Source organism: Adiantum capillus-veneris, chromosome 19 (assembly GCF_014529385.1).
Source record: "Adiantum capillus-veneris isolate H3 chromosome 19, ASM1452938v2, whole genome shotgun sequence".
In the NCBI taxonomy this organism is placed as follows: domain Eukaryota; kingdom Viridiplantae; phylum Streptophyta; class Polypodiopsida; order Polypodiales; family Pteridaceae; genus Adiantum; species Adiantum capillus-veneris.
The window spans coordinates 86,099,548-86,171,636 of NC_140949.1; the positions used below are offsets into that span (position 1 = coordinate 86,099,548).

The 72,089-nt window shown below is 40.6% G+C and overlaps 1 protein-coding gene across 1 annotated transcript; it reads left to right on the top strand.

Moving 5' to 3' along the window:
- Positions 1 to 39,114: 39,114 nt before the first annotated feature.
- LOC147434402 (uncharacterized) lies at positions 39,115 to 46,619 on the top strand. Its single transcript, XM_086490875.1, has 6 exons — positions 39,115 to 40,901; positions 41,130 to 41,206; positions 41,751 to 41,799; positions 41,904 to 42,177; positions 46,089 to 46,212; positions 46,315 to 46,619. The coding sequence occupies exons 1-6, from the start codon at positions 39,596 to 39,598 to the stop codon at positions 46,519 to 46,521; spliced, it is 2,037 nt and encodes a 678-aa protein (XP_086347001.1). The 5' UTR covers positions 39,115 to 39,595; the 3' UTR covers positions 46,522 to 46,619.
- The last annotated feature ends 25,470 nt before the right edge of the window (positions 46,620 to 72,089 follow it).

The window sequence follows — 72,089 nt, forward strand, 5'->3', positions numbered from 1 at the left end:
CTCCTGTCCTCAGTCTGACTGGGTCCTCTCCCCCTTGTTTGCAATCATCAGTGTCTCTTGGAAGCAGCTATTGTTAGGGGATTCAATAGGCATTCTCAGTAGCTTCTGGAACAGGACTAGAGCTGAATTCTTGTGGATTGTGTGGAAATTGAGGAATTGCATGTTTTTTGATAGGGCTTACCAGGCTCCCAGCCTGAGAGTACTGTATGGTAATTTTAATTTGCAAGTTTTCAAGATGAAGATCAATTAAATTAATATCTATTACTTGCACAATCGGTTTGTGTGTGATGCCAAGGACTACCAGCTTCTACTGTCGGACAAAGAGAGAGATGAAGATTCTAATCGTGGTAAGCTCCCTGCCATCGAGCAAATTCTGTCATCCAACCGTGAAGCTATTCAGGAAGCGTATCAAGCCCTCGGTTCAGTAGGGAATTTCATGGAAAAGATCCAACAATGGTGGACTCCCTTCCGGTACGAAGGGCTGCTTTTGCTGGCAATCTGAGTTGGTACATTTTGAAACATTTTTTTGTAAACTGAATAACCAGTATGATGTTGTGGACATACTATGACCCACTAGGATGATGATGTATAGTTGTTTTGTCTCTTTTCTTCTAATATAAATATCTCTCGTCTTGATGGAAAAAAAAAACCATCTCAGTATGTAAATCGATGCAATGTAAATCGCTGCAAAGTAAATCGGAGAATACATCAGTATGTAAATCGGTTCAATGTAATTTTGTTCTCTACTTAATAAAAAATTCCCGCGCCCTTTATGGAAGGGAAAAAAACCTATCTCAACGAGAAATAGACAAGGCAGTGAGTCACCACAAGAATGCAGGCAACCCATCTCACGAGGAAGGTATAATATTGCTAACAAAATATTAAAAAAGAACACATTACACATGGGAATTGAGGACCATCTGTTTTCAAGAGAACATCAATTGCATCCTCATGTGGAAGTAGAGTCTTATTAGAAAGCTTTTTAACCAAACATGCTAGCTGAGGGAGGATTGCAGCATGTCCTCTTGAGTTTAATGAGTAATTAGAGCTTCCTTCACTAACGACTCAATATGTAGAAGTAGTGTAAAAGTAGCCCGCTAATTGGATGTGATAGTGGTTTATCTAAGCCATGAGCACCCTCTTCCAAGTAGAGTCTCCTTCACGGTGAACCGTATTGGATGAAACATATTGAAGGATCTATGAACCAGTTTAAAAATCTCTTTGTTTTTAATATGAAAGGTGAGGAATTAAATTAGCAGTAAGAAAGACAAATAAAGTGTAAGAAAGACAAATAAAGCGACCCCTCAGGAAGGGAGAGGGATATTTCCAAAGAAAATACATATCAAATGATGGAATCTCTCATCCGTAATCTCAAGGAAGAGCATATCTTTAGGAAGCTTGTCATTTCAGGTTCTTTTATATATTAGTATAAGAGGAGCAAGGAGCGGGGGCTTCCTTAGTCTCCTTACAGAGAGTCACATCAGCTTTAGTGAACTCAAACTATAACACAATTAGAGAACTTTGGGAGTTGTAGGAGAATATTATGGCATTTTTATGATTCCATAAAAAACATAAAAATATTCCTCTCCAGATATTCTGTTGGGGTATTTCCATGCCATTGCAGTTGCCAAGCAGTACATCCTAAGCTTCAATCTTTTTGATGCAGGCCTTAGCACAAACATTCTAAATGAGAGAAAGGAATTTCATGTTGAAGAAGAGGTGAGAGACATCTTGACTAGAGACCTTGCATCTAGGACATTGGCCATTACTTACCTCAACTCTAAGAGCCTTATGCCAACTCCAAAACCCATGATGGATGATTTGCCACATAGTGTGCTGAGTTTGTTAGCTATTTGGTAAGCCCAAAGGCATTTGAACCTATAAGTCCATTGCTTGGAGCTCCATTGCACCTTCCACTTTTCGTTAAGCTTTCTATTTTAGGTCATCTTCCACCCCCTCTTTGAATTTGAATCGGTTGAATATCTAATGAGAAACTTTATCTATAGGGATTTTAATTTTGCGTCCTCTTGAGGGAGGAACTATTTTGAACAATATATTCTGAGCTCTTTTCGCACACCAAGCTGCTTCAATGCTGCTGCTACTGATATTGAAATCTCTTTGAAGCATCATTTTTTACTTCAAGCTGTGATTTTGAAATACATCACCCAAGCTTTTTTATACCTATTTGAAAACATTTGTGGGCTCTTCTGTTAAGCATCAACTTTTGTTTTACTAAAAAAAATTCAATCCAAGGTGATTCATTCAACAAATAGTAAAAGTTAGTTTTGAAGTCCTTGGAGAGGCTCCATTTACTTTTGATGATCAGCCAGACATGCCAAAGCCTACACACAAGATTAGAGCCTACATGTTTGAAGGACAAAGAAGAGAGGATGATTTCGCTATAGGTCATATTAGTCCGAGACTTATACTCATTCAACCTGAACCTATGGATATTTCTCTTAAGCGGGAGGGCCTAGTTCTCCATTGAGTTCACAACTATTCATATCCATTTCCTAGCCAACTTGGTGGATATTCTGTCTAGGTCAAGAAGCCCTAATCCTCCTTTGCTTGAAGAAAGATAGTAGGTATCCCAAGCAACTTTGGTTTGGAGAGCAATGAGTGGTAGCTTGAATGAATAATATGGTCTACAATAGAGCTCATCATGGCTCTCAAAATCCCAAGGTAGCCCCTTCATGTTGAGTAAACACCTCCTTAACCTCCTCCTACCATCCCCCTCCCCCTCAAAGTGAAAGGAACATGGAACTCCATGAAGCATTGCATGATGGTATGTTGCATGCAAGGCAACTTAGCTTGCGAGGTTTGGTGCAAAGTTTCTCTGCCTCTTCCATGTATGCCGCTAATGCCCTGTTTCAAGCCATGCTCGTCTCTTGATCTGTTGCTCCATATTCATCTATCCCTTCTACCTTGCATGGAAACCTCATCTCAAGAGGAGTTCACAGACTCCCATAGCAAATGACGTATATATGTGGCCATGGCAAGAATGCCTCCTCTAAGGTCAAATACAAGTTTCAACACTACACTAAAAAACCCTCGCTTGACCTATTTACCTTTGCTCCCATTGAATGATCCAAGTACTTTTTTTTAATCTCATTATAGACTGTTTACTTATGACAGCACTATTGAAGGTATCAATAATCTACATGCTAACTCTATTAGCCCCAAGCAAGCCAAAAAATGTGGGAAAAATTGTCTGATAAATCCCTTGAGCATGAAGGGGGACATAGACCACCCTAATCCTATACATTAAAATCATGAAAGGGCTAACCAAGCACATGATCATGACAAACAAATCTGAAGATTATAAGAGGTGTTACCATCACAAGAAAGGACCTTGAATTTCTGCACCATGTCCAAGACAAAGTTGTTATTGGACTATGTCATGGAGTGGGACCTTGAGCTATAGAAGCTCTCAAGTTCTAGATCTCTCAATCCAAAACATTAAGTATCTCATGTGCAATATCTACCTACTATCTTTTACTATGATGATCCAAATGCTACTTTGCAGATTTTCAATCAAGACCAATTGGTAATCAGGAATACCCTTCTCTTTGTATTCGAGTGGTATGTTGGCTTTAGTCCTAGATTCCCCAAGCCTACTAAAGCCCCATTTTCGGTAGACTTTCTTGACCTAAGCATAGAACTATATGTCTGGATAAAGTTTATAGGTTCCTACATTGACAAACTTTTCAGATAGACAATCAAGGGAGAAGTTAACCCAAAATCAGACCCTCAATTGCTTATTGGGTCAAAGCATATATAGGTGGTACCACTTTTTTTCACCCTTTGGCGGTACCATCAATAGCCCCTAGAAGGAGGGAACTTTATTTTTTTTCAAATGTGGGGAAGGGAGAGAGAGGGAACTTTTCATGTTGCATGCAAGTGTATTATTTGAAAAGCATGAAAAATATAGTTGTATCTACCTGGATGCATGCGAGAAATTATGGTCTAGCATGGGCTCCTCTTATTTCAAAAGTCCATTAAGAATTAATGTGGCCCCATTTATCACCTCCACAAAAGCTACCCTACGTTTCTCTCTTCCATCCTTCTCGCAGAACCTACCCTTCTTTCCATTGCTCAATAAAGAGATGAGCACTCCCACCCCCAAGAAGACTACACCCTCTAGGAAGTGCAAGAACACATTTTAAATTGCATATTTTGTTCAAGAGACCACTTCAAAGACGCTAGAACCCAAGCCTGATGAAGCTTCCCTATCTAAATGCGCCCCCCCAACATCATTGATGAGGACTTGACACCTGATTAGTGTCTCAATGTCTTCAAGTTTCTTGAGAAGAAGAAGACCAAGGTCTTCCTCCACATGGTGCATGACCACCTCTATGATGCTTGTCACCTCCTCTATCAGAAGGTATACCAGGCTACCCCCTCCAACGGTGAACTTACTACCAAGTTTTCAAGGGGCTTCGCTTTTTGAAAATTGTGTAGTAGCCAAAACAAAACATGAAAGCCACAGGATTGCATGGACAGTGGTTGATGGCATGGTCTTGGAGAATGTCAAGTCACAAAAGGATATTTGAATAGGAAAGTGATGAAGTTCATGAAGAATGATAGTGTGTGCATTTTAGCAAGACAAAAGGATTTTGTTGTGGACTCCTAAGGCCTTAATGTGTCCAATCTCCCTTCGAAACAAATTGATACTACATTCCTTGTACACAAATTGTGTGGATCAAATTGTAGATGAACTTGATCACTTTTTTCTTAATCTATCTTAATAAAAAAGCATGATTTATGGTTGCACATTGAAGGTAGCTACTCAGCTTGTGATTCCATTATTGCAGAGATGGAGAGGCTCAAAGCAGACATGCAGGTATTGAAAGAATCTCCATCAAATAATGAAGGTTTTATTGTCCAAAAGGAACCTGACATTGGAGTGTTGGGGTGAGGGTGCTTTCAGTGGGTGGTGGCTTGAGTAATGCTGCAATTAGGAAGGAGGAAATGCCTCTCATGTAGGTACTAAAATATTACATTTCTAAATTACTATGAACTTCTAGGTACTTCCACCACTTCAAAGTGCTTAGACAATTGAAAGGTTTATAGCACTTGAAAGTGCGAATTCAAAGTGCTCAGACCACTACCAAGGACCACTACCAAGTGCATGAGTCCTGATAATTCTTAGAGAGTTTCTTAACACTTTATACCATTTTGACGTGCATCAAAGTGCTTGAAAATACTTGCTACTGCTTCAAAAACTTCAAAGCGCTCCAAAGTGTTTCGAAATGCCTCACAGTGCCTTAAAGCACTTCAAAGTGCTTCAAAGTGCTTGAGAGTTCTTGCTATTGTACTTACATTTCTTTTATGTAGTTGAAATTACTTTAACACTAGGTTGGTAACCTAACAGGACATAAAAGTGTCCTTTCAGGGTTTTGAAAAAAACCTCCAAAACCATAGTAGATCCAATCATTTTGTAAAATCCTTTCATGAGGTTATAGTTCAAGGCCTACTACACATAGAAAAAATAAGAAACTTGTAAAATTTCTTATCTTTTGGTCACACCAAGCCTCCAAAGTTGATGGACCAGTACATTTTCATCAAAACAGTCATTTCTTACGTTCTGCTGCATAAAAATAAGATTAGGGATTTTTGTAGGACTTGAGATAAATTCCCTAGTTAGCTTCAATGGGTTGGTGATCAGAACATATGATTGCTTCTCACTCACTATTTTTTGTTATGCCAAAAAATATAGGTACAAAAAAGTTGAATTTTTACCATTCTGCAAACCTATCATCAAAGTTTCTATAGCCATGCTCAATACAAATAATATATGCATGTTTTCTTAGTTCCCTATTGTCCTTTAGGTTCATAAGGAGCCATGGAGCATGTCAAAAGAATAATACATCTCTTACCAAGGGGAATCTTGGGGACAAAGATGAAGTGCTAAATACAGCAAACATGAAAAAACTGGGTTCAACATTACGAGTTGTAGAATTCCATAGAAACTATTCAATATCTAGCCAAATTTGATCCGTATGACTAGATATGGTTACTACCTACAAAATGCATGTAGTTGTCACAAGAAACTAACAATATTGAAAAAGCTATACTTGATATACTAGAATGTTTCGTTTTCTTCTATAATTGAAAAAATCAACCATCATTGTCTACTATGCAAAATAGGGTATTAGGTGCCCCAAAACTCAAGGAATATTAGCTTTATGTTACAATATGCGACATAGAAAATCAAAACTGCTTTTGGATATCATGAAAGCCACAAAAAAAATCATAGAAGAGCTAAAATTGGCTAAAAAACAGGATTTGACAATTTTTGTAATTTTGTCATAACTTACAACTTTAACATTTATTTCTCCCTAGAAGCATCAGGACTTGTTGAGGACTACTAAAGATAGTTCTCTAGCATTATAGACCTCACAAACATGAATTCTAGAGTGGTATAGTTGCAAAAAGTTGAAAAAAGCCAAAAACAGGACCCGTTTTTTCACACAGTTTAGGTTGTGAAATGTTGTGCAAGGACAAGGTTAAAGATGGAATTGATATTCCAAAAAAATGTTGAGTTTTTTTCAGCTCATGAGACAACTTTCAAAACAGATAGCACCTCAAAATCCATTTTGAAACTCTTGACATAATTCAAGGAAAATGGTCACTTAACAGGACATAAAAGTGTCCCATTACCAACCTAGTGTTAAAGTACTTCAAAGTGCTTCTCATTATGAGCACGTACAGGGTCTCTATACCACTTTGAAGTACTTACCTGGTAGTGTTTCAGAGTGCTTCCAAGTGATTGAGATTACTTGAAAACACTTATCCTTAAGATAATCTTCAAGCACTTGATGCCACTCTAAAGTATCTGAAAGTATTTCAAAGTGCTTCTATTTATGAGCATCTCTAAGAATTTCACAACACTATGAAGTACTTGAAAGTGCTTCAATGTGCTTACAAGTGCACTGGAAAGTGCTCAAAAGTGATAGTGCGTGCCTTCATGGTCGGTTATGCAATCCATAATCTTCATTTGTTTTTCATTTTGTATAGACAACAATTTAGGAAATGGACAGGCTGCTGCTGGGGGACATTAGAAGGCAGGCCTCCTTCATAATGGAGTCTTACAGGGTGAGAGGGAATGGCTCTTCTAGTTCCTACTCCACCTTCCAAATCTATTTGAAGTGTTAATATTGTTATAATTGGTGGAAATTGTGTGTCTTATGTCCCCCTTGTGGCCAAGTTCTATCGGGAAAACATGCAGCTAGGTTTTTTACCTATAGTGTGTCCACAAATACCACCCCTTTTGCTTTTCTATACTCCATTCATCTAAGCCCAAGTACATTGTACTAGACTGTCAATGGAAGATACCTGATGTAGCAAGATGTTGGGCACTTGGGAATGTGCTTGAGGAGATCTAGGTAAGTTGGTAATTTCATAGAACAGGAACCATGCTACTTTGCCATATATACACTAAATGTGTGCTATGTGTCAGATGAGCCAGTGGTGCTTGACAAGGGATTTGACCTAGGCTCTTCCACATTGTTTACGCAGGATGTGGATGAGCTCTTTGACCATAATTTCATGTTGATAAAGTACAGGAATTTTGAGGGTAGAAAAGATGATGAGCTTGGTGACTAAGAGACACTCAAGGAGACGCTTGGTTCTACAATTAATGAAGGTAATGTTGTCTTTGTCTACTTTCTATCCTCCTATCTTTGATTCATGGTCAGAGCATTCACTATGATCACCATTTACTACCCTCGCTCCTAAGCTGCCTTACTATAGCCTTTGGGGGGGGTCACTTAATAATTATGTGACTATCATGTGAGTGCATCAGTAGGGGTTTTTTATTTTTATTTTTTCTCACATTTTCACATACATAAGGGTACCATGAAATGAAATTGGGAAAAAAAATTACAACTTCAATAGAAAAGGGTGTATTTTATTTTTAAAAAATACACAGATAAGGAGTTTTAAAAACAGTCATTGAACTCACACAATATACACAATTTATACATAGCGACCCCTTGAGACTATAGCAAACCCAGGTATTGATGTTGATAAGAGAGACACTATTGATGAGTTGTTGGATCCTAAAATGGACACAACCCTACAGTTTGTTACAGGGGAGCTACGAAAGAAAAGGAAAAAGATGATGGGCTGGCACGTGACCCCAAGAAAAGTACTACATACCCCCCAAACCATAGCACGCAAGAAGCTTCAGCTTCTTGTAGCTTTGTATCATTTTTTCACACTATCGTACTGTCTTTCAATAATATAATATATATAAGTGTTTTCTCTAGTTTTTTTCATGTGTTTTGCAATTAAAATTCATGTCTTTGGCTTAAAATCCCCACCACTCATTGATGAGGTAGAGCGCATTGATCGCAAAGTTCCTCACATCATCAATAGCTTCAATGTCAATAGGGATTTGGTAGTCATTGTTGACTTCAAAAACGTACTTGTGTATGTGCACAATAAGTGAAAAACAAAGCTACCTCTAGATGTATCAATGCTCTACTTTGCCAAAATAACAAGAGATGAGAAAATTACCTACTACCTAGGTAGGACATAGAGACTTTCTTATTTGCACTAAATGAGGTAGTAGAGGTGTTCTTGTCGACCTCACGTACTCATTGGAAGCTAGAAAATGCTATTGAAAAGTGCATGACTCATACCAAGTGTTTCTTGAGTGGTTGGCTCTCACAAAACACCTTCCATGTTAGCAATTGGTATTTTGAGAACCCTCCAAAGCCAATGTACTTCAAAAAGCTAGAAGCTTTTGGTATTTTTTTCCTAAGTTCAACAAGTCAAACACATTAGTTCTATATAATTCCTTGTATAAGATGTAATTGAATGATTCTTCTTGCTATATGATTCTTCCTGAGTTGGAGAAGTAGGATGAGAGGCGATGAGAACATTTCTTGATAGAGAATGGGGCTGAATTTGTGTTACAATGGGCTTAGAGTGTTGACATAGTTAGAAATTTTAGTGAGAGTCCATTTGATGCCAGGAAGGAGGCTCTTGCACAATGGAACTGGAATATTAATATTGTGGATTTGAAGGTATGGTCCTGACATGGAATTGCCTCTCCAAAATTTCCAAAAATGGCCTTGACCATATTCCTACAGAAGCTGAATATATACTCTCCACAATATAGACACCCTATCCTGACATCTTCTATATCTCATTTTCTTCAGTCCCTAAGTAGCTAACTCCCTAAGTAGCTAATTGTCCTTGTATGTAAACCTTGGTTCATAAAAACTATGATGAATCCATCCTTATATAGGAATGCTTTTGAGTTTATGTCTACTTGATTCTCATTAGGAAATTTCAGGGGTCATTTGGAGGGCCATATGAAGGAGAGAGAAAATAGAGCGCGTCCAATGAGCAGGAGGGCTAAGTTACGTAGGAAAATACGTGGAAAGACTCAAAAAATAGGAAAATATCCTAAAAACTTTCACGAATCTAGGATTGTGGCATCGTAACTTCTTTGCTTTTACTAAACTGTTAGGTGCGTGTGTGGCCCCACTGCTGATATTCTCTTAAGGTCATTAACGTACTGGAGGGTGACCATTAAGCCTGCACAAGATATTGGAATTCTAAAACACTTTCCCTCCATTAGGATGCTTTCAAAGTGAATCTCCCTCCACTAAAGCTTTTCTCTCAGAGCTATGGCTTCCACGTCTTCTTGCCCAAGAAGCTCTAGGTGTTTATGGTCTCTCACACCAACTACCAACACCTGCACTTTGCCTAGAAGGCCAAGTAGTAGCATATCCTCAATTACAATATCAACTTCAATAAGTGCAGAGAACCAATGGGTTGGACAAGGATAAACAAAGGTTCATGGGTCCTCATGCAACCAAGAGGAGCCAAGAGGTCTAGTGCTATCAATGTTTACCGCTCAGCATGGAAGGCCAGAGTGTTGGTTTTCAAAGTTGAAATCGGCAAAAGATCTGTAAAGGAAGTTCTTGTTCAGTATGTGTTTACCCATCCAGATGTGATAGCAAACGGTGGAAATGTGTCAGATATACATCAACCACGTTGCAATTGTAAGTATTCTGGACATCTCAACTGCATTTGATTTGTCATTTCACTTATTGATACTCTCATTATAACTTTTCTTACATATTTTGCAATGTTTATCCCTCTTCTTATGAGCAATGGCTCCATTCTTCACGTCTCAACTACATTAGATTTGTCATTTTGACTTATTGATACTCTTAGTTTAACTCTTGTTATATATTTTGTAGATGTTTATCCCTCTTCTTATGAGCAATGGGAGCCAGTGGAGTGCATAATAGGCCTCTTCCTTGTTGTTCATGTCCACATTGGTTCTCTATAGTATTCAGGGAGAAGCAGCAAAAGACTGGCTGATGAAGGAATATTTTTCTATGACCACTTCTACCAACTCTATACAAAGGTCTCTACGTAGCTCTATTCCCACCAAACTGGTTAGAATTGCAAAATTTTGTCCTGTTGCACTGTTCATAGAGTTGTTTCATAACTACAATATACGTGTTACGAAAACTATGTTCATGTGCAAGTCATTTCAACAGTCATCCTGTGACAAACTTCTTGATAGAGGATGGTATGTAAAGGAAGAGATTGGCATACGGTGTGAGGTCACGCTTGACACTCTAGTTGTCAAGTACATGATTGCAAGCCAATCACTGTTAGTCTCCTTTTGGTATATGCGATCACAAATGCTCAGAGGTAAGTACATTCCTATGGACCAGGTTTCTACAGGTTTGGAAGATAATCCTGTTGTGGATATGGAAGTGATTGATAAAGAGCAAGGCCTAATGTTGGAGGTTACAATAAGGGAGCTATGCAGTCTTCTGCAGTTGTTGCACGACATAATTGAAGAGTCAATGGACAGGGACCTTTCAGATTTTTTCTTTTTCCTAGCTGGCCGTAAGCTGATGCAGCATAGGGAAAAAGATATTTTGTGCAAAGAGTTGGATGGTCGGGTTGAAATAGTGTCAATGTAACAGAGATTCTTGTGAACCCAAGTGTATACGAATGACTTTCAATACATGAAGTTTTTTATGAGCTCTGTGAATATAAGTGTTCTTGAAATACATTTCTTTAGCCATTGCCACATTCTCTCTCTCTCTCTCTCTCTCTCTCTCTCTCTCTCTCTCTCTCTCTCTCTCAATGTTAGGCAAGACAAAGACATGATAGAAGAGTCATCTTAATTCATTAGAAAGTACAAACTCGTCCGTGAACAATGGACTGAGATACAATTTCTGTAAGTATGGAATCAAAATGTCTTCAAGGTAAAAATCAAAGCTATGCCCCTCAAAAGAGGGTGGTGAGATAGTTGTTCCTGGTGGATTTAGTTCTCCCTTTTCAGGAGTATCATCAATCAGTAGTGTATTATTTGCATCAAAGGGTACATCGATTTGGCTAAACGGTTTGTACAAAAGAGGTAAGTGTGGTTTTTTGGGGTGGTAGAGGCCCTTGACGGTAACGCATTTTCTTTGATCATTCAAAAAGGAAAAATCTGACGTGTGAGCGCTGCATATACCGCAAACTATTGTAACTAGTGGCGACAGTTTTTCCTTTGCATTGAAGACCATACGGCAACTCTGAAGCGCGGAAGAAGAAACTGAATAAATTATTTGGTTCCTAGATGAACCACGACTCGAAAAGTTCCCATCCGAAATTTTTACAAATCCTCGAAGGGGTCTGCTATACCCAAAGGCACACGCATCAGCAGCAATCCATTGATGTCCAAGATAATCAACCTATGTAAAAGTTGACAAGTACATATAAGTAGTTAGAAGCTGAACATATTTTGCCATACTTGAATAGACATTACCGGAACAACCGTATCTACAGGTAGCAAGGGTCCATACTCGGTCTCTATAGTGTTGTTGTTGTTGCTATTCTCTGCTTTAGCTTCATCATCGTAGTCATCATTCTCATCTTCATCAAGGGTCTCCCCCATGGCTCTTTCTGCCTCATTCAGGGTTTCCTCCAAGGTCTTTTCCTCTACCTTTGTTGGCCGGCTTGCATTATCCATATCCTTTTGCTCATCCGTAGGCCTGCTTTCCTCATTCATCCTTGCCTCATCCAGGGTTTCATCCATGGGCTCTTTTGGCTCCTCCACTGGCCTACTTGTCTCTTTCATTGTCTCCTCCATAAGCCCCTCTACTTGTACACTAGGACCTTGCATATGCTCATTTGACCTTTCTTCATCCTTGGCTCTTTCATCTTCGGTTGATCTGACCCCCTCGGCCCGTTGTGATTCCATTGTATCTGATGCAGGGGTTTGTCGTGGTGGCTCGTCATGTATTGTCATATCAATTGTGCGGTCGTCCAAGCTGCTATCTTCAGGTTCTCTGGGGTTCAACATAGTGAGTAGGTGTTGTATTAGACTTACCCGATATCTTTGCAAATAATCATAGGTGTAGTTTTGCACAACACTCTGTAAAATTCAAAGACCACATGGTGAGAAGTCTTGTATAAAGAAAACCAAAACTGACTGAATGCATTGCCAAATGGTTACCTTAGTCATGAAAGGTTTTAATGCAAAGTAGCTTTACAGGACATAATCTGCATGGAAAAGATGTAATGAAATTGGCCTATTTAATTTGAAAGTAGCGGAAATTAATGAGAGTACTTTTGAGAAATGACTTTGTGAGCATAGCGGGTGAACATAATTGAAGATAGCAACATAATCATAGCAATTAGTTAACTTGGCATGAACAATACTTTTGCAAGAGAGAGAATTTAGAGAACATGACAACAGTTGAGGACCGGATTTATGTGGAGCCGGTCCCCCCTCCAATAGGCATTTGTATTATGATTTCTCCGATTAAGAGAGACTTGTTACAATACAATCTTTGTGTTCCTTGTGACCTAGGTGATGCAATGAAGATGGAAATCTTCATACATCATAAACATAACATAAACTTGAAGAAAGCTTTAACTATCCCAAGACCTCAAACACCTTCGAAGGTGGAGAGAGCTAGCAGGGAATGAGGGTAGGGAAGAGGAAGAAGAAACATTTCGTAGGAGAAAGAATTAGTTCCTCACTTATCATAACTCTTGTTGCTAGCATACATAATAACATAGTAATGAAGAAGAAGGAGATGGAAAGCTTAAGTATTGAAGCATGGCTCTTGGTTGGATTTGCACTCCATATCCAAGAGTGTTGGTGTAGGCTCTCAACCTCTACTTGCTTGGAGAAGGAGAGGGAGCTCTTGCATTTTGCATAACACACCATGAGAGTGTTTGTGAGTGTGTGTGGGTGAGTATACCCCTTAAGCAACCCCCTAGCTTTCTTGGATCGACCCCCCCTTGTAGCTCATGATTGAAGCTCATTGGACCCCTCCAGGCCTAGCCAATCACAAGCAAGAGGCATTACAAGCAGCAAGGGTAGCCTTGAGACAAGGTGTCCCCCTTTCCCCTTTGAGAGAGAGGGCTAGATAAATGCTAAATCAATTAATTAAATCTCCTAAATTATTATTGGACCCTTTGGGTGGCCAACCAATAGGCTTCAGGCACACCATGAGGGCAACATGAGGAGGAACTTGACAAGTGTCCCTTTTGCTTTCTTTGTACCATGCATGCCTTGTGTGAGTGTGTGGGTGTCCTCTCTCATCCCCCCTCATGTAGGGCTCGCCCCCTCCTTGTAGGGATTGAATCTGACTTTTTGACACCTCAAGCATCTCAATAATTAAGCACCTCAATCATCAAGCACCTCAAGCACCTTAGTCATCAAGCATGACAAGCAGGACAAGCACCTCGCTCGAGCTGGGTCGGGTTCCCGCACCTCAAGCTCAGCCCTAGCTTACCTAAGGTCAAAGGCCTTTTACACACATTATTGGAGGTCTTCAATGAAGCTAACCCTAAGGTCTTATGCTCCATTTGTTAGCCTTTCTCTTTGATAGACCATCTCTCATTTGGGCCCCTTTACCATTGGCCCCGTGTTGAGATAGATCTATAAGCACATCTCTATATTTTAACACTTGTTCCCGTTTATTCTCCCACATTAAGTGATCAATTTAATATGAGAAATTCATTTGGGTTGGTTAGATATTATATTTTATGACATTACCTCTCTCTTGAAATCATAGTCGTCCTCGACTATGAGGTAGAAGAGATAAAGCCTTAGTCATTAGTCAATTTTACTTAGCGGGTAGAGGATCCCTTTTTACCCTACGACATCTTTCCAAGATGGATGAATAATCCATTTGGTGCTTGGGAGACATAGCTGCCGCAAGCATGTCTGCTCTTTAGTCCATTTTATTCTCCCAAAGTAGAGTGACAACTTCTACTTGGTGTTTGAGAGACGCCGTCATCACAAACATGATTCTAAGCATGCATACTAGTTAAAATTGTGCACAATTAAAAAGAGGACTAGTCTTATAAGACAAAAACATGAGTCATTTAAAAGAAATTTGTACGTTTGCTTACTCTAATGTAGCATTGTAAGCATTGACAAGGTTCATACTATCCTTAAGCTATATTCCTTGCATCCATCTAGCATCTTCAAAAGGATAATTTTTGAACTTAATAAGATACCGTCGGATAATCTTACCATGTCGTAGTACCTTGTCTTCATGCCGAAGAACAGCTTCGGGTTGTAGCACCTCTTCTTGGTCTTCAACTTCGGGAGGGTCTTCACTTATTGGTTCAGTTGGTGGCTCTCCTTTGTAGGGCTTAAGTAGGCTTACATGAAAGGCATTGTGTATGAGCCAATGGTTGGGTAACTTGAGTTGATAAGCCGTCTCATTGATGGGCTTCAAGATTTGGAAAGGACCATAGTATCTTTTTGCTAGTTTAGCATAATACTTTTGATGGCTTGTAGGATTTTTGCCCGTCATTTGCCTTAATTGAGCCTTAGGAAACTTGAGTAAGACCCAATCATTTTCTTTGAACATTAAGGCTCTTCTGTGCTTATCAGCAGCAGCTTTTTGCCTTTGTTGAGAGATGGATTTAGCCTCCGTAATCTTTTGAAAAGATTCTTGTGGGTCACGGCTATACTCATCGGCGGCGAAGATCTTCCCATGTACTTTGAGTAGCAAGGGACTTTTAGGTCTTCCCTCAATGATCTCAAAAGGTGCTTTTTCCGTAGAAGTATGTACAGTATTATTGTAGGCATACTCTACAAGAGGTAAGTACTTTTCCCATTGTGAGCGTTGATCTACTTCGGTAACATAAGTCTTGAGTAGATAGAGTATCGTAAGATTGGCTATCTCACTTTGGCCATCCGTTTGTGGGTGATAGGCCGAAGAGAAATTCAATCTTGTTCCTAGATTTTCAAAGAGACCTTTCCAGAAATTACTGGTCATTCTAGGATCTCTATCTGACACGATGGATGTGGGTAATCCATGGTGCTTGAAAATCTGAGATATGAAGAGAGTTGCCATTTAATGTGCCTTAAGAGTCTTTTTGACAGGAATAAAATGTGCTTGCTTGCTAAACCTGTCAACTATTGCCCATATTCTTGCATTCCCATGGATAGACTTGGGTAATCCAAAGATGAAATCCATGGATATACTCTCCCATGGTGAATTTGGGATAGGCAATGGCTGGAGTAATCCAGGTTGCTTCCCTCTATCATACTTGGTCTTTTGGCATACAGAAAAGGAAACAGAAAGACTCTCTCTCTCTCTCCCCCCCCCCCTTCCCCAGTGTCTCCACTATTCCTTCCTCTCTCTATAAGACAAACACATACACAGACACTCTCTCTCTCTCTCTCTCTCTCTCTCTATATATATTATATATATATATATATATATATATATATATATATATATATATATATATATATATATATATATATAAGACAAACACATACACACACAGAGAGACTCTCTCTCTCTCTCTCTCTCTCTCTCTCTCTCTCTCTCTCTCTCTCTCTCTCTCTCTCTCTCTCTCTCTCTGTGTGTGTGTGTGTGTGTGTGTCTCAAAGCAGACCAAACCACACACACACACACACACATATACCAGGATACACTCCCTCTCTCACTCGTACTTGCGTTTCCACAGTACTAAAGACACGCAAACAGTCATCCACATCAGAGGTGGCTGTCTCCACGCGCCTTTAGTACAGAGAGAGAGAGAGAGAGAGAGAGAGAGAGAGAGAGAGAGAGAGAGAGAGAGAGAGAGAGAGAGAGAGGAGAGAGAGAGAGAGAGAGAGAGAGAGAGAGAGAGAGAGAGAGAGAGAGAGAGAGAGAGAGGTTCTGTGTGTGAGTGAATGAGTGTGTGTGTGTGTGTGTGTGTGTGAGTGTGTGTGTTGTATTTATGTGTGTGTGTGTGTAAGAGAGAGAGAGATATGAAATTTACTATGAGAGAAAGAGAGAGAAAAAGAATCAGAGAGAGAGAGAGAGAGAGAGACCTTTGAGAAACAGAGATGGTGATAGAGAAAAAGGGAGAGAGTCACATCCTGAACTTTTGGAAGGAGAGAGAGAGAGAGAGAGAGAGAGAGAGGGCTAAACCTTCTTAGGACATAGACCTGCTTTCTGTCGGAGACGGGCCTACTATATTTTGCAGGTGCTTTCTGTCGGAGACGCGGACGGAGGCTAGAATTCTCTTTCTCTCACTCTCTTTGACTCTTTTGGTGTGTCACTTTCTCTCTCATACCTTTTATATGTCACGTACTAAAGTATCCGGGCCCATTAAATGACCGCACGTGCGGCATCATGCAGGTACATTCTATTTTTTAATAACCACGTGGAGCACCGCCAGGGGTAACCGTTATAAGTCTAGATTATGCATCGTCATTTAGAGAGAGAGAGAGAGGGAGAGAGAGAGAGAGAGAGAGAGAGAGAGAGAGAGAGAGAGAGAGAGAGAGAGAGAGAGAGAGAGAGAGAGAGAGAGAGAGAGAGAGAGAGAGAGGGACACACACACACACACAGAAAGAGAGAGGGACAGAGAGAAAGCGAAGAGAGAGCAATGGAGAAGACGGCTCCCATGGAGTTTCTGCAAACTCCACCAACAAAAGGTGATCTCTCTCTCTCTCTGTACTTCTAACAATAGCTAGCAAATAGTGTATGTGGATGTGTGTGTGTGTGTGTGTGTGTGTGGAAACAAAGAAAAACCCATACTGTTCAACACACACACACACACATACACACATAGATAGACACACACACACTCACAGGGTCGCAAACAGACTCTCTCTCTCTCTCTCTCTCTCTCTCTCTCTCTCTCTCTCTCTCTCTCTCTCTCTCTCTCTCTCTCTCTCTCTCTCTCTCTCTCTATGTACTAAAGGCGCGCACAGACAACCAAATACCCTCTGTAACTCTCTCCGCGCGCCTTTAGTATAGTTATGAGACCTCTCTCTCTCTCTCTCTCTCTCTCTCTCTCTCTCTCTCTCTATATATATATATATATATATATATATATATATATATATATATATATATATATATATATATATATATATATGTCTCTGTGTACTAAAGGCGCGCAGAGACAACCACGGACTCTTTGCAACTCTCTACGCGCGCCTTTAGTACTATTGAGTGAGAGAGAGAGAGAGAGAGAGAGAGAGAGAGAGAGAGAGAGAGAGAGAGAGAGAGAGAGAGAGAGCATCTATGTGTGTTTTTTGGTGGGATTTGGAGATAGAGAGACAGAGAGAGAGAGAGAGTGTCTATGTGTGTTTTTGGTGTGCTTTGGAGAGAGAGAGAGAGAGAGAGAGAGAGAGGGAGAGAGAGAGAGAGTTTTAACTATTAACAATATACATAACACATGAGATATTCTAGAAAGACCTTGGCCTACAGATAAAAGTACAAAGTCATGTATTTCTTTCGACAGTTTATCCAAAGCAAATACATCATAGTAACAGGCCATTAAAGGGTAGGATGGTCCTGTTATAGTCCAATAGTTACAAGTACAACACTTCATCTTCTTAATCAATTGCCAAGGAGAGGACACCCTTACCTGCATCCACAGTAAGAAAACAAACTATTCGTTACCTTCCAAACAGCATTGTAGGTAACTGGGGTGACCTAGTTGTCATCCATGTCACCAAGGTATCAAAAAAATAAAAATCATGCTGCTAAGGTTTAAAGTGATAAGTAATATTTTCTTTCCCTAAACTAGAATGGAATTTTGAAACAACTTTCGAGTTTTAGTTCAAGTAAAAATCCTTCCTTCCGTACTTTAAAATTTAGTTTTTATCGATCAAAACAGTGTTCATGCTATATCAGTTGTTTTTTATGTTACTGTGAAGTCAGGTCTTAGTGTTTTTCATCTAGATTAATCAATCATTAGCATGGCTGTCCGCCTCTACCAGTATTTCCACCATCAAAAATATTTCAAAAAGCCTATTTTAATGAGTTAAAGCAATCTTTGAGTCACAGCTTTTCTTTAAAAACCAAAAACCCAAACACTAATGATCCGAGATTTTAGTCAACAGACAAAAGAATTTTTTACCACCAGCCTTTTTATCGTCCGGTTATGCTACCATTTAATCATATAGAGAATAAATAGAAATATATTTTGAAACCCCACTCATTCAGGTCGAACGAGGGGCCCATATCCCTCATGTGTTTCCAAAATAAATCCCTAAAGCAACCATTAGACCAACCCATGTTATGACTACAGCCTGCTGTCGGTTCATTTCTCCGCAACAGAATGCTCAACTGTTAGTATTTTATTGCTTTACATAGCCTGCAAAATAGAAGTCAGTCGAGGGAAAAACCAGTTCGTTCCCAGACCAATGTCATCCACCCGTTCGGACCACACGTTGTATCGACTGAATAGTATAGATTTGTAAGAGCCAGTCCCAAGGTCATGCAACCCTATCCCTATAAATGAAAAAGAGCATATGTATACAATCACTCAATCAAGCTAGTGTGAGGAAATGCATCAGCACGAACAACCTCCTAAATCCAGATAGAAAGAATATGAGCATATGCATACATTCACATCCAATCCACTCATTCAATTGGTATTTCTCTCAGGCCAAGAAAAACCAAGAGCTCCTAGCTAGTACAAATACTTGTATGTAAAATATGGCTTTTAGAAAAAAAAAAATGCCATAGCTACCAGCCAGTAAAAATCATAGAAAAAGAGTATGGCTCCAGCACCAGCTAAGACCAGCAAAGGCCATTAAATAGTTTTCCACATAGAGTGGGGAGCCTTTAAGCCGTTCCGTTCCCAAACCAACTCAATCACCAGAATATGCTTCAGCCCTAAACAACTCATTAGGTCAGTCCATCCTATCCGTCAATCGCTGCAAGACAAACTTAATACTTAAGTTTAAGCATCATAATTGTATATACGAGGCAGCAGTTTAATAAACCAGCAATCCAGTCGGAAAAACTAGTCATCCTATCCAGCATACCACTACCAGATAGTGCCTAGAGTCAAGGTAGACCAATCCCAAGAGTCGGCAGCAGTGAATATAACCAGCAAACGAGTCGGAAAAAATAACCCCAAGACCAACAGAGGATAGCTTACCCTACCATATATCAAACATCGGCAAGGATTCTCACAAAACAACTCATTAGGTCAGTCCAGCCTACCCGTCAAAAACGCTGCAAGATAGACTTAATATTTAAGAGTAAGCATCACAGCTCTTTTATATTAGGCAGCGGTTTAATTCACCAGCAATTAGTCGGAATAAAACCCGTCATCCTATCCAACATACCACTACCAGATAGTGCCAAGAGTCGAGGTAAGCGAATCCTAAGAGTCGGCAGTCGTGAGTAACACCAGCAAGCCAATCGGCCAAAACCAGCATAGGATAGCTTACCTTACCATATATTTACCAACGGCAAGGATCCTTACATAGTCAACAATCAATCTCAGTCCATCCACTGATTAGACACATCACTACCAGATAATGCCAAGACTCAAGGTAGATCCAGCCCAACCCCTCAAAATGAGAGAGAAGAGTAGTCCAACAGCCCGAGACTACACCTTGTCTCAAAACCTTACTCCTTAACGGATATACTGAGCCATGCAACAGTCCGAAATAGAAGCTTAAGCTTTTGTAAGATATCCATAGAAAGAAAGACAACTCAGTCTGCAAAATAGCTAGGACATTATAAGAAATCATACATTACCCCATACCAAACACCGGACAGGATACAATCCATCCTTTTATTCACCAGATTCAGTAGAACACCCGAACAGTGTCAACCACTACTCGGATACAAGGCCAGTACAACCTTTTAAACACATTGGATTACCCAGCACGATCCATTGAGCTATTGTGAGAAACCCAATCATACCATATCCAAAAAACCATAGAGTGAGCCTTGCTACAGCCCAAACCACGAGCTTCCATGTTCCCCATTAGAGATAGAGAGCATATTTTAATTATTTTGCAAAGTTTAAACCAAAAATGGTGTAAGCAACATCAGTGAATTACCCAGCTGAAAAACCTTCATTTCAAACCGTTATATCAAAGCATACCATTCCCAAAGTGACATTCAATATTAAAATCACACAGGGTACCTCTGTAGATTCGGCCAGCGACTTCTTGTTAGGAGCCATCACCAAAGGACTTGCAGAGATGAAGCCACTCACAATCTCAACAGTATTGAAAAAGACAGAAAGGAAACCCAATGCGGAGTGGAAGCTAAGTGAGCTTAGGCTCACCTTATATAGTATTGCCAAAGAAAGTCTGCAGTCGCATTCAACTGGCCATGGAGCCCTCTTCAGAGCAGATGGAGAGGCTGGCTGGCAGTGCATTCGATTCCTCCACCATCCGATGTCGAGCGGTGCTCTGTGCATGCAACCCAAAAATAGTAATCGGCGCTACCTTCTGCCATTGAAGTCGATATGATGTGCTATCACGCCTCATTATGCAATGAGATATTTGGTTAGAAAAATGAAGACCCTCAAAAAAGTCCAAGGCGCCCAAGAAGTCTTCTTTTCACACAATAATATCAAGGGGTGAAAGAAACCCCAGGTAGTTACCATGGATGAAGAGTCGCCAATCCTGTAGCAGGATACACACACACACACACACACACACACACACACACACACACACACATAGAAGGGTCAAAGTAAATCAGAGAGTTACAATGTAGTAGATATGATATCCATTCCGATCTAGTCTACTGTTTATACCAAGCCAGAGATAGGATGTGGTAGATCAAATCCCGTTGATACCAAGTATATATATATATATATATATATATATATATATATATATATCTATCTATATATACATATAGAGAGAGAGAGAGAGAGAAAAAAAATACTTGACATGTTTCATGATGAATAGGATTCAGGTCCAGTAGGCAGAAGAGGCTAAAACCAGACCCAGAGCTTGTGCCAGGATTCCAGCCTTTGCAGGCTCAAGTGCTTAGCATTTCTGCCAAAAGAACTGTTGAATTTTGTCAGGACATTGATCAAGAAGAGTCAATTTGTGAAGATGAGTCAGAGAGGTCAGCAGGCCAAGAGGATCCCTCACCCTACAAGGGTCCATCACCCTCTATAGTAGTTGTCAAGAAAAATACAAGAAAGAGGAATATAGACTTCTCAGATGATGTAGATGTCCGAGCAAGCAGTCCTTGTGCAAGTAAAGGTAAAGCCAAAGAGGATGTGCATTCTCTGGAAGACCCAGCTGTAACTAATGAGAGTCTGTTCTATTTTGCAGCATCATGTGGTGTTGGAAACAAATATGATCTAGTTCATTCTATGTTTAACCCAAAATTTGATATTGAAGACCTTTTAGCTCAGCACAGTGAATTATTGCAGTCCTACAGAGATCAATTTGAACTGATGGTGCAGGTAGGGAGGGTTGTTCTGCCCAGTATGACTGACGTTCATTAAATGACTGCGATAGAAAAGGACAAGGACTGAAGAAGTATAGGGAATTACCACCTGCTTGCCGACATTCAGCCTGCCCTTTGCACCAGAAAGAGTGCAAACTTATTCAGGAATCCTTAGGCTTTATGGTTTATCTGAATAGCGTGTTTGGATTCCTCATGCAGAACCCTGATGAGGTGTTAGAGGAGTAGGATGCAGCACCAGACAAAGAATGCGAGGAGAAAACACATATACAAGAAGTCGAGGAGGTTGAAGATACAGTCGACCTTGAGGTTGAGGTAATTGAAGTACAAAGAAGTAAGATTCTCTCTGTGAAAACAACAGAAATCAAACTACCCTTGGATGTCAGTAACTTCACTGAGAAGCATGCTCACATGATGCTGCCTGTTGTGCCTGACTTCAGGATTGGAGACAGGACCTATATCTTTTTACATGATGTGCAAAGCATCTTTTATTTAAGGGAGGACTTCTCCCTGGCTATCATTTCCAGAGTCCAAGAGGAGAGGGAGTGGATTTGTTTCAGAGGATAGTAGTGATGATGAGGTAATGGAAACATCTAGCAATCCAATGGAATGCCTCCGAAGATGCTTTGAGAAAGCTGAAAAATACAAGGAGACACTACCGGATGAATTCACCTTCCAAGCAATAAGACAAAGCCTAAAACCATCAACAAGTCACAAAGAAGTGGAGGATTGGTTTCACCATTCAGGTCAGGGGTCAACTACATCTGTAGACCTGTGGTGGCAGGACAACCTCTTTCTGCAGGATGAGAGCTTCATGGTAACTCTCTCTCTCTCTCTCTCTCTCTCTCTCTCTCTCTCTCTCTCTCTCTCTCTCTCTCTCTCTCTCTCTCTCTCTCTCTCTCTGTCACTTACTCAAACATGATATGTGCAATCTTGGATTGCTGACAAGGATGACTTCCTTCGACGGCGGACTCGAGAGTATCGTGGAAGGGATGCGGCCCTAGCACAGTACCTTTCAAAGGTTTGCGAGTTGCCGATAGTCGTTTTCACAATGGAATGTCACAAGAGGGTTCAATAGCAACTTACACATTAAAGACACTATCACGCTTCTTGGGTGGACCCGTGCTACCCAAAAGTGCAGATAGAGTCATTCTTGTGGACAAAGTGTTTGCCAGAGATTTTTTTGCCGCCCGGGCTATACAGGTGGTCGGGCAGCGTATTACTACACTTACACAGCAATGGCACTAGCTCTTGGTAGACAAAACCCGAATGAACTTTTAGAGTATGGCAAACATCTCATGATTCATTACAAGGGTGATGTGCCAAAAAAAAAATTTGAACCTTCAAAATCTTGATACACTTCAAGTAGCAATTGTATAAGATCATGTATTATAGAAATTTTGTACAATGTCATCCACTCAGAGTATCTTTCTCCACTTGTGGTTCACATACACCATTGTCTCTCTCCACCTTCGTTGACCTTCACGAGCACCGGAGTTATTGTATGCCAGTGATCTTTTAGCTTTATTTTGTTGTAAATGTTTGATGGCTTGTGCTGTTGCTGAAGAGGCCAAGACTTCTTTTGCCTGCATTCAATGAATGATTCTACGATAGAACCATTCAAATAGTTCTCTCAAACTGTTAGCCTTGATTCCAGAGCCACCATGTCGTGTGTGCCTGAAATAAGCATTTCTCGCCATGTAATGAGACTTTTCTATCCCTTGGGTATTCCATATTGCCGAGTTCCCATACTTTTGTATAAAATATGGTAAATGATTGAAAATGATGTGCTGGATATGAAAACAGATTACTTAGAATGTTTTACACTCACATAGTTACACATAAAAGAGAATCAAATACACAATAATACCATGTAGTGAGTAATCTGGGTGTCTGTCCATGCTGTGTTGAATGATTTTTTGAGAAGGTTGAGATTCTCCTTGAACTTGTTCATATCACCTTGTGACCAGTCATCTTTGTCTCACTTCAAAAATAGGATGTCTATTGATCGCCAAACCTCAGCCTTCGCGTAACGAGTAGTTGGTTCTTGATCTTTGACTGCAATATGTAGCTTTTTCCAGCTCTGATACTCTACCTTGCTAACATAAGATGTGTTATATATTTTTCCATGTTTTGTTAGCTTCGAATCTCGTATTCCTTGGGGTTGAGATAAAAACCTCCGCGCCTTCACCCCACCGATGGATGGTTTGCATGGGACATCCTTCTCAGTAGTTGATCTCTTTTCATTTCACTGGATTTTTACATTGCCACCATGAAGCCCCATATCCGACAGTACCAATTCTAAGCACTGCAAGGCCACTTCTCGCTCTGCTGAGTGCTTGATTTTCCAAGAAAACCCGATATATAAGTAGACCAATTTCTCCACAATTCTACAAAGGGCATGCATTGTACAGATGTGGACATTCACAAGTGGTATTTTCAAAACCGGTCGAAATGCAGGGTTCTCAATGTGACGTGTTGGAGCTTTTCTCCACCACTTTGGGTCCATGACCTTTGCAGGCTCCATGCAGAACAAACACGGCAACTTTGCTATTGTACCCATTCCACAATTATACATTCACTTTAATGTTTTGAGGTCACCTGCAAGATGCCACTGAACTTGAAAGTCTCCCCTTGCATCTAGGCTAGTACCTCTCCCTGGTTAGTCTGTCGATCAATCACCTCCGGAACATTAGTTTGATGGAACACCCAATATAGAATCTCATGATCTTCTTTCTTTACCTGCAACACAAAATAAATGAGACTTAAGTAGATGTGAACATTTGAGCTTATTGGTCCACTACATTTCGTTGTAGGACCTTAAACGGTCCACTACATTTCGTTGTAGGACCTTAAACTCCTTGTCATGTACTATATCTGCTGCAAGGCTTCTACTTATAAGTGGCTTCAATCTCTTTCCTATATTGGCTTTGGGGTCAATGTTTTCCTTGTCAGGATAGATTGAATCTCTACATGATGACAATGCATAACTAAATAACAGAAAATTTACTTCACTAACACTATTTAGGCACATGAAAACAATGCATAACAAGAAAAAACAAAAAAATTACTTAACTAAGACAATTCCGCCAACCAAGAAGCATCACCTTAATGCTCAGATTCTTTTCTTGAGACCTCCGGATGCAATCTGCAATGTTTCAAGATTGCGCAATTTCTTCTTTCGGATACGACCACCCAAGATGGTGTCCTTCATTTGACAACTTCGTACCTTTCCTTTCAGTTCATGTACCTCTGTTTTGTGTTGCAAAATGGTAACCTAATCTATAGAATGTAAATGTGAAAGACGAACAATCTCACATTGTTGAGCTTGGAGAATGCCCTTATAAGTTTCAGCTTGCCTTGTAAGAGATTTACAATAACCCAGAAGGCCCTTTTCTCCATCACCAGCAAAGGTCAATAAGCTTGTAGGATTGACAAATGGTGGATACACATTAGTCATTGGATTATTAGGATAGAGAGAGCCTCTCGTCCAGATATTATGTGTTTAGCTCCCTGAGCTCTGAGCGTGTCTATGGATGCGAGAGGTATATGTGTGTTTGCTTTACTACGCTTAATCAATGGTTGGTACTCATTGTCCAAATCAATGTGAAGGTGATATTTGGCTCGTTTCTGCATAACATTTGGGCCATTGGAGGAGTGCACCATTAGACAAATGTTTAGGTTTAATGGAAAGTGAATAGGCGGTTGCGCCTTCGTCCCTCCATGTTAGCCTCATTCCCTCCATGTTGACGAGGTTCATTCAATGCAACTGAAAAGAATATTATCCGTCAATCATTACGAATGAATGTTCAGAAGAGTAAAGAATGTACTTAAAGTACAATTTTTTAACTTTTACCATGAAAGACCCGCCTCTATTATTCGCCATATTTTCTAGAGAGAGTGTGCGAAAAACACATTTTCTTAGAAGGCCCTCCAAATGACCTCCAAAATTTCCTAATGCTTATCTTGAGCATGTTGTAAAGTGTTGGTCAAGTGCTGTGAATGTACTTTCATTTGGCACCCAAATAATTTCAAGTGGTGCTTACTGGTGGTGAAGTGCTCTTTAGGGATGCTTAATGGTGGTGAAGTTATTTCAAGTTTAACTACTCCTCGAGATGGAGTCCAAACATAGGTGAATACAAATTGTAGGGAGGCTATGTATACGAATGATCACATGGATAGAGCTTTCAAGTTCTCCTATAGGGGATGCTCTTATAGGTTTGTTCAAATTCATCATTTGACATATCATATAGATTAGGCTCACCTTCCCTCAGAAACATTGCAAATGTGATGCATCCCACCAGCTGGTAGTAGATAATAGCAGTGGGCTTGTTATCAAAAGGACATAGGTATCATCTTGCCCATTTACCTTGTCATAGAATAGTCCCTCAATGACAAATGAATCTATCTTAATATGGTTGTGCCATTCATCCCTTTCAGAGTTTATGGTTGAGTGCTTTGTCTTAGTGCATTTGAGGACGTAGAAGTCTGTTCCTACCTCCTCTGCATTCACTGCAAAGTTTTGGCCAACCATCAAGGCATCAATTCGGTTGTCATTGTGGACAGCATATATGGGGGAATATTCATCCTCATCCTTACTCGATGCTTCTCCATCGCTTTCATCCCTAACTGTAGGTTTTATTTTGCAAGTACTCCCATCCCTCCGCATGGTCTTTGTTTGCATATCTCCTCCATTGACCTTTCATGTACATGTTGCAAATTCAAGACAATAGTTTTCACCTTATCCCGTGTATATTTTTTTGATTGTATCCATTGACACAATGAAAGGATTGAGACCCTTTGATGTGCATGCAATCCCACTCTGTGTCTCTATTGACACACCGCCTCCCAGAATAAATGATTGACTTTCTTACTTTTTTATAGACATTGTTTTTTGAGGGTTGCATTGAGAAATACAACAATGTTTGAAGTTTTATGTAGCACCAATCTGTCAAATTTCAACTGCTCATGTGTGATAGCTCTTTTGAGAACTACACCAGCCCCATTGTGTTCAACCTTCCCATGGGCAGAAGCAAAGAGATTGTGCATCATCTCAACACTGGTCATATTGAATAATTAGGCTACAAATAGAATGGCCACCTTCCTTTGAATTGTTAAGTAGTATTATCATACCACACCCAATGTTGCTTGACTATAGCCTTGACTTTTTAGCCACTCATTATGTAAAAGAAAAGAGTGCTACACAAACAAAGTGTCATGTCTCTTGTCATCAAAGATGTAGAAGTGGGTCATGTTTTTGGCACCAAGTACATCACAGATGTGTGAAATGTGAACCAAAATTGTGACCTGATTTGAATATCGATGCATTGTTTGAACCTCATTCTACACCTTGAAGGAGTGATTCTCTCCAAAATCCACTACAGAGATCACTGCATTGTCTAGAAAGTTATATAACCATTCCTTGGGTTGGTGAGATTCCCATTTGTCCTTGTAGTTGTGTTTGATGAAGTTCCCCAATCTGCTTTGAAGCAAGGAGATGAAACCAACTGGATTGGCCTTCCAAACCATGAGGCCTTTTCAAGATTTTATGTTACTTTTTTGCATACACTTCTTGTGTAAGAACCTCATCAAAAAGCTTAACAACCATCATAGAAATATTATCACTCTATTCGCCTTGACACAACGAGAGCCTTTCAATGCCACAATGTTTGCATGTTCCCAAAAATTTTATGTGGTAATAAGCATTTTCAATGGGCTTATGACACATAAAAAATGCCCTTAATACTAATCTGGTAATCTAATAGGACATAAAAGTGTCCTTTTAGAGTTTTGGAAAAACTTCCCAAAACCATAGTAGATCCACTCATTTTGAAAAATCGTATTATGAGCTTATAGTTTAAGGACTGCTAAATATGGCAAAAATGAGAAATTTGTCCAAAACAACCATTTCTTACAGTTGATTGAATATAAATAAGAGTGCGGATTTTTGTAGGACATGAGATAAAATGTATCGTTAACTCTAATGGATTGGTGATCAAAACATATGGTTGCTTTTGCCTCACTATTTGTTTTGGGGGAAAAAAAACAGATACAAAAAAGTTGCATTTTTGCCATTCTGCGAAACTATCATCAAAGTTTCTATAGTCACGCTCAATATTAATACTATATACATGTTTTCTTAGTTCCCTTTGGGCCTTTGGATTCAAAAGGAGCCATGAAGCATGTAAAAATAATGATGGGTCTCTTACTAAGTGGAACCTTGGGGACAATGATGAATTGCTAAATACAACAAACATGACAAAACTGGGTTTAACATATTTCCTCTAGAGTCCCATAGAAATTACTCAATATCTAGCCAAAGATGTAGTTTATGATTAGATATGGTCACTACCTACAAAATACACACAATTGGCCTAAGAAACTAACAATATTGAGAAAGCTATACTTGCTACACTAAAATGTCTCGTATTCCTTAGCAATCAAAAAATTCAACCATCATCATATACTATGCTATATAGCGTATTAGGTCCCCCAAAACTCAAGGAAGATTAGATCTATGTTATACATGCCACTTACACAATTAAAATCACATTTGGATATCAAGAAATAAAAGTGCTAATTTTGGCAAAAAAACAGGATTATGCAATTCTTCTAAGTTGGTCATAACTTTCACTTAGTTCTACCTAGAAGCATCAAAACATGTTGAGAACTGTGAAGTCTTATCCTCTAGCAATCTAAACCTCACAAACATGAAGTTTAGAGTGGTATAAATACAAAAATTTGAGAAAACGCTAAAAACAAGACCCGTTTTTTCACACAATTTAGGTTCAAAAATGTTGTGCAAGAGTAAAGTTAATGGATTGATCGATATTCCCAAAAAAAAAAGTCAAGTTTTTTTCAGCTCAGAAGGCAACTTTGTGGATATAGCACTTAGAAATTCATTTTCATACTCTTCAAATAATTGAAACAAAATGGTCCCTTAACTGGACACAAAAGTGTCTTGCTACCATTCTAGTGTTAAAAATTAAGCATGTTAAGCATGGAAATGTGGCATTGTATGTTGTGCACTACGTTGTTACATCATTGCACCAAGAAGACACCTGCAAAAGCATGAAGTGCCATGTAGGATATATCTTCCCTCACACATATGGTTGAAGGTTTCTTTGAAGTATAGAAGTTGAACATGGTATCCAAAAACAACAAGTGTTGCGGTCCTTCAAGTTGCATACAAAGTATGGCCTCAAGTCCTCAAAGCATATGAGGGAGATCCTAATGTTAGGATGAACCTCCTAGAACCACACGTAGAAGTCTCTCTTTGACACAAAAGACACATCTAGTAATACTATGAATTATTGAAAACTACTTGCAAGCACAATAAAACACATGTGGATAGCTCTAAGATGCATTTAGAATCACATGGAAGCACATAGAGTCACTCACAAGCACATAATAGTGCACTTGAAAGCACTTGAAAGGACTTGTTTACACTTCCAATCACTCAGAATTAACCATGAAGCACTTTGAAGCGTCTAAAAGAACTCATTAGCACTCAGAAACACTTGGAATCACTCATGAGCACTTAGAAGCACTGAGAGGCATTTTGAAGATTTTGGAAGCATTTGAAAGAATTTAGAAGCACTTGCAAGAACTTGAAATCTTTCAAAAACACTAGGAAGTACTAAAAAGAATCCAACAGCACATGGAAACATTTCGAAGCATATTACAACACATTTGGGGGTCACTATGTATAAATTGTCTATATCGTGTGCGTTCAGGTCTATTTCTAAAATTCCTTATCTGTGAATTTTGGACAAATAAATTTCCTATTCCATCTGTAGATATATTTTCCAATTCCATTTTAATGTACTCATTTGTATGTGAAAATGTAAGAAAAAATAAAATTTAATAACCTCTTCTGCTACAATCACGTGGTAGTCACCTAATTATTAAGTGACCCCCCCCCCCCCCCCCCCCCCCTTCTTCAAAAGCACTTTGACACACTTGGAGTCTTTCATGAGCTCTTTATAGCACTTTGAAGTATTTGGAAGCTTGTGTAAGCACTTGAAAGTACTCTGAAGCATTCAAAAGACCTTGGAAGCAATAAAAAGAATTTAGTAGCACATGGAAGCACATGAAATCACTCAAAGGAGTTTCTTCAGGAGCACTTTGAAGCACTTTTATCATAATCTCTTCAAAGCACTATGAAGTATTTGGAGTTTTTGGAAGCACCTGAAAGCACTCAAAAGTATTCTTGAACACTTAGAAGTAGTAAAAATCACTCGGCATCACATGGAGTTACTCAGAAGCAATTGTAATCAAAATTGAAGCACTTTGAGGCATTGGAACACTTAGTGGATATTGGAGCCTTGTAGGACTTTGAAGCTTTTTTCAATAGTTGGAATTGAATGAAAGCACTTAGTGAGAAGTACTTAGAAGCCCTTAGAGGCATGTATTTACACCTATGAAGCTCTCTTAAGCATCAAAAAGCATGATCAAGCACTTGAATGCACCGACAAGCATTATCAAGCTTAGTGAAGAACCATAAAGATTGGTCAGGTACCATAATGCACTGACAAACAATCTTTGGAAGCAGTTGGAAGCACTCAAAGGTGCTAAAAAGTGTATGTAATCATTCATTAAGTTGTGACAAGTGGTATAAACAATGGTAATGGACAAGAATGGACTATCAAGCACTAGAAGACCTTGAAGCAGTTGGAATCATTAGGGGAAATTTGGAAGCACTTGGATGCACTCATCAGAATTTGGGATCATTTATTAATATCTGTCAAGCACTATATAGAACGATTAAATACTATAATGGACTATCATACGCATGAAATCAAGTGGAGGCATTTTCAAGCACCGTAAAGCATTTTGAAAAGATCACAAGCACATAATAAAGCACCTAAATAACACATAGTAAGCATTGTGGTACACTATTAAGATGATCAAGGGCTAATATACCTGAGGCATATAAAGTAGATGCATTGGATGTAGTACATGTGCAGTCTTGTCCATTCTCTTAAAAAAACATCTTTCTTGTTTAAGGAGATGCAGGTTTCCAACAACTCAAATGGAAACACGATTTCCCTGCTTCTATTATGCAATTGATAGTGACAAGCGTCTAAGGGAAGTGACCACTCCTCCACATCATGTTGCAACTAGAAATTGGCAGCAATGACATTTCTTCAGTGAAGTCCTGAAGCCTTCCCAACTTCTCTACTGCCCATTTTGATTCACTCCCACTCACTCCATTGAGGCAGGCCATGATAATAGCCCGTTTCAAAAACAACTCATTATTTAGATGAGGTGTCTTCACCTTAGGTAATGTATGAGACATGTTAGAAAAAAATGACTCCCTCAAATGTCTCTGATGTGTGTTGCACCATTGAGAACGTTGGACGAAGGAGGAGTTGTTGTAGAATCTTCATTTGAAGACATTCAAAAATCATGTTTATTTGATTACGCAAACACTTTGCAACTGCCCTACGTATTTCCTTTGCCTCTCACTCATCAATGTCACCATACACATGTGTTTGTGCCATCCGCTCTTGAATGCTTCTTTGTTCCCTCTTCTTTGTAGCCCTATAGTCTTGTAGACCCGACAGAAGATCCCTTGGGATGTGTTGTGTAGTAGACAATGGAATTACCAAAATACCCCTCTAATTTGTGGAAATTCCCAAAATACCCTTCTATCTATTTTGGTTGGATTGTTCAAGATTTTTTAATCTTTATTTCTTTTTTATAATTGAGATCCGTTTTTGCATGCTTAACATGTAATTTGCCACAAATTACCTCGCAAAAAAAGGCAATTATGTTTAAAGATAATGAACCAATTCATCTCCAAAGCCTACATAATCAACTCAAATTCTGAATTTAGCATCTTATATTGATAAGCAAATGAGTCTTCTTATGAAAAGCTACAAATCTTTTAATCTTTGGAGAAATTTAATTTCACAACCAGGGGTATCTTGGGAATTTTGGAAAATTTGAATGGGAATTTATGACAAAACATTGGGGGTGTTGTGGGAGATTTTGAAATTTGAGGGGTATTTTGGTAATTTTCCCTATTTATTAAGAAAGGGTTGTCTCAACTTTAGTGAGGTGGTTTGGGCCCAATCCAACAATTGGGAAGCACAAGTTCTCATGTAGGAAAACGGAGTCTTTTCAAGTGTTTTTCATGGGCCGGGGGTCCCCCGCCCCCAATCGTACCTAGCTAGGTATGCGGTGCCTCCCTCACATAAGCTCATGATGTTGAGGTAAGTCACAATGTGGGAAGGGAATTATTGTGAGAATTTGTCCAAAACTTCTTGTGAAGGGGAAGGGACCAACGGTTTGGACTCATTGGAAAGATTGAAGAAGCAAAAATTGCCTGGAGTTGCATCCACCTACCTACTACTATATGGTACATACAATACAATCCCCTCCGGTTCTTGGATTGTCATGGTCGTGACTGGATATCCCACAGACTCCTTTTTCTCCCAATCATGTCTGGACCTTCCAGACCTTCCGCGACCTCATAGCATGACTCCCCTCCTTCGTCACCCTTTCAGATTATATTTTTCAAACAATTTCTGTATGGCCATTGGCAATGGCTTGGCAAGTTGGCCGCCCTCGGGCCTCGACGCTCTCTCGTCGGTTTAAGCTTTCCCTCGTGCACACTGCACACCAATATCTTCTCATCGATTATCGACGCATTCCAAGGAAGGCAGCTCAAACTCCCGTTTTCAACTCTCTCTCTCTCTCTCTCCCCCCATCCACACACGCAGACTCTCTCTCCCCCCCCCCCCCAATCCACACACGCAGACACAATCTGTCTCTCATTCCATCTTTTCCGCTCTCGTGACCTCGTCGCTTCTTTCTCTTCTCAGCTCATAGCTGGTCCTTCCTCTCTCTCCCCCCCCCCCCCCCCCCCCCCCCCCCCCCCCCCCCCCCTCTCTCTCTATCACACACATAAGAAACAATGATTGATATCGACATTGGCAATTGCGTCACCTTCCAGCTCTCCGACCATATATCCAGCTGAATCACATGCATAAAAGCTAGATATGCAAAATTCGCGAATGTACAAACAAAATGCAAAACAAAAAAAGTAAATTTTCAAAAAGATGAAGCTAGAGAGATAATATCATGTAGGGATCTCGATAAGGGCATGGTCATACGAGGCTTAGTTGTATGTAAGCCTCGACGGGTCTGACGATGGCAGGCATGGCATGTCAGACGGCGAACAGGCAAACGCATGTAGTGAGACGCAACGAGGAGAGAGAAACAAGGGGCTGATCGACAAGCGATGGGCTTAGTTTTCCAACTATGCTGAAAAAGGCATAGTTAGCCTACGAAGCCGGTGGACTGCTGCAAAAAGCTATTTTTCATCAGTGGTTCTCGGCTCGGCTTACTGAAAACTAAGCCTCGCGTGACCATTGCATAAGCAACCATTGCATTGGGTTCGCATACATTATTTCACTTTCGTACGCACAATCCACAAACAGAAGCATGGGAGGGAGAGAAAGAGGGGGGGCTGGGTACATGGGACCATAGGTATATTTGCATTGTGCCCGCACACAACGAGAGAGAGAGAGAGAGAGAGAGAGAGAGAGAGAGAGAGAGAGAGAGAGAGAGAGAGAGAGAGAGAGGCATAGAAGCTTTTCATGTGTGATGCAGGTTGCACACAAGCTCACAACTTGTAGCAACAAGTAGGGTTTTTAGGCAGGACACTTTTCTCTTCCCACGTTGCTAGCTCACACATCCTGAATTTGAATTGACGAAAAGAGCAACGTCAATTCTGAAATCGCTTGTCTAATTGTTTGCGGTTGTATCTCCTCTCCAACCACATGGTGGCAGCTTGTTGCCTACAAGCTCTCAATCAAGGCTTGGAAAATGAACTTATGGAGCTGACATTGGAACCCTTTCACCCCTTTTTGAGAAGGTGAAAACCATATTCGAGAAGGAAACTCCTATATAAAATTGACTTCTCAACTAGAAATCTTGATTTTTGAGCCGGCCTTAAATCCTCCTTGCGAAAATTTGTGACGATCAAATTTTATTGTGGCGAATTAAACTAGCTATAAAAGAGACAAGTACAAAGATCTCTCAAGAAGTGGGAAGGATAGCCCTATGGAAAAACAAGTCAAATGATGGAATCTCTCATCCTTAATCTCAAGTAAGAGTAAGTCTTAGGGATCTTGGTTTTTCAATGTTGCCATTTCAGATTCTTTTATAGATGAGTTTGAGAGGAACAAGGATTGGGGGCTTCATTCTTCTCTTTACACAGTGTGACAACAGCTTTGGCTAACCAAAAGTATTTGTGAGAGAATAAGGTGGCATTTTTATGGTTCCATGAGAACCATAAAAATATTCCTCTCTATATATTCCATAGAGAAATGTCCAGTAGTTGCCAAGCAACACATCATGAGCTTCTATCTTTATGATGCACGCATTACACAACCTTTCGGAATGAGAGAAAGGAACTTCATGTTGTCCTTGCATTTGAAGAAGAGATGAAAGACATCTTCAATAGAGACTAATTTGCACCTAGGACATGAGTCATCACTTACCCCTACTCTGAGAGCCGTATCCCCTCTCCAAACCCCATGATGGATGATCAGCCACATAAGTGTGCTATGTTTGTTAGCTTATGGGTAAGCCCAAAGGTATTTGAACTTGAGAGACACTGCTTGGAACTATGCTACAACTTCCACCTTTTGGTACAAGCTTCCTTTTTAAGTTCTCTTCTATATATAGCCCCCCCCCCCCTTTTTCCATTTGAACTAGTTGAATATCTCTAGGGCAACTATATTGTAGTGCTTTTAATCTTACATCATCTTGAGGGAAGGATTGTTTTGGATAGTATATGTTGAGCTCTTTCCACGCACCAAGTTGTTGTAGAGCTCTCGGCATTGAAATCTCTTTGTCACTTCTATCTTCAAGCTGTGATTTTAAAATAGATCACTATTTCACACTTGTAAACCTGCTTTAAAACATTTGTACTGGGTTCTTCTATTGAGCACCAGTTTCTATTTTACTAAAGAAAATCCAATTCAAGGTGAGTCATTCATGAAAGAATAAAATTTACTTTTGAAGTCTATGGAGGGGCTCCAATTAACTTTGATGATCTGCCAGGCATTCCAAATTCTACACACAAGATTAGAGCCTACAAGTTTGAAGGATAGAGGAGAGAGAAGGATTTCTCTACAAGTCAGATTACTTGTAATCCTTCAATTTGAATGTATGGACATTTCTTTTTAGCAAGAGGCCCTAGTAATCCATTGAGTTCACAGCTCTCCAAATCCATTTCCTAGCCAACTCAGTGGATATTCTGTCTAGGTTGAGAAGCCCTAAACTTCCTCTACTTTTTGGAAGATAGCAGGTATCCCATGCTACTTTGGAAATCTTGGGATGATTAGGATCACCTACCTGTATAAAGGATCTTGCTAAAGTGTCAATCTTGTTCATCTGGTACTTGGATGGCTGTGAGCAAGAGAGGAAGTAAGGTAGAGAAGGTAATGTATAGTGGCTATGTAGTCCCATCTTAAAGAGAAGGTAATCTTAAAGCCCATGGAAATTCCCAGTAGCCTGAATACTTGCCTATCTTCACTAGTCTTATATCTTGCATCAAGAACTGTCTGAGGGACAATACTGCAGAAATCTTGTAACCACCTTTAGAATGGTTCATAGCAGAGCCACTTTCCAAGCAAAAGGTGTTATGACATTCCCAAAAAGATTCAACTGATTGTCTATCATTGCAAATCATAGCATTTGTATCATGTGAAAATTGCTGCAGACACACATCTTTAACAGCACCTAGGCTTTTAATTCCCTCGATTTTTTCATTAATTATTACATCTTGGACAAGCCATTCCAAAACATCATAGAAAATAACAGAGAAGAGGGGGGCTATGAGACACCCTTGCCTCAGAGATCTTCTCAGAGGGATAGCATCCATGACTTCACCATTTATAGCAATCCTTTCAAAGGCATTATCAAATAGTGTCTACAAAAACTTATTAAACATTTTGCCAAATTCAATATCAAAAAGGGATAGAAGTATGAAATCCCATTCCATTCTATCATAGGTCTTGTCAAAGTCTATTATAGCAAACATAAACTCTTGATCACTATCGTGTTAGTACCCTATAGCTTCCCATAAAGTGATGATTGTGCCCAATATATATCTGCCTTTAATCAATCCTTTCTACTCATGAAAAATAACGTTATACACAACTCGGGTGGTTCACCATGTATATAGAGATCTTACATAGCCACGTGAGTTCAAGAGGTATTTATAAAAACCCCTATTGTACATGTTTTGATGTATACCCTTATGTATCACTTTTCTTAAAAGAAAGAACCCTTATGTATCGAAATTTTCACTTTTTCAATTTCGAATACCCTTATCCATGTATATTTTTCGTAAGTTCATGAGAGAATATAGATGCATAATGGGACAGATTCTTCTAGGTAGGGAGACTACAAAAACTTTATATACAGAAGTCAGACAAGTGATGGGTCTCCAATGCCCTAGGTCCTCCCCTTTTATAAATCAATTTGATCACACCATTATTCATAGTAGTAGGAACAACTCCTAGACTAAAGGCCTCATTCTAAATTTAGAATAGATGGGGAACCAATAAATCTTTATACTCATAAAAGAGCTCATTAGGGGGGCCATCTAGTCATGGAGATTTCCCTTTCCTCATTGGTATTAGGGTCTTGAGAAGTAGGTTCTTTCACATGAACTATGGGAATAGGTTCAAGTGTTTCTTTTTTTTTGTTTTGTTTTCTTGGATCCCTTGAACTTCTAGACCATAATTGAAAGGATTAAACACATCTTCCAAAAGGAGGTTGAAACTATTTCCTATCCTTGAGGAGGAGGGTTTGTGGTTTCTAGAATTTGTGGCTATATTCCTCTTAGGACTCATTGGAATTCATATGTTTTAGTTTGAGGAACTTCCTGATCCTGAACGTGTGAGGTTTGAGGTTAGGGTAGTCCTTGCATGATATAATTATGGTTCATACAGTGGAAGCATACATTTGAAAGATGTTTATATACAATTGTTTGCAAATGCAGAGATTTTCTAGTAGAATCCCTTGTAGGAACATGCACTTTTAAGTTTGCACTAAGATCAATTTCAATAAGTAATTGGGGGTCCCACTTTGGGTTAGTTCCTCCCCTGGCTCAATGCCCCAATACTCTGCTAATGCAGAAACCTATAGACTTTAGCTAGGGATATAGTTCTATGGGTAATGAAGAAAATCCACCCACAATGGGGCTTTTGTAGGCTTGGGGCCTCTAGGACTAAATCCAATATACAACCTGAAAATAGAGAGGGGTATTTCTAATTAGCCATTGGCCTTGACTGACTCTCTAGAGAAACATTAGGATCATCACAGAAAAAAAGGTAGTAGTTAGTGGGCAAATACTGCACATGAGAGACTTTAATGCTACTCGTTTCCCACGTTTGAGAGATCCAACATTTTAGTGTATCTATTGAGGGTCTCACTCCATGACAAGTCCAATAACAACTTTGTTCTCTTGCAAATGATGATGATAGAGCTCAAGTTCCTTTGTATGGATGGTAATACCCTCTTCTTCTTGGATCCCCTTAAAATCGTCAGATTTGTCACCATGTTTATCTATTTGGCTAACACTTTCATGAATATTATGGATAAGATTAGGGTGGGCAGTGCCCCCTAGCTTCATGCTCAAGGGCTTATCAACCAGTGTTTCTCCAAATTTTTTGCCTTGATTGGGTCTACTAGAATTAGCATGCAGATCGTTGATACCTTTAAATGGTGTTGTCAGAGTTAGACAATTTATAATGAGTTTGAAATAGAGTACCTGGGTCATTCAATGTTAAAAAGGACATAGAAGCCGGATGGGGGTTTTCTTGCATAGCATAATTGAAGGCAATATTCGTTCTTAGAGGAGGCATTCCTACCATGGTCGCATATGTCATTTGTTGGGGGAGTGAGGTTACCATGCAAAGTAGCAAGGATAGATGAAGATGGAACAACAAAGAAAGAGATGGGCATGGCCTGAAATAGGGGGATTCATACATGGCAGAGGTAGAGAAGCTTTGCCTGAGACCTCACAGGTTAGGATGTCTTGCAGGCACCATACCATCATGCAGAGCTTCATGGAGCTGCAATTTCCTCGGCGGGGGCAAGGGGAGATGGAGTAAGATCTAGTTGTAACAAGACAAGAATGACATACTAGAAGAGGTTCCATTGGAAGAAAACTCTAATAATGCCCAAAAAATGGTGGGTCTTACCACTTTTTGGATTGGAAAATGAACGATCCTGCATCATGTGCGCCCTGTCCTCAATTTGTTTCTGGAAACCACTCACGTAAACGTAGCAGGTTCAGAATTTGTTTACAATAGGTTGAGAACCTCCTACCTAGTGTTATAAAAAACCAGGGTCTAGTGTATTTTAACTTACTAAAATTATAAAATCCCGGTTAGATTTTGAGCTTGCCTTTAAAAAAACCGGAAAATTTACACAAGATTTAGTGTAATTACCGGTAAAAGCTTCAAATTTTGACCTGAAAACCGGGAGAATTTCAAGTTTCCCCTTTTTTTAATCGGTTAGGAAAAATGTATTTTTCTAGCTCTGAGTCCTAACCATGTGAACAGCACCATGTTGCATTGTGTCCCTACACACACACACACACACACACACACAAGTCTTGCAGCATTAATCTCACACACAGACCTTTGCATTACCGCCAATTGAGACCAATGATAATCTATGTCTCATTCTCCTTCAGCTTTGAATAGCAAATCCCCCTTTTTAGCTTCCCTTTTGGACTCTTGCCATCATTCCCTCCTCTGTCGCTCCCTTTAATAACATCATCTATTAATATGACAACTTATGTCTCTACCTGCGGCCTGCATAATAGTTGCACTCTCCCCCCCACCACCAACATCGCCTTCTATTCGCCTTTTAGTATTAAGAGTCAAGACTCACTTAAAGCTAATAGTCATCCCATGTTTAGTTAAAGTCCGCCCTGCAGTAATTTATTGTATTCTGGTTATTACTTTGACCTTCGAGGGTGGGCCTTTTGGGGTCTCTCTCTCTCTCTCATCTCGCGCAGCGCTCTCTCTTCTGTGCCTCTTTGGATTCTCTCTCTCTCACACAACACACACACAGTCTCTCTCTCTCTCTCTCTCTCACACACACACACACTCTCTCTCTCTCTCTCTCTCTTCCTTCACTTCCTTGTTAAACCATACTCCTACCCCTTCGGTTTCTGGGTGCATAGTCCAGGTCGTTTTTTTTTTTTTTTTTCACTCCCTACCAGACTCCGAAAACAAAAAAACTCCTACGGCTTCTCCTTTCTAGACCTTTTTTTGATTAGTTGTCATAACCGTGACGTCCCTTTCATCCTTTGCTGGCCTTTTCACACAATAGGCATATTTATATGCTGCTAGACAAGTGGAAATTATTCTTTGAAAGCTAGTTATTGCTTGCCTTCATGCTTCATGTGTGTGGTCTACACAACCTTGAAAATACCTTTGTAGAAGAAGCAACTACACAGAGCTTTCTCACAAATTTATGCTGATGTATTCGCCATGAGGGATGGCATCTAGTTAGCTTTTTCGTGGATGGAGATGCGATCTTCGCTGTCGCAATTAGTGCAGCCTTGAGCTACAGGCATCAGTGAGGAGAGGAAGCTTATCTCTTATCTTTCTACTTGCAGGAGCCTTGTGCATAACTTCTCTTTGCTCTTTTCTCTTTCTCCAATCACCTCACTATTCATGCTACTGTTCATCTTCTTGTTTCCCCTACCTATCTGCCCATCTAGGCTAACAAGCTCAAACAAGACTGCATGCTGTTGCTTCCTCAGGTCAGGCTCCAAAGGTTCAATAGACTCTTTTTTCTACCCCCAATTTCTATGATCCCACGCTCAATCCTGAAGCCCAGTTAGCTTCCTTGAATTGACAATGTTTGAAATGGCCTTACGAGATAGGACTTCTTCAACTGCAGGATCATTAGGGGCTGGGCCAGACCTCTCACTAAACATTAGTTTACCTTGTGTGAATAAGAACCAGTCCTGCTCCTCCTCTCAGGAAAGCAAGAGCAGCAATGAGCAGGCCCTTGGATCATTCGAGCTATGGAGGATGCGGCATGATGCTGTGGCTGACCAGGCCACAAGGTCGCAGAGTGAGAGCTCAAGCAATTCCAACGAGGGGACCACTGCAATGCTCGTGAACAGTATGAGTGTAGTAAGGGGAAAGGAGATAAAGAAGCAGGAAGAGATCGGCTACGCCGCTGCTGTTGTGAAAATGGGTGGAGCTAATTTGCAAGGATGTGCGTCGCCTGTGATGAGTGGAAGGGCACCTACGTCTGGCGCCTATTTCCCTGACACTAATGGAAAGAGCTCTCTGACCTACTCCAGTACAGATCAACAAAAGCACGCAATGTTGAAACTTTTGGGTAATGATGGGCGAAGCCTGCTGCAACGGTCTGCTTCGAATGCCGATCCATCATTTACATCATCATCTCTCAGAAGTCAGCTTCTGCAAGAGCAGCTGGATTCAACACAGCACTCTCATGCAGGCCCTACACTGTTTCCTGTGGTTATGTCTACTGATGCAAAAGAGAGCGCGAGTGCAGCTGTGAGTTGGAGGATAAGGGCAGCAGATCACGGAGCCGGTCATGGGGAGATTCCATTGAAACAGCAGCTGGCGAGGTTATTTGGAGGTGCAGGAGGGCCAGATAGCATGGAGCCAGAAAGGCTAGCGGAAGGGATGCAAAGGGAGGTGGAGGTAAAGCCGGAGTGCGGAGGGAGCTCAATGCGGACATTGAGGGAGGACCAAGCTGCAGGAGCGGGGTGGAGCGCAGGTCGGCCGACTGGCAGCTCCATTAATATACAGCTATGGGGATCATCATCTGCATCGAGCTGCTGTAGCCCCAGCTTATCCAGAACTGAGCCTGGACTCATGCCTATCCACAGGCAGGCGAGCATGCACACGCCACACCTAGCTGCAAAAGAGAATGGGCTCGTATTATCGGGCAATACCACAGGCCAAGCACAGCTTCTAAGCGCAGCAGGCGTCAGCTCGTGCGACATGAGCCCTTCTCATAATAGTACTATCACAGTTACAATGAAGCAGTCCGAGGCAGCGCTGCGCAGTGTACAGGGAAAGTTCTCCACGAAGCGCAGCATGCGCGCTCCTCGCATGCGCTGGACCTCTCATCTGCATGCTCACTTCGTTCATGCCGTTGAAGCCCTCGGTGGTCATGAGAGTACGTACTCAATCTGCGCCAACCTTAGACCCCACACTCACAGCAGTTTAGCTATGGCATGGATTTATTTCTCTCTCTCTCTCTCTCTCTCTCTCTGTGTGTGTGTGTGTGTGTGTGTGTGTGTGTGTGTGTGTGTGTGTACGTGTAGTCTCATCACCATATAATTACCACTTCTGATTGGTCTCTTCATGTTTGCTAAACTAGTACTTTCGTTGTTTGATTCAACAGGGGCTACTCCCAAGTCCGTACTCGAGCTCATGAACGTCAAGGACCTTACTCTCGCTCACGTCAAAAGCCATTTGCAGGTAATTATGGATCTCTCTACGGTGCTACTGTGCATTATTGCATTTTGTTCCATCCATTGCAAGGTCTGCTATACTGTATGTCAGTATGTAACGTGGAGCATATGAAACCTAATGTACAATACACAGGTGCCGAAAGAGTTTGTGATAGGCCTAGAGGGCCTCTCACGTGTGTGGGCCAATTACAATGCGATACCCTAGTTAGGATTGGCTGAGTCTGTAAAATCTAGCTTTTGCTGACACCAAAACTCATCAAGAATACTTTGCTTGTAGGCTTACGTACCCACACATGAAAGGGGGTAATCGTAATAGTTTGCTTGACTTGATGGGGGCCCGGGGGGTAATATGTGGGTTTTGCAACTGCACCTCTTTGAGGTGCAATTAGTGGATATGAGTTACCCCCCCTCAGTGTGGGGATCCCCTTACAAGATGCACATCTATGCCTAGCCTAGCTTGTGCTATATGCCTAAACATATTTTATCTCTCTCTCTCTCTCTCTCTCTCAATAATTTTATGCATTTGTGCTGATCTCTTATCCTTCTTGCAGATGTACAGGACCGTCAAGACAACAGATAAATCAAACTGCATCAATGGAGGTATACATTTCTAACCTCATGTACACTATTATTGTTGAAACATTCAAATTTCCTTATGTAGGTGAAGACGACGCTTATTTATAAATTTGTTTTCTTTCTTGCAGGGTTTGCAGAGTTGTTTAGCTCTCCATTTTTAAGGCCATCACATGAATTTGGACCAAATGGGTCCAAATTGATGAGTAATACTATGGGTTCTTATATGCACATGAACAACATTTTGAAAAGGATGCAAGAGTGGGGTCATGGCCATAGAGAGGAGCTAAGCAATGCTGTGAGTGATGTGAGAAGCTTTAATGTGGGAAGCACTCGAGCGATGCCAGTGCTTCATCCTTCCAAATGTATATTCACTAGCCTCAGCAACAACCAACTCTCAAGAAGGTATGCTCAAACTACATCAATTAATCCTTTTACTATTAGAAATACCACAAACTGACAATAATTATCTACAAATTAAGACTTCCACTCCTTATTAGCAAATATTACTAGAAGTTCTACATGTTGACTAGTCATGTTATAACTTCCACCCATTGTTATGTAATCATGTAGTGGCTCATTTTATATCACAGGTTGTTCATGAGTTGCACAATCCAAGTGAATGGCAAGTGGCACAGGGGTCGACTAGCAATTTTTTTGCAAAAAATTATTATCAAAACTAGGGAAGGTAGTAGACAGAACTTTATACATATCCATGTATTTACAACTACAGATTGTTGTACATTACACCCTCGAGGGACCATACTGCGGGAAGAACCTTGGGGGAAAGGGATATATTTATTGAACTCAACATCGAACCCTCGGCCTTGGGGTTACATCATTGAGGCCCAACCACGGTGAACCTTGGGGTTATACATCAATAGGGCCTACTCTCTAGGGATATGACTAGCTACTTTGGTTGTTGGTTTCCTCTGAGTCGGAAAAGAATTTTTATAAGTGCTGAATGGTAGTGGTCGTTCAATAGATAAAGAGTGAGTGATAGATGTTTGTAGCAAGGAAAGAGCCTTGAGACTAGAGAGCATAGTTTCTCAGAGAAATAGTTTGGGAAGGTCCAAAAAAGGGGGTTCATAGTAATTCAAAAGATGGCCGGTCGAGTGGGAAATAGAAAGCTAAATGAATGTACTCTGAAACACAATTTATGAAACCTGTTAACTTTGAAAGGTCTTCACAATATTATAATATCCCTTGAATACACTTGTAAACCTACCAATCTGGATATTCTATTTTCTTATTACTGAAAATTAGGCTTTATTTTCCTTATATTTTCTGAGGTCCAACTCATTTTTCATATAGAACTAGAATGCTTTCAATGCAAAGAGACTTTTTTTCCATGCTTTGCTTTATCTGATATCCTTACTAATTTTCTCACTTCACTCTCAACACTAAGTAGCACCAATTGGGGTTCACCGGAGGCATCTTGAAGTGAACTAAACCTAGACAACACAAAAATCAAAGCTATGAGCACATCATGTACCTCATTTTTATGATGTTACATTGTAAACCAAGATACATTGCCCGAGGTTTTGGGGTTTAATTCGCGTCCTGGTTTAGTTTTAATAAGACCCCTATGGCAAGCCCCTTTTTGTAAAGATACAGGCTTTTACAGCACGAAACTTTGCTTAGGCCTATGGGCTTATCCCTAGATGTATCTAACTCTTTACCCCCTTCAATGGGTGATCAGATGTAATTTGCCTCTCTTATAAATTCAAAGCGTGTATTTGGTATTAAAAAAAAGGACCCCTATGGCTGTGATTGCCAGAGTATTCGAACATAGACTTCCGAGCCGTAGATCCCCTCACCCCCCTCTAATAAAAGCTTGGTATAATTACTTAGTCATAAGAAGGTTATCCCATTAATAATTTTTTTAATGCCAAAATCGGTTTATAGAGTAATGAGTTTGGTTAGCTAGTTGCTTGGAGATAATGTGGGCTTTTTCCATTGGCCGGACGGGAGGGCCTCAAACCTTCCTTTCATGCTTATCCCGCAAATGGCTATACATGTGGTTAACTACTGAAGCCCTTTTTACTCTATGTTCCATTGTGGAAGCGTAGGGTGATTTTTGATAGGTAACCTTGCCGTTTGAAATTTTTAGATTTTATGAATTTTGTTGCATTTCAGTGTATTTTTTCTTAAGAGTAACTCCCAGTTTTACCCAGAAAAACCAAACAAAATACCCCAAAATGGGTAAAATCCTCGACAAAAAGCAATCGTGGCAAGAGCCGATGCTTCTTTCATAGAGTGCCACCTACGTAGCAGCTTTGGCCATAGATGCAGAAGTTAAAGACTTGCGGTTCGGACCCTTGGGTGCACAATTTGATGCTACCTACACTAAGACTAGCCATCACCATGTTAAGTGTCTTAATACTGGCCCCTTTGTGTTGTTTTTCATGATTAAAGTAAGTTCAATCTCTAGGAAACTCATTAACACAAAGTAGATATGCATGTTTGAGTTTGCTATGCCCCGACCAATTAGGGTATGGTCACACATTAAGGCTTAGTTATTAGTTATTTGAAGTGAAAACTAAGCCTCTCTTTTTTTCACCATCAATGCGGGGAAGGTAGTAGGGAGACACTATACACATGTCATATATTTACAGTTGTACATTGCTTTACATTACATCCTCGAGGGGCAACCGTGGAACCACTCCTCCACTAGGGGAGGAGAATACACCCAAGAGACCGCAACCCGTGAGTTTCTAACCCTCAACCTTGGGGTTACATGGCAAAGGTCTCACCACCTGAGCTACTCTTCTGGGATTAACTAAGCCTCATTCTTGGTCAATGGCAAAAAAGAGCATTAAATGAATAACTATGCCTTCCCTTTGTAACTTTGCCGATTTTGGCATGGTTGTGAAGTTCAAGCCATAGTTGGGAAGCTTATAAAATTAACTAAGCCTTGGGTGACCATGCTATGAGGCTTATTTATTCATTTCATGCTCTATCTCGGCATAGTTGGCATAGCTATCAATAATTGATGACTAAGCTTGGCGTGAACATAGCCATAGTAAATGTGTCTTCTTTGAAAAAAAAATCCATTGAGTGCGGTGAAGGTAGTAGGGAGAAATTTTACGCATATCATATATTTACAACTGCACATTGTTGTAGAATACACCTTCAAGCGACGACCGTGGGAACACCAAGAGAACGCAACCCATGAGCTTCGAACCCTCAACCTTGGGGTTACATCATAAAGATCTCACCAACTAAGCTATGCTAATTCTTGGAAATGTGTCCTTGTTGACGGACGCAAAGCAAAGCTACAAATAATGTCATCATTCAAAATGCTATTTTTGGTTTTGTCTCCATCACGTTACCCCCTAGATCTCTACTATAAGCTTCTATTGCCTAGGAAACATGACCTTAGAGCCGGGTCGCACGAGGGAATAGTGGAGGGAGATCACACTCTATAATGAGTTAAAGTGAGAGACAAGTAGGGAAAAGCGAAGGCGAACGTTACTCTTGCTAGCGCTGGGAGAAATGAGGGTATTAAGCTATATTTCAGGGAGCAATCTCCTCTCCTTGTTTGTAAGGTAGTTTCAGCCAATCAGAAGGTGATTGATCATCGTGATCCACCCCTGAAAATTCTTTGTCTCATATCAGCAGGAGTGGTGCGACCAGGGCCGCATCTTCCTTCCCCCCACTACCCCCCTTGGTGCTAGGGCGACTATGCTCTTAGAGTCGGGTCGCACCCAGCGGGAGTGGGGGGAGGAGGGTGAGCATATTCACCATTTTCAGAAATTCCTAAAACTTCTGCGCAAAAACCGAATGCACCCAATAACCCCACTGTCACTGTGAAAAAGGGGGGGCATAAGCGAGGGTTACGGGAGAATCCTTCTCTACTTGATAGTAGGGTAGCTGGAGCCAATGGCGAGGAAGCATTTTCGCTGGTTTTTTATGCCCTGGTCTTTTTTGCGCTATAGAGATACTGGGTGCGACTCAGTGTCTCCCACTCCCCCCACTCATACAGGCGCAACCCGGCTCTTAGTCACCTCCAGGTTACTTATTAGAAGGATCGTAAATACAGTTCCTTATCTTTCTTTGGTATGGAAAACCTTTTATGAGGTTTCCATTTAAATCAATGCTCGGAGTTCAACTAAATGCCACATTTTCATTTAAGACAATGGGCAGAGCCGAACGAATTATTAGAGAGTTGGATTTTAAAAAAAAGTAAAAATAAATAAATAAATAAATTTTATATATATATATATATAGAGAGAGAGAGAGAGAGAGAGAGAGAGAGAGAGAGAGAGAGAGAGAGAGAGATTGTTTTGTAAGTTTTTTCTTTTTGTAAGCAGTAGCTTGCCATGGCCTGTAAGAGAATTGCATGGCGACTCTCACATATTGAAAGGCGGCATATTCGACCAGCCATCGTTTGTGCAGAAACAGAATCAAAGGTCATCGTTACACAATGACACACAGGTAGCTGCAATTAATATTCCAAGTTCCTGCCACTGACAAGTTTCTCTCATAAATTTGGAAAGCCGCCATGCTAAGCGTTTGTGTGCTGCAATATATTTGTAGGTTGTCCCGAAGCTACACAAAAGTGGAGACGTTGTCAATCTCTTCAGCTCATCTACTCCAACGTCGACAAGCTCGCTACTACGCATGTGTGAAGATGCTGAGACAGCTCCAAACCTAGACCTCACTCTTGGCAGACTGAACAATTCTCCAACATTTGCAATGCCAAAAGAGCATATCCCCAAAGAGCTTCCCTTGCTCAAGTGCTAATTTTCTCTCGCCTATCAAGTTTTCTCAATAAGGCTTTTTTTCCCTTGAATTAACATGAGCACAGCTCTATTGAGGGAATTTGATTGGATTTTCCTTTACGTCTCTTTAATGAACGGTAGAAAAAGAGAGACAATTAGCACTGTTGGATTGTACAAGTAGATATAACTTCTACCCCATTGCTTTAGCTGCACCATTTAAGGCGGGTACCTTCTGTATAATATTCTAAACATGCAACACTGTAGTTCCTCAAAGGAGCACTTAATTGGTAATTCTTCTTTGTTCTAAGCTTTGGGAGATTGTGCATGTGCGTTTGCGTGCATGTGTGTGTTTGTGTGTGTGTGTGTGTGTGTGTGTGTGTGTGTGTGTGTGTGTGAGAGAGAGAGAGAGAGAGAGAGAGAGAGAGAGAGAGGATTGCCCAAAATGTTTGCTAACAAGAGAGGATAAGGGACACACTTAGAACTCTTATCGGTTTATATGTCAAATTTTGGAGGGTTTGCCAGCTCTTGCACTAAAACATGTATATTATTGCTCGATTTCTTCAAGGCAAGCTTGGAACCTAGATAGGATTCTGCAACTTTAGCGAGTGAAAAATACTCTGAATGAACACTAGCTTATAGATATGGCTTGGAGACTTTAAAAAAAAAACTCATGGAAAATCTTCATTGGTTTTAAAGTTAACCCGAGAGTGAATAAACGTATATAGTTGAGGCAGTCTATCTACAAATCCAAATGCCTTTGATGAGAGTCTGGAAAGAACTTATTCACTACCCCTTGGCATATGGAGAAGTTCTTCCCCCGAAAACAAAAGTGTCAAGGTTTCCAAAATTGACTATGAACACTTATGGAGTGATTTAGTAATCACAAGCTGGGTCTCATCCCAAAAATTGTGCTCCTAGAGACACTCCTAGTGCTATAAACGAAGCACAAGATCCTCTCAATTGGGACTCCTAGTTCTTGTGTATAGGCGTGCTATCTGAAATGCTTGCTGCATCTATATGTCCTGGTATAGATAAGCCTATGCGAGTTTAAGCTCATCGTGAACTCAACTCGATCTTCGCACTAGAAACATGTAGTGCTAAAGTGACACCCAAAATATCATTAATGGCTAGAGTCTTGCTTGTTTAGTAGCGTCGATGGGCACTCCACTGGGAAGATCTGTTCGATATTGAGAGTAATTACCCATGGATTAAAAATAGTTGTCTCTTAGCTCGTTGGAAACTGATGGCTCTTAGCCTTGATACCAATTTTAATGTAGTATTCAATCTACTGAGCAATGAATACTAATTGTTGTGCCGATTAATTCTTGCATGGCATCATCGCCAATTTCTTGCTGAGAGTCGGAGCACTTTGGCTCATGACTACGCACATCCAAAGCATGTACCTACTTAGAAGGTTTTTGTGAAAATATACGTAATTTCATTATTCCTTTTATGTATGCTATTATGAATACTATACTTGGTTTGCAGCTTATCCTATAAGCATACTATAGTGTGCTTGTATGACACTCTCGTAGAAAGAGGTGAAAAAACATAGAAACCACATCTCGACCCACCTACCTTGTATGTGGTCATGACTATACCAGGGTGATTTAACTAGAGCACTTTGCCTGTGAATTAATTCCATTAAATTTAGGCTCCTTTTAGTGTTGTTGTGTGTTTTTAAACAAACAATAACTCACCTCGTTCTTAGCAGAGTAGCTAGTGGTATAGCAAAAGCTTAAACGATGATGTGGTGGAATTTATTCCGTCGTACTGGCATGCCATGCATACAATGCAGGAGAAAAATATGCCCTTGGCTACAAGGATGTCATAAACCGTGTGAGCCGATACTAAGAGTGCTATGCACAAGCTATGCTGGCATGGATACATCATCATTGGACATTATAAAATGTACAATGTGAGCTTATATCCCTATCTTTCCAAATTCCCAAAATTGTGTGCAGTGCACTTGATCCCAAGTCGATGGGTAGTACCTTGGCACACGTTAGAAGCCTTGCTTCTCGTGAATACAAACAATGCACTCTTTGCACAATAGGAAAAACATAGATAAAACAAGAAACTTGCAAGTTGTATTATATATATACATACACATATGTATACATACATACATACACACACAAACTCACATAGATACGTATATACAAGCATACTTGGTGCTTACATACATGTATATACACATACATATACACTCACTCACATATATACATATCTACATGTGTACACATATACTATTAAACCTAAGTAGTGGCTAGTAGTACCAATAGTCTAGTGACACCTCTTTAGATATCATCACAATCTCAATCGTGGTAAGACCAAGGGTACGTTGCAGTAATTTATACATGAATGGACCAAAGACCACAACGATATGATTAAAAAGGGACTATAACCAAAAGGAAACGTTCGAACATCGCGTGCTATGTTGACATACATATACATACACATATATACATGTATACATAGCTGCATGCATATACAGACTCATATATACATGTATACAAAACTAAAAATATATACACACGCATACATATCTCCTCTCTATTTCCTCTCCATCTCTCTCTCTCTTTTTATCTCTCTTCTATCTCTATACCATTCTCTCTCTCTCTCTCTCTCTCTCTCTCTCTCTCTCTCTCTCTCCACCTGTATCTCTCTCCCTCTATCTCTATCTCTTTCTTTTCCTCTCCATCACTCTAATTCACTACAAGAGGTTGTGTGCTCTTGTGACGCTTTTAGTGACGGAAATACACTGGGTTTTTATAACCCCTGGCGTCGCTAAGAGCGTCGATACGGGGACGTCGCTATAAGCGTCGCTATGACAGTCGCTATAAGTGTCTCTATAAACGTCTCTATCTAGCAACGACTATAGTGACGTTGTAGAGCCATCAATAGCGACGCTGCAGAGCCTTATATAGTGACATCCGAGATGAAATTTTTTTGGTGGCAGGGCATTGAATGCCCTGCCACCCATCAACCATATTGAATGTTTCATTTGTCTATTTACCTTTGAAAAAAAGTGCATCTTCTCCGATCTCCTCCATTGATGCCACTGTGATTGGCACATGGTAGGAGCATGGTAGCCTTCATATGTCCGTGCACTACGAGGGGCTACCTCTATGACGTACCACCTGTTTGATGCAGACTTTGTAGGATGAAATGAGGATGAAATATCACCTGCCAGAGCCACATAACTTACATAAGAGCTTCCAAGCACATAAATTCTAAAATGGGATGTTAACTATTTACATACTTACTTGTTCACAATGCTCGGGTAGTACTAAAGTGTCTCTTAGGTCAGTCCATTTCTTAGTTGAATCCACCTCAAGAAAACCAGACTCTCCTCTACGCACAGTAGCGTTGCGACCCTCCATGATTATCTTGAACCATTGCACGTCGAATAAGTCGACAAAAAATCCTCTATAATCGATTCTCAAAATCTCTTGTAGCGTGCCGAAGTAAGTGAGTTCCGCCACCACAGGATCTGCATCAGAGGACCGTCGTCGACTAAACTGTTCAAATTTTGCCATGATTCCACAATCTTGAGTAAAACGCTTTTTGTCGATCCGTTCCACCCTAAAATGTCGACCTTTACACCATGCTGTTGTGTATGACTTATACTACAACCAACAAACATTATGAGTGGCCGTTCAAACATCTAGAAAGTTACTAGTCGTACATTGCAAACTTACCTTGGTCGCGCAACCCCGAGAGTACTCTCACTCTTCCTCAGTCACTTCTTCACCGCACTGTTGTGCACTTTTCAATTGATTGTGCAACCATCTTAAGCTCATGAATGTTGGTAGGCTCTCTAGACCCGTCGGATAGTGCATCGGTGGTCGTCTTCCTCGTCTCCACTCGATTCGTGCCCTTTGTTGCTCTTGCTTTGCATCCTCATATTGTGAAATCCCCTTCTGCATGATTAGATTGTGAAGCATGCAAGATCGGTCGATTTTAGCCTCTAGATCTTCCGTCATCTTCTTCTCAACACCGAGATTGCACATGACAATCCCATATATGCGCTCATCATCTATGGTTCGCCATAGCGTGTCTCGGGCTTTATCAAATCCGTCTAGCCACTCTCCAATGTACACTAGGGACTTTGATACCAGCCAATCTTCTGCCATGCTACCCTCCGGACGTGCCTTAGGATGCACATATCTCTTGAACGTTTTCATGAAATGTTCTAAAAAGAACATCCATCTGGAATGTATTGTGCCAGTTATTTCCACCTCATCAACTATGTGAACAAGAAGATGCACCTAAATGGTTAGCATGGTAGTAGAAAAATGTTTCTCAAACATGCACACAACCTCCGCAACGTTTAGTTTGGTGAATGATATGGAGTCTACGTTGATCTCCTTTTGTGAGATCCATTGCACCAACTTCGCAAGTTTGTAGATTATGTCATGGACGTCAAGAGACAAACATCCCTCAATGGCAACCGGTAAAATAAACTGCAAAACACGTGCAGCAATGATATTAAAGTCCACACACGAATTTGTTACACAATTCCCACTATGATATACTCCACTATGAACATACCTGACACATTTTATGCCTGTCGTGTGACTTCAAACCAGTAAGCTTTCCTTCTTTAGTAAAACACGTTTGGAGCGAGTGCATTACGCCAGTGGGGGTCCGCAAAGATCGAATGGTCTCTTTTACTTTGCGTTCTTGGGCTCCTGTGAAAATCCATGCTGCTTTGGGGACTTTTATCGATCCATCGGACGCTGTTTGCGGCCAATATTGCTCCATACGATCCACATTTCTAAGGTCAACTCTGGCTCCCAAAGTATCTTTCTTGCCGGTCAGATGGTCCCATAGTAGATTACCCACATTCTTGAATATGTGCATTGGATCGAGCAAGTGATTGATCATGAGTCGGGGCCAGTATGGTAACTCGTACCATAGAGATAGTCTCTTCATCCTTGGGGGCAATCTGTCATCACACATCTCCTTCTGCTCTAACCATGCTTGTGCAGACATCCTCGGTGGCTCTCTTCCCAAAAAGCCATCGCGTAACACATGATTCTCTGGAAGATACGCTTGATGACCTTCGTAGATTTTCTTCTTCAATGAGGGAACCCTACGTGCATTCAGTTTAGGTCCACATGTGACACACGCTCTGTATCTGCTTGTTTGAAGCCCTGCATGTATACACATGATAATAGATCAGCTTGAGAAAAACCAAGATTTATAGTGTCTGAGTGAGGAGTGTAAATAGATCACCTGAGCCTTCTGTTAGTCTGGGATAGTCATGAATGGTCCACATTAGAATGCCTCTGAGCAAAGCATTCCGTCGACCTGTGTGTCGGCTCATATCCACCACTTCTATGCCAATCCACAATTGTTGTAGCTCTTCCAATAGTGGACGAAGATACACATCCATATTCTTCACTTTTTATCGCCCTGGTACAATTAAGCTTAGCCATAGGTGCCCCTTCTTCGTAGTCAACCACGGGGGAATATTGTAGTTGATGATGACAACGGGCCATACATTGTAAGATCCCCAAGTTTCACAAAATCTTTCTTGCTTCCTCTCCGGAATCTAGCATCACATTATCAGCTGGTAGTATGTGCTCTTTGAGCAATCTACACAACATAAAAATACGGTACAATTGTCTAAAAATCTATCAGATCATTATACATTTAGAGTTTTATTAAAGTAAACTAATTGTAATAGATCACCTGAAAAGCGCTGTGACGCTAGTGTCACTCCAACCAAACTTTGCCTGCATGTTGAGAAGAACCAGGAGCGCTTTCAATCTAGACACACGTGCTCCATTATACAATGGCGTATTGGCTTCACTTTTCATATCATCATAGATAAGCCTTTCTGAATCCATGATCGTGTTGATCATTTCATCAATCTCGGGCTCAAACATTGCCTCGTTGGGAATGTGGTCTGCATGATCATCCCCCGAGCTGTCAGAGGCTACATCTTGTGGCCTCACATACGCTCCTTGACCAAAGCCCCTGCGAACACGTCTGTTTGGGTTGCAAGATTGCTGCATGTTGGCGAGCGTCAGAGTCCGACGAACTCGATCTATAATAGATGGATCGAATTCGCCAAATTCGCGAACGTGCTGCAAATAAACGCGTCTTGTCTGTCGCACATCATCCTTGCAATGATTACAAGGACATAAGATCCTCGTTGAGAGATAGGTGTTTCGGTTGGACGGCCCCACATCCTCGTCACTACTCATAATGAGGGTAAAAATCTTATAACCTGGACAACAAATTTAATCTTCTATTGGCATTCTTCGTCTTTTATCTCTCTTTTCTCTCTCTCTCTCTCTCTCTCTCTCTCTCTCTCTTTGTTCACACTCTAAACTACCTCACATTCTCTAGTCATGTCCAATCCCCACACACCTCGGTATAGAGGTGCACGGAGATCAGAACCACCAGGTTATAATCTGGTCTTTATTGGTCAATGCCTATATTTGTGGGTACAAGAAATCTACACACCCATGTCTACATGATACTGCATGTAGCGGACAAAACCCCTTTGCCTCTTCTCTAGCTGTAGCATTTCACAGCATCTTAACATCTTTTCATAGTAGATCTTTGTTTGTAGCATGCAGGTACGCCATTCTTGCAATGTAACTGATGTCTGCTCAAGGCACTTAATTCTTACTCTAGATTTGACGGGATGTGGTGTGTGTGTGTGTGTGTGTGTGTGTGTGTGACCCTTGGAATCCTCATCTTGCATCACTAATTTCTGTGTAGGCTCAATTTGCTCTTCCATTAGCTCATCATGACGGCTTATTGTATGGTAGCAGCAATCGAACATGCAGGTGGAATTGTTGGTCCGCATGGATTGTCGAGGCTATGAGCGCTTTCTCGCCATTTCTGACAAGCGTCGACAGCTCGCTCAGTTGCGCCTACACGAAAATCTAAATTTAACCTTATCTTAAACGATAAAAAGAAGAAAATGGTATAACCTTTCTATCACCCAAGTGTCGTAGATTGGTTATGCGAATTCCCTCTTCAATATAACAGGTAAATAGCGCAAATAAACCTAAATATAATCTAATATATCTAAATCTAACGTAAATAAACCTAAATCTAATCTAATATAACGTAAATATCAATCTAACGTAAATAAATCTAATTCTAATCAAACGTAAATTTAACTAAAAATAAACCTAAATCTAATAATCTAATTTAACTTAAATAAATCTAAATCTAATTTAACATAAGTCTACATCTAACCTAATCTTTAATGTCTTTTGGGATAGTTTCCTACGACGTTAAAACTCTCTTCTTCTTGTGTGTGTGTGTGTGTGTGTGTGTGTGTGTGGGTAGGTGTGTGTGTGCCAATGAAAAGAGAAAAATGGTATAACCTTTCTATCACCCAAGTGTGGTAGATTGATTATGCCATTTTCCTCTTGAATAATAGGTTTTGAGTTCAAATCCTCGTCAGCTAGATCTTTAGGTCTCTTTGATTAGTTTCCTACGACGTTAAATTAAACTCTCTTCTTCTCAGGTGTGTGTGTGTGGGTGTGTGTGTACGCCAATAAAAAAAGGAGAAAAATGGTATAACTTTTCTATCACCGACGTGTGATAGATTGGTTATGCCATTTCCCTTATGAATAATAGGTCTTGAGTTCAACTCCTGTCGACTAGATCTTTAAGGTCTCTTGGGATAGTTTCCTATGATGTTAAGAGTCTCTTCTTCCTCTTCTTCTCTCTCTCTCTCTCTCTCTCTCTCTCTCTCTCTCTCTCTCTCTCTCTTCCTCTCTCAATGTGTGTGTGCATTCTTTGTTCATGCATGTGTGTGTGCGTTTTTGGTTTATGCATGCTCTCTCTCTCGCTCTCTCTCTCTCTCTCTCTCTCTCTCTCTCTCTCTCTCTCTCTTCCTCTCTCAATGTGTGTGTGCATTCTTTGTTTATGCATGTGTGTGTGCGTTTTTTGTTTATGCTTGTACTCTCTCTCTCTCTCTCTCTCTCTCTCTCTCTCTCTCTCAAAAACACAATGTGTGTGTGTGTGTGAGAGAGAGAGAGAGAGGGAGAGAGAAAGAGGGGAAGGGAACATGAGAGTGAGAAGAGGAAAGGAGCATACCTGGCTCTCCTTTCTCTCCTCGTGTGTGTGTGTGTGTGGAGAAGAAAGAGAGAGAGAGGGAGAGCACGCGTTACCTTGCTTGCTTGACCGCACGCCGAAAACTCAGATATCAGATCTGAGTTTTCGGGCGCTCTCGGTTATTTTTTTTAGCCCTGGTGGTGTCGCTATGTTACTTGTAACATAGCAACGCCGTGGTTTTTCATGTTTGAGCGTCGCACTACGAGCGTCGCTACTATTAAGTACCTCTTGTAGTGATTCTACCTCCTCCCCCCCCCCCCCCCCCCCCCATCTCTCTCTCTCTCTCTCTCTCTATATATATATATATATATATATATATATATATATATATACATTCTTCTAAGTTTATACATTTTTATGCTTGTGTCTGTCTCTCTCTTTCCAATCTCTCTCTCTCTCTCTCTCTCTCTCTCTCTCTCTCTCTCTCTCTCTATATATGTCTTTCTCTTTCCTCTCTCTCTCTCTCTCTCTCTCTCTCTCTCAGGGGAAGAGAGAGAGAGAGAGAGAGAGAGAGAGAGAGAGAGAGAGAGAGAGAGACAGACACAAGCATAAAAATGTACAAACTTAGAAGAATGTGTGTGTATATATATATATATATATATATATATATATATATATATATATATATATATATATATATATATATGTGTGTGTGTGTGTGTGTGTGTGTGTGTGTGTGTGTGTGTGTGTGTTTTCTTGTATATGTGTGTGTGTGCATGTGTTTCGGGGGGTGTACCCTTAAGGAACTATTCATATAACGTGCGTTAAAGGGTTAAAAAAAAACCCTTTACTTACATGCTTAAGGTAATAAAATGACCCCTTTTTCTTAAAAAACTTACGGGGTTTTCTCTTAAATCAATTCAAAAACCCCTTTGGTTAATATAATCCTGTTAAAATTTTAAACTTTTGGCAATTAAAAAACCCATTCATTTGAACTCACGTGGTAACTTACATGTCTAAGAGGTGAACCCTCCGAGGTGTGTGTGTGTGTGTGTATGTGAGAGAGAGAGAGAGGGAGGGAGAGATGCAGAGGAACGATGCAATAGGTGCGATGGCGACAAGCCTTGAAGAGCAAGGTATGCATAAAAAATACGGTATGCCTTGCTCTGTTTCTTTTTATGGATGCCAATCATTATTGTGGATATTATCGTGAACATTACTCCAAAAATTACTGCATATATTATCACGCGCATGGTTTTTTAAATGTTCAAAAAAGTATTAAATGTTGCAGGCTATCCACTTTGCAACTTCCTCTATAATTTTCCACCACCTTTAATACTATTTTTTATTTTTTTTAAAGCATCTCTTTCTTTTCCTATTCATTGTATTTTTTTAATCATAATTTTAGTACAATCTTACTTTCTTTAAGCTTATCTCTCTTTTTCTACTCATGTCATTTTTTAAAAAGTTATTTCTTTATTCATTTCTCTCATATTGCCTATTGAAAATGTAGCTTACACCTAACTTACTAATTGTTCATTTTTTAATAGTTTCTTGAATTAATATATCTCTCTTTCATGCATGTGCCTGACAATTGGGATGATCATGGGACTCCAAATGACCCCAAATGCGAGCCATGGTTGAAGGACAAACTACTTTGTCCTTTTGCGATATGTGCAAAAGAGCGATCCCTCGTTTGAGATGCATTGCCTTGGAGCATGTGGAGAATGAGGGGCTTTGGATTCCTCAAAAAAGAACTCGAGTAGATGGGAGTGCCATCCCCCATCGCTTGAGGATGCCCCTCATTGGTCTAGGTTCGGTGGAGGTAGGGAGGCACCCAAGGCTGAAAGACAACAGTAAAAGAAATCTCCCGCACACAACTCTGCAAAACTTCAGATTGTACTTTGTTGTTGTTGATGTCTTATTCATCTTCATGGTGTTGACTTTATGTATTGTCATCATGTTGTCGTCGATGAGTTGTCGATCCTCATTGATCTGATTCGTTGAGGATGTCTCCTTCATGGCCAATGGTGTAAAACACTCATACATAGAGAATGTGGTGTGCAACTTGTGTGTTCTCATGTTTATGGGCGGTCTTACCGTATACCTGATGTATAGAGAGTTTCTAAAACCCATGTGTGATGTGCTTTCTTACAATAGTATTGCATACATATTAAGGCAACCTTTGTGCAAATGCAAATGAATGGTGTTGGGGGTAGTGGGGCTTCTTCAAATCTCAAAGTTAAATAAAACATTCATGTCAAATGAATGAATTACAAGCCTTTGATTGGTGCTATTGTGTGGGAAAACCTCCTACCCGCTTTTGTGGAATTAATGGCTACTAGAGTCAAAAACCCTTGCGCTTTCATAACCGAGGGAGAACCCTATTTATTGAGGCTAGTAATTGGCAACAACCAGTCGGCAGTGAGAGTATACGAGTAGAAGGTTGAGCATGTGGCCACACTAGGCAACACTTGATGGATTGTTTGCCGAGTGTCGAGAATCTAAGAATGCCTTGAGTGTGCATACCATAGCGCAAAGGCAGTGATGCACGATCAAGTATGGCGTAGTCTTGGAAGAGTGGCATCTAGTTGAAGTAGGTTTGACTAGTGCCCATGGTTTAGTTGCTATAGTTCATGAGCTAATGATGCTTGAAACTGGTAAGCTTGTATTAACATTGGCAACACCATGGGAGATTCCATAAGTAGGTTGAAACTCAAGAGCAACATGAGGGGGAGGGCCATGTGCACATCAAAAGAAAATAACGTTGAGCCTTAGTTAGAGCGGGGAGTTGAAGTTGAGGACCCCTCAGTGGTCCAGACTTGCACGTGCAAGACTGTGGGGAGAGGGCAGTTTGTTGGGGGCCACAATCTCCTTCCATTTTGGCCTCACAAGTCAAATCCCCCATTTATAAGGAGTCCTTCACATGGGAGATCTTCAAAGGTATTGTGACTTAAAAAGAAAAATTTTCAAGCATTTATGTGCAAAAAAGACTACGCACGCGCACGCACGCACGCACACACACACACACACACACACACACACACACACACACACACACACACACACACACAATTGTGAGCTTGAGTTCTGCACAAATTTGAGAGACCAAAGAGCACTACTCTTGCAAGGTTAATTAGGAAATTCATTATATATATGAGGCCCTATTAAAACAAATAGATAATTGACATATAGCTTTTGGCAATAGCTTTGCGCACACACTAGTTGCACAAGTCAATTGTGCTTATGGTGGGATTAATAGTGTGGTAAAGCAAGCTAAAAATGAACACAAAAGCACACTAAAAATTATGCACACACACACAATGCTAAATGAAAATTCCTCCTCACTTAATCACCAAAGGGCAGTGGAACATGCTTATGCCCAAGTGGTGATTAGGGAGTAGGATTATTGAGAAGGCTAATACAAATAGAGGTTAATTGATAGTAGGCCTAGGTATGGAATCGTCAACTCTGATATCACTTGATGGGTTGGATGCGGAAGCGTGCACCCTAATTACCAATGGCTAGCGTTAGGCTATGGAGGGCGAAGCCTTAGCTTGAATATCATGTTAGGATAGTGCATAACTCCTTCAGGTCCTCCCTTGTATCCCCCCCTTTTCACACGATGCCGCTTCTCCAAAGGGCCTTCACCAATCCCCTTTCCTTTAGGAATGCACTCCCATAGGCCGTCACAAAGCTTACTAGAATGCTCTCAAAGAGCCGATTCTCACAAATTACCAACATCTGCTTATTAAGAGTGTCATCTCATAGCCCTGGCTTCATACTTTGGGCTCCCTTTTGCCATAGTCTAAACCCCATAAAGGTGATTCCCATGCACACAAGCTCAAATGCACAATTTTCAATGTATGTTCTATTCAGTATTAAGGTTATCATTCATACTTGCACGACCATGGGATTAGATACTACTAGATATGGTAAGTGACCTTCCCAACAAGATGCAAACACATGAGTACACACAAAAGCATCATAATCATTGAAATGTATGCTTGTTTTTCACCATTAGCCAAGAAGGCTACATCCTCAACACAATGGACCAAAGAACAAGACAACAACGACATGAACATGGAAAAGACAACATCAAACGACACCGATAACAAAATGAAAACAACAAAATTTGATGACAACATTGACAAACAAGTTTTGAAAATTTGTGAGTGGCAGAAAGTCCTCCAAAACAAACAATAACACAATAACCATGTAAAATTTGTGTGCACTCAATTGTGTATCACCTTCATTTGTGCCTTGTAAAACCCCAAGTTTGTCTTAAGGGGGCGATTGTTAGGGCAAGCCCAACTTGTGGCACCATATGGGAAATCCCTCTAGACACATATGAAGAGATAAATAATGACAGGGTCCAATAGCAAGAGGGTGCAACCTCTCTAACCAATGATTGTAAATCACAAAAAGAGGTTATTTTCTAATGAAGCATTGCACTTTGACTCTGTCATTGTGTCTATAATCTCTCTCTTTATGCTCTTGTAATTGGCATAGCCTAACCCTAATCTAACCCTAACCCTAACACCATGGCCATAGCCTAATGCTATGCCATTGGTGATTAGGGCAACATGGTTTGCCATCTAACCCATCAAAGTTTAGATTTTTCTCTTCAACTAACAAAAGAGGGGCTCCTAAAGGAAAATTAGAAGGTTGTACCAAGCCCTTGTTTTACTTTTATTTGAATTCCTTTTCGTATAATGAAGAGTTTGTCTATAAGATGCCTTATGAGGAGATTAACTAATGGCATTAAAGTCAATAGATAAATGTGGAGGGTAGTTTGAAGAAAAGAAGCTTGATATTCTAAAAAATACAAGTGTTACTATCTAGAATTATTTTAAAATGATTAAAAAGAACAATTTCTCCACATGAATTTGGGCATGGCTTGTGCACTATACAATGTATGTACTACACATATAATGTTGCGTGTTTGAAAGTGGTCAATACGTCCATTGTGTCTTGGGAGTAAGTAGCTTGGGTGAAACACTTGTTTCTTGGGATTTTTGAAAAATATAAGAGAAATTATAATGTAAGTAACTAAACGCAATATTATCAAGCCGTCATCTTGCCTAGAAAGAGCAATACATATGTGCACTAACTATAAATCACAATTGATGTACAATTGAGGTACATCTAAAGGCCATGAGAAATGGAAGCCTATGTACACATAGTTAAAAGATTAGTGTCTATAGGATTTTGGACTTTCTCCATTCATTTCTACCATTCTTTGTCAAATATAACCAATTTAGGGTTAAAAACTATCAGAACCACCTCCTGCAAAATGGTAACAAAATGCAATTATATACACCAAATATGATAAAAGCATTGATATCAGCCATGGTGTTGTGACGATTAAGCTAGGGAGATGGAGTTTTAGCCCAACACTCGCATGTATGAAGTTTAAAAGTTCTTATCATATCTTATTAGAAACTTTTCACTAGATCTTATTGTAAATGTCTACATGAAATTTTTTATCCCTCCAAGCAAGTAGGCCACTCAGGTTCGAGTGGTCAAATTTTCTTTTATACTTGTTGCATGTTCTTACCTATGTCACAAACTCATGGATATCTAAAAGGAAAGGGTCAGAGAAATTTATGTTGTACCACAACCACAAAGAAAGTTTCCTTTAAAATCTACATCAAGTTATGAGGCAATTCTAAAAGGATCCATTCATGAGAGGCTTCCAACCTATTGACTCAAAAGCTGTGATGGGGTTAGGCCTAATGAAAAATAGAGAAAAATCCAATCAACCAAGTCAAATCCCATCCATATAAACAAAAACATCCCTCAATTCTCATACATTCAACTTGCCAATCGGAGAACACTTGGCCTAACTGGCCATTTATAGCAACCGACATTCGACAAGTATCACGCATGCCAACTTTGCCAATCTCAACATGCTTGAAGTGTTCTTGCCATTCTTAGCAACCTGTGCATTAGGAGATTTTGGAGGTCATTCGGAGGGCCTTCTAAGAAATTCTATTTTTCTCTCCCTCAATCTGACAACCAGAGAGGGAGAAATTGTCAAAATACTCCTAAAAATGAGATTTTGCGTCATGGCGCGTGGAGAGCCATTTGAAAAATTCCAAATGGCCCTCCGTGCATCGTGAGGCAAAAAATAAAAAAAGTGGATCACGGTGCGCATAACGGTCATCTAGAATTCTCTTGACGGTCCCTCGCGCGCCATGATCGAAAATCTCCTTTTTAGGGATTTTTTGGCGATTTCTCCCTCTCCGGGTGTCAGATTGAGGCAAGTAGATAGACGATAGGGTTTTGAACGTTTCGGATGCATTGGAAGTGTCAAAAGCTTCAAATTCCAACACCAATTGATAGTTGTGTGATTTTTTTAAAATTTCAATGATGACAAAAGCCATATTAAATGAGGGTCGCCTACCTCATGAAAAAAACATTCGCATTGAATGAAAAGGTGCCCGTTTTCAAGGACCACTGACACCTTTTTTATATTTTTCTTAATATCAATCTATTTTTCTACGTAACATAAGCTCTTCTTTCATTGGAGGAGCACTTTTTCCTCTCTCTTCTAAAAGGCCCTCCAAAAGACCTCCGAAATCTCCTAATGTTTTGGCACAAGCTACAACAACTGCACTAGAGATACCCCTTATGTGCCCTAACATACTTGACCAAAAGTAAGTAAAGGGTATTAACAAGTATCTTACATAGATTTTTTGGCTTCTCATTAGTGTCTTGTGCTAATAGTTCTACACTTAGGTCTTTGTTTTTGAAGAAAAAGCTACTTTGTATGAAGTAGATGTATGCCTCATTCTTAGATAACCAAGACATCATAAATCCCTACAGGCAGGGTGCATAAATAGGATGAGGTGGGTCCCTCCAAGTTCGAATTCTATCTTTCCAATTGAGCGTTGAGAGAGTACCTTTTACCAATTTTCTAGTTATATTACTAATTTCTTGATTGAATACTAACTTAATTTTAGTTTCCTTAAGCATTTTGGAGAGAGAAAAGAATGTGTACTATCACAATCTATAAGTAACTCAAAGTTTTCACCTTATTGATTCACAATGGTTCACATAACTTCCTAGTGTTTCCAAGCTCTAGGGTTGTTAACTGCTACAAATCGAGTATCCCTTTCATCTTCCTTGCTCATTAAAGCTGGTTCTCCCACATGACTATCTAAGATGTTGCTCCTCTTTGATTGTTCCCTTGATTTATCTCATGTTGAGGGATGGCTATGGTGGCAATTCCAAGGTTTTGGTCTTGTGGATAGCTACTTCTATAGTGATACCCATGCAAACCATAGTATGTATAAGATTGAACACAATCCATAAAGATTCTATAATGTACAAGGTAACAACATTCTTATACTAAAAAAATCATGTGGATATGGGTGGGTATGACATGGGAATTAAAAAATACATCTTTTGGCCCCCTAAAACTTTGGGTTACACCCATGGGTCTAGTCCTACCTAGATAAATAACCCTTAGACAAAGGATATAATATTTACGTAATCACTCAAAAATTTTACATGATCACAACATGTTAATTAATGTTAACAACCATATAAATTGGCTTTTTTCAAAATTGATCTCTCCCCCCTTCATCCAATAGTTTAAATGCATTACTTTGTCAACATTAAGAACAGATTCACCTTGCCAACTTGATGTTCACTCTAATGACATTTTGAGTGATTACGTGAATTTTAAATCCATGACAGTCATTGTCACATGATGAAACACACACTGATTGAGATACTTGCACACCACCTACAATGATAGTTTCATCTAGCCTTTTAGTTACAATGAAGAAGTAGAATTCAATAACCCAAAGTGATTCACCTCACTTTGAGTGTCTTCAAGTTCTCTACAAGGCCTCCTAGTTATCCTGCTTCATGAGGAAGATTTTACCAGATCTTAATTACGAGCTGATCCCCCAAGTGACTAGAGAAAACAATCTTGTCTAGTAATTGCATCACAATTTACAAACTAAATAGTATCAAGATCTACGTGCACCCTCAAGAATAATGTTGAAAATCATGAGCCTGAGGTAGGCTTAATGGATGTCTTGCTACATTGATGGGTAAATTATCTCTTTTTCTTTTCTTTTTTATGTTCAATATATAGTACCAATACACTTCACACTTAAATTTTTTCAATCATAAACTTCTTCTAGATGCAAGATTTCAACAACCATGCTTTGATACCAAGTGAGAGGTTCCCAACACATTGACTCAAAAGTAGTGAGATGGGGTCCATGGTAGGTCTCTAGGCCTAATGAAAATTAGAGTCTATATGTAAGATGAATCCAGGGAACATGCCCTCATCATTGACAATGGCTTGAATCTGTAACCCTAGAAAAAGACCTAGTCCAACCTTGCAAGAAGAAATGGGGCAAAAATATACAAGACCTAATACGTTTTTGACACTATAACCTCGACAAGAGGCTAAGGAATTCTCTCTAATATTTTTTCTCTCTACATATATGAGAGCACAACCATTGGTGTAGCTCATGGAGAAATCAATGTTAGTGTGTTGGGAGTGAATACGAGTTGGGTCCACTCGTCCATGATCGTGACCCTTAGTCGATTTGCACTTACCACCCCTTCTTTATGCAAGGGGCTTGCTACTTTTTTTTTTTTTTTTGGGGGGGGGGGGGGGGGGGGGGGGGAGGAGGGGCATTGAGCGCTTTCTCACTATCTAGCATGGGGCATCCCAAAGGGGATCCATGGCCCTAGATCATTAGGGGTGATCATTTGCATCAGGTATTTCTCCAAAGGAAAATGTCACCGCAAGTTCACCCCTAGTTTTCCATTGGCCTTGCATTGCGCACGATTGAACGAGGAACATCATGGTTCTCATGCAAAATCCTTGCAAGCATAGTATTGCATGTTATATATCTACACTATGAACTAGTATACATTACTTGAGTTTATGCCCTAGTTTACCACTCAACTCACTCTTGTTTACCTAGTGATCTACCTGCAGAGATCAAGCTTACACATCCTTGGCTAATATGTAAGTGTAGAACATGATTTTACCCTAAGAGGTTTTTTATATTTCAAAGAGCCAGAACATTGCATGTACAAGAGGGCTAAAAAATGAAAGTTATTGAAAAAGTTATAGATTTATAAAAGAAAAGGGGTCTTTTAATTCATGGTGAAGCATGTGCATATGTAAAGGGGTTCCATAAATACCTCTTTTTTCTTGGCAACTTGCTGCTTCATATCAGCTTGTTTTACGAGATTGTGCACACACACATACACCTACATTGTCGTAGGGCTAAACCATAGCAGGTGCGCTTAAAGACCCTTGCCTTGAATGTTTGGCCAACACTCCTTGAATTTTTAAATATCTCTTAAAATGCATGTGCTATAGGTGTTTTTGAAAAATCATAAGACTGAATTGATCTAAGAATTCATTTTGTAGCAAGTTTAACAACAAGCTTATCCAGTCTAGTACACCCAATCCTCCTCTGGATTTATGGAGACATCATGTTTTCCAAGTAATCTGTGGTACCCTTATTCCAAGATCATTACCTCCCCACAAAAATCTCATAGACAACTGAAAGATCTGATTTAATTTGTTAGGGCCAAAAATGCCTCAAACAAGGTTGTCTAAGGAACTGGTTAACTTGCTAATTAGCAAAGCCATTGACGGTCAAAACAACTCCAAATTTGACCGTTTTGGGTATTTAAAGCGTATCTAAGTACATATCTCAACATATATTGTTTTCACACTATTCCTTTGTGGTCTGCCTCAATATTTGTCCTCATTCAAGTGACTTGATGGAAAACAATTAGTTCTTCCAATTTTTAATGATTTCATTATCTCTCTCTGTCGCTATGACATTTGGATCACATTACCGCTCAGATAGACGCACAAAAACAAAGGAAAAGTTCAAGTCAAAAAATCTCGGAGGCGGTAATGCTAGAGTCAATGCTCGCGGTAATGGTCCTTCAGCAATGAGCGCGGTAATCGGCCAGGCTATATTTCCGCGGGCCTTACCGTAAGAATTACCGCAACCATTACCGCGCACGTGAGTATTTTTTTTAAAAAAAGCAGATGACCATTTGGATGGTCCTTGGTAGGAGCCATCCAAATGGTCATTTGCCTTTTTTTCCCTATACATTTAATAAATAAAAAAACAACAATTTCATTGCACAAAAACTTTGGGCCAAAATCAAATGTTTAATTATATTGGAGAAACTGTTCATTACAAAATTGCCCAAATAGGCAATGCATGGCGGCTATACAACTGTGGCCAAAAGAAGACTTTGGGCAAAAATCAAGTGTTTAATTATATTGGATATTACAAAATTGCCCAAATAGGCGATACATGGGGGCTATACAACTGTGGCCAAAAGAAGACGGGCCCAAAAACACTTGGAGGATTGATCTACTCGGATCTTGGGACCTTTCGAGGGACTCCCTGACTCTCGAAAAGAAAAAAACAACGAAACCTTTAATTAATACAAATGGATACATAATTCTGCATGTACTCATTTTTAAAAAAAAGTTCACACTTACAGGCTATAGTGTACGACATGCATTTTCAAATTCTTCGCGATTGATTTTGTTGTTTTCATACAGCCAACACCATGTCTGATATTCGGAGTGGCTCTCTCTGTATCTCTGGATCTCTCGGCTTGGGCGGGTCATAGTAATATTTTGTTGTATATCAATAAAAAATTTCACAAACCTAACCTTATTACCACAAATGAAATCAATCCAAATGAAAATACGCGCACTCACAAATTTATCTTTCCATGCTACTTTTCCGCCCGAGCCGTAATGCGTGGGCATTTGCTGTGCCCTCGCCTCCACCTGTCGAGTGCGTGCCCTAGCACCTGCCGCTCTCTCGTCCTCCAACTCGCCCTGGGCTTTCTCCCACTCCTCGTCGTGAACATTTCCAAGGCGATAGTTGTGACCCTCAGATTCAAATGTTCTCTTTGCCGCCCTCCGTACACTGGACTTCTCATTTTTGAAGAAATTCTTGATGTACTCCTCGAGCCACTGCGTGGAGAACTCTTCCACTTCCGGATTAGGGAACTGCATGAGAAATGTCGTGTGAATGTACGTCAAGTCGGCTGGCTCCTGATCTTTGAAAGATTTAAAGCAATCTTGGTATGTCGAGTGGATCAACTGGTTAAGGTGCCCTTGAAATGTCCTCCCCAAAGAGGAACCTAGATCCAACGAACCTCCCCCCCTCGATGTATATAATAGTAGTAGCCACGAGCGTCCGGGGCGGGCACATCGCGGTCCTCATCCTCATGTGGAGCTCCAAGGGGTGAGCGAGGAGGTCGGGGTGTAAGAGGAGGTGAATCTGTAGCACTGCCCCCTCCACCACCCAAGTAGCATGAGCCACTACCTCGACGAGAGCGTGAGCCACCACTACGGGAAGAGCGCTGGCCACCCGAAGAGCGTTGGCCCGAGCCCGAACCGCTGGGTGGTGTAGGCAACGGATAACTCGACGGTGCGAGCGTAGATCGCTGCGAATGCAAGGTGGAGGGAGCTGCGTGTGACGGAAAAGTCGAGGGTAAGGTGGAGGGAGGCCCACTGCGAGGCACACTCTGCACGATTGGAGTGTCGGCGCCCGGTGTCGCAAGCGGTGAGAGTCGATAGGCAGCCAACTGTGCTGGTGTGTACCTCCCTAGAAGACTCTGCTGCGAGGATAGCCGCTCTGCCTAGGCCCGGTATGTCCTCTCGAGGTCGGGGTCGTGTACTGCATCTTGGAACCATCGAAAGCCGAAGGTGGATTGTGAATGGTGGGAGGAAGACTGCGAGTAGTAAGCATCACAAGCGTCCTCGTAAGAGAGGCCCTCGGCGAGAAAGTCCTCTATGGATCGATAGCCGGGCATGGAAGAGGATGCCATATCCTACAATTTCACAAAAAAAAGGGACCCTAATGAACATTGGATTCTAGTCAAAGTGAGATTATTTATTGCATAGGATTCCTCCGTGCATAGGATTCCTTTTATCTCCTATTTAAAAAATGGTTTGTGTGCTTATTTTTTTTGCATCCATTTAGAGTGTGTCTGTGTGTGCTTCTAATTAATCTATTGTGTGTGTGTGTGTGTGTGTGTGTGTGTGTGTGTGTGTGTGTGTGTGTGTGTGTATTAGTGTGTGGCAAAGAAATTAATCTAGTGTGTGTGTGTGTTGGACCTTAATCTACCGTTGGGCTTCTCGGTGACCATTGGGGTCTCAATCAACATCATCGCACACGCACATGGAGGTATGTTTTGGTATGTTGTAACGCATGCACACTAATGCAAGCGTTAGTGTGTGCTTGTAACGCATGCACACACTAATCCTTGCATTAGTGTGTGCATATGCACTAATTAGTGTGTGAAAACACACTAATGCATGCACACACACACTAATGCGAGCATTAGTGTGTGCATGTAGCGCATGCACACACTAATGCGAGCATTAGTGTGTGCATGTAGCGCATGCACACACTAATGCTCGCATTAGTGTATGTGTGCATGCATTGGTGTGTTTTTACACACTAATTAGTGCACAAGCACATAGTAATGCTTGCATTAGTATGTGCAATTTTTTCACACACCAATGCTCACAATAGTGTGTGCTTGTGCATGCATTAGTGTGTAGACACACTAATTTGTGCACAAGCACACACTAATGTAAGCATTAATGTGTGGTAGAGAGGTATGCACACACTAACGCTTGCATTAGTGTGTGCTTGGGCACAAATTAGTGTGTAGAAACACACTAATGCATGCACACACTAATGCTTGCATTAGTGTGTGTATGTATAATGGATGCATTGTGCACAAAATAGTGTGTAAAGACACTAATTTGTGCACAATCACACACTAATGCAAGCATTAGTGTGTGTGTGTGTATAATGCATGCACACACTAATGCGGGCATTAGTGTGTGATTGTGCACAAATAGTTTGTGAAAACACACTAATTTGTGTACAATCACACTCTAATGCAAGCATTAGTGTGTGTGTGTGTGTATAATGCATGCACACACTAATGCGGGCATTAGTGTGTGATTGTGCACAAATAGTTTGTGAAAACACACTAATTTGTATACAATCACACTCTAATGCAAGCATTAGTGTGTGTATAATCACACACTAATGCTTGCATTAGTGTGTGATTGTGCACAAATTAGTGTGTGAAAACACACTAACTTGTGCACAATCACACACTAATGCTTGCATTAATGTGTGTGTGTATAATGCATGCACACACTAATGCGGGTAGTAGTGTGTGATTGTGCACAAAATAGTGTGTGAAAACACATTAATTTGTGCACAATCACACACTAATGCAAGCGTTAGTGTGTGTGTATAATTCTTGCACACACTAATGCTTGCATTAGGATATGCTTGTGCATGCATTAGTGTGTTTACACACTAATGCATGCACTAGCACACCCTAATGCTCGGGGAGATCACTTAATAAAAATGTAACCTATCACGTGAGTTCAACAGAAGGGTATTTAAAGTTCTTGAAACTTACAGAAATATATATACAAAAGGGAATTATTTTTTCAAATTTGAAAAAAATTTATAGATTTTAAAAGAAAAGGGTATATTATATTCCTAACAAAATTCACAGATAAGGGGTTTTACACGCATGTCTTGAACGCACGTGATATGGTAGTTTTACACATAGTGAACCCCCCGAGCCTTAATGTAAGCATTAGTGTGTGCTTGTAACGCATGCACGCACTAATGCGGGCATTAGTGTGTGATTGTGCACAAAATTGTGTGTGAAAACACATTAATTTGTGCACAATCACACACTAATGCAAGCATTAGTGTGTGTCTATAATGCTTGCACACACTAATGCTTGCATTAGGGTGTGCTTGTAATGCATGCACGCACTAATGCGGGCATTAGTGTGTGATTGTGCACAAATAAGTGTGTACAATCACACACTAATGTATGTGATTGTGCACAAAATAGTGTGTACAATCACACACTAATGTAAGCATTAGTGTGTGATTGTGCACAAAATAGTGTGTGTGTGTATACATTGTGTGTGTGTGTGTGCAATGTGTATGCATTGTGTGTGTGTGCATGTGTGTGTGTATGTGTTTGTGTTTGTGTGTGTGTGTGTGTGTAGAAGAACGAGAAGAAAGAGAGAGAGTTCCAGTACTTACAGTCGTGACCTCGATCGCTTGGATATGGTGGGGATGGAGATGAAGAGAGTAATAGAGCTTGGAGATGGAGAGGGAGAAGGAGAGAGAGCTTGGAGATGGAGAGGGAAATAGGCCCGCGCAGAGAAGGAGCTCGTTTTTGAATTTTTGGCATTCAATTTCGCGGGGGCACTTAGGTGCCCCCTTTATATAAAAAAGTTTGCTGGAAATTTTACCACGCGTATTACCGCGTCTGCTCCCGCACGTATTACCGCGTGTATTACCGCGAAAATCTCTGATGAGACATTAAGGTTACACCGACTGCATGACCTCTTGTACCCACCTCTTTACCTTACAGTTATCTTTAATGAGTGTTAGTGATGTCAGTACCAACATTCTTGATTCTTCTTTTTCTTATTTAATTTTTTCTTATTTAGTGTGTGGTCGTGTGTGCAGGTCGATTGGGATGAATTGGGTCCGTCGGTTGGCGCGGAATGAACTCGATGGTTGAGCGAGCGACTACCATGTCCATGTACGCGATGTAAGTGTGCGATTGCACGGTTTCGGCGTATATGCTTGGCTCAAGTGGATGATTATGGACCATGGGACGATCTGAGAGAACGCGCTCGAATGGAAACTAGCGATCCGAGGGTTTTGGCATCCATTGATGTCGCTCCCCATTGGAGTGTGATCGGGGGCGGAGGCAGGAGGAGGACGGAAGAGCGATTGCGCCAGGAAGCAGTCATGGGAGGGGGGTCACACCCACTGTCTGATGTGGGTGGGTCCACACGAGCGCATGCGTATCCTACATCCACCACATATGGGGGTCTCCCCACCACCCCGCCCCACATGGAGGTGGAGGAAGATCATTTGCACAATATGGTTCAGGATCTTCTTTCACGTGAGGCGGCGAATGAGTGTGAGCCTGAGTGTGCATGTGAAGAAGCCGCCCAGAAAACCAAAGATTCATTGCTAGAGGCAGCACACACCACTCTTTACGAGGGATGATCCTACTCCATATTACGAGAGTCTCTTGAGATCTTGAATATTCAAGCAATGTTTGGATGGAGCAATGCAAGGATCGATGCACTATTGAGGTACGTTTAAGTGTAATAAGTGTTAGTTGTGAGTTTTTTTCGTGGTTATATGCAATAACGAGAGTTCTTTAATTATGTCATAGGCTATTAGGCAAGATGATGCCTAAAGGCAATCATCTTCCAGAAAATCGAAGGAAGGCACGACAGGTGGTGACAGGGCTTGGGATGGACTATGATCGCATACATGCATGTGTCAATGATTGCGTGCTATTCCGCAATGAACATGCAGGGCTTGATGCTTGCCCCGAGTGTGGAGAATCAAGGTACAAAGAGGGAATGCAAGGAACCACAATACCTCACAAGGTTCTTCGTCATTTCCCCCTCATTCCCCGTAGCAAGCACATGTTCAGCACCAAAGGAACAAGCGAGCTTCTTACATGGCATATGACAAATCGCTCCACCGATGGGGTTATGAGAGTGCCGGCTGACTCGCCGACATGGAAACACATTGAGCACACATGGACGGAGTTTAGAGAAGAGTCTCGTCACTTGAGGCTGGGTCTGGCTAGTGATGGGGTAAACCCATTTGGGCATTGGTCTACCTCATGGAGTACTTGGCCACTGGTTGTTATGAACTACAACATTCCACCATGGGAGTCAACCAAGAAGGGGAACATTTTTCTCTCTCTTCTAGTCCCAGGAAAACACAAGGTGAATAACATGGATGTATATTTAGCACCTTTGATTGAAGAGCTTCAAGAGCTATGGAACGGCATAGATGTTTTTGATGTATCAAGACCATTTCGTGATCGGCGCACAATGATCAAGTGCATTCTCATGTGGACCATGCATGATTATCCCGGGCTTGGAGAGATTTTTGGTAAGCTTATACTTTGTGACGCTCTTTAATGTCTTTGCATTGGTCACTTATATGCGGTTATGTCTTTTGTTTTTGTAGGACTATCGACATCTGGACATAGTGCATGCACAACTTGTGGACCCTCACTCGTGCCGCCCACACATCGATCTTATGCTCCACCGTGCAATGGGATGGAGCCACTCCATTGGACCATGGCCGATTGGGCAAGACATTGGAACGAGCATCACAACACAGAGGTATTCATCGATCTTAAGCCTTAAACCTTATTAGGATTGGATTGTATTCACAACGCTTTTTATTGGTTACTTTAATCACTAATGGTTTCATGTGTTCATGCAAGCATGGCAAAGGGTTGGATTGTACAAGAGGCTTTTGTGTATGTCTCTCAATATCTTTTCACAATAGACCCATCATTGCCTCGTTTAAAGACGGAGGAGGAAGATCCAAAAAAACACGCAAACATTCCAAGTGGGAAAGGTTCTCTCTTGATTTTGGATAGGGAATTTCAAGCCATAGTCAACAACCATTGTCTACTGAATACTCCCATCATGGGCAAATGGGTGGATATGTATGTGGAGATGCATACAACGAGAGAAAGGGAGAGGGAAGCATGGAAGAGGTCGCATGGCGGTAGGTGAGCACCTCCCTTTCCTAAAGAGCTTGCCAAATACCCTGATCTAATTTCAGTTGGGCGGATACACAATGCCATGACCAAGGCCAAGGCACAAGGAGAATAAATAAGCCCTAAAGAATGGGAGTACGCGCGAGGATGTCTACCAAGGGTAATATTCTCAGTCTGTTTAGTGTGTGCGTGTGTGTGTGTGTGTGTGTGTGTGTGTCATCTCTCTCTCTCTCTCTCTCATCTATCTTGATTGGTTTTTGCAGGCCTTCACATTCAACTCTATGTGGTCTGAAGGACGTCATTTTCGAACCTGCAAGATAGATGAGCGTCGAACCACTCACTATAGTGGAGTTATGGGCAACTTTGACACGACAACACAAGAGGTGAGGGAATGTGGAACAATAGAGAGGATAATCAAAGTGGATTTCAGAACATTTCACAAATATCTCTTTGACTGCCAATGGTTTGCGGGTGAGGTTAAGAGACATGAGAATGGGCTCTATATGGTAGACTTCGGGCAATTTCATCGCGGGAAGACCGACAACTTGGTGCAACCTAGTAGTTTTGAGCAGGTAAAGTCCATGTGCAACTCACTAAAACATTATATGATACATATAAAACTACATTCATGTTGTTGTTTGCTCTATGACCTACAGTTGTTTTATGTGTCTTGTATGTATCAAAGACGACTTTGGTATGTTATTCCAGTCACACAACGGAGCAGATATATCTTTGCGGATACGAACATAGAGACTTTGGCAGATCCCACCATACCATCTCAAGAAGACGCCAATGACGATGATGCAGTTGAAGTCGAGGAGAACCAACCATTCCCAATAACCAACCATAGTGAGGAGGAGGAGGAGGATGGAGAGGATGATGATGATTCAATAGGAGAGGCTGTAG

Bases quoted from the DNA above. Each gene is read 5' to 3' on its own strand.
- LOC147434402 (XM_086490875.1), top strand. From the start codon at position 39,596: ATGTTTGAAATGGCCTTACGAGATAGGACTTCTTCAACTGCAGGATCA. The intron at 41,207-41,750 runs GTAATTATGGAT...TCCTTCTTGCAG, and splicing joins ACGTCAAAAGCCATTTGCAG to ATGTACAGGACCGTCAAGAC. The intron at 42,178-46,088 runs GTATGCTCAAAC...TTTTGTAAGCAG, and splicing joins AACAACCAACTCTCAAGAAG to TAGCTTGCCATGGCCTGTAA.